We start from the raw sequence: 72,089 nt of genomic DNA, 5'->3' as shown, positions 1-72,089 counted from the left end.
CAACTGTAATTATAAACTTATCCAAGTGGGAAACTGGTGAATTAAGGTGTCTAAGTGTAACACTCAAGAAATTTTGAAAAAAATTTAAACTTTCTAAATAAACGCAAAAACCATCATTCATTACAATTTGTTTTCAACATGATTTTCACATTAGAGTTTTTCGAGAAATCATAACACAAAGCATAAGGAGGTACACGATTAGACCTTCGCCTTCCTGCGATCATTTGAAGTACCTGAAACATAAACAAAACTGTAAGCCTAAAGCTTAGTGAGTTCCCCCAAAATACCAATGCATAACAAACAATACAAGTATAATATCATCATGCAATACCACAACTAACAGACTAGATTACCCCTGAGCCCACAACATAAGTCTGGCTTGCCCCTTTGGCCCAAAACTTATGTCTGACTTGTTCCCCAACCTTCAGTACGAGTCTGGCATGCCCTTCCTGGCCCTCAGCTCATTTCTGGAATGTCCATGAGCCCTTAGTATGAGTCTGGCATGCCCCTTTTCTGGCCCTTAACTCATATCTAGTATGCTCTAGGGTTTGTTGGCTACAAAACAAAGCAGTACAACCTTAACCCAAACCACACAATATTTTGACATATAATAGATAATATCATAAGCAGATAAACAAGTAATTCACAGGTAGTCCTACAAATATACCAGACTAGCATAACAAGACTAGCATGCATAACTATATCATACTCAACATATCAGCGGTATAAGGTTATCAAACCAATGGGCCAACCTTGGTGCCTTCAACCCGAAAGTATAGTAAGGAAGACTCACCTCACACCGATGTATCAAACAGAACCTCTGGTCGCTAGCTCACGAAAACCTCGAAATATCATAATAAATAAACCTCCAATTAATAATTGGATTATCACCTTCTTAATTCATAATTGTCCATTAACCTTTATTAATTGGGCCAATCCCAAGTCCAACCTTGATCCAGAAAGGTCTAAAATATACAAGGCCCATAATTGGCCCAATTTAGGTTGCTCCCCAGCCCTCAGTACGAGTCTGGCATGCCCTTCCTGGCCCTTGTCTCGTATCTGGAATGCCCATGAGCCCTTAGTATGAGTCTGGCATGCCCCTTTCTGGCCCTCAGCTCATATCTGGTATGCTCCAGGGTTTGTTGGCTACAACACAAAGCAGTACAACATTAACCCAACCCATACAATATTTCGACATATAACATATAATATCATAAGCAAATAAACAAGCAATTCACAGGTAGTCCTACAGATATACTAGACTAACATAACAAGACTAGCATGCATGGCTATATCATACTCAACATATCAGCGGTATCAGGTTATCAAATCAATGGTCCAGCCTTGGTGCCTTCAACCCGAAAGTATAGTGAGAAAGGCTCACCTCACACTGACGTATCAAACATAACCTTTGGCTGTTATCTCACAAAAACCTCAAACTATCATAATAAATAAACCTCCAATTAATAATTGGATTATCACCTCCTTAATTCATAATTGTCCTTTAAACTTTATTAACTAGGTCAAGCCAAAGTCCAACCATGATCCAGAAAGGTCCAAAATATACAAGGCCCATAATTGGCCCAAATTTCCAAATTGGGCCCAACTCCCTAATATACCTCATCCTAAGGCCCAATTCCCTTAACCGGCCCATAATAATTCTACTCAGAAAGTCCATTAAGGGCCTAAGCCTAAACTGGCCCAAAGATGGCCCAAAACCGAAGCCTAACTTGCAAAAGCCCAACAGTGAGCGTACATTGGGCGTACTCTGAGGCTACGTGGGGCGTACGCGAGCCTCGTATTGGCTACAAATGGGGGTGTTGACTGCGTATGCGGGGCGTACCCTCGCAGAGTTTAAAACTCTAATAAGTGCTTAATGGCTTAAGCACTTAAGCCCAAATTCCAGATCCATCGACCAAATGTATCTCATAACCATAAAGTCTCAAACTTTAAGACTTTGGACGTCCAAAAAGTCCTTAATGCATGGTCTTAATCCATTAAGATCTCCTATAAGCAACATGAAGCCAAACTAGCCAAATAGACCTCATTTTTTATAACTTAGAACCCTTCATAGGGTCTGAAAGGACAACTAAAAACGTCAAAGACAACTCATGCACAATATTGGGAATTTTGGGACAAGAAGAGTACAAAAAGCTAACAAAACAAGATCCACACAATACAAGTACAAAGGCATAAGCTTTTTACCTTCTGGAGCTTGTAAATGACAAGATGATCTCAGATCTACAAGCTGGCTTCACTCTCCAAACACCTTGATGCAACTTCTTCTTTTTCAACCACACAAGAAACACACTCTTAGCTCTCACATACACAAAAGAGAAGCTATGGTTTCCAATAAACGATCACAGGACTTGGAGGCTGAAAGGATGGAGGTAAAGGGTCCATAATGGGGTTTAAATACCCAACAAACCCTAAAAGTTAGGGTTGCACTTGGACATACGTACGCCCTGCGTACATATGCGTACGCCTAGGGTACTCATATGTATGCCTAGGTACTCCCCCTCCTACCAAAATTACCAATTTTCCCCTTGGGCCTCTTAGGGCTAAATTCAGCCAATTTCAAAGACCAACCATGACATATTAATTTACTGAAGGAAGGATTTGGAAATACCTGGAAACACGGGATGTTACACTAAGCTCATAACTAAATTGATATATGCTTGAATTAGAAGCAAAAAGTCATTATTTGGTTGCCCTCATAATTAGTAAATGAATATAATGACATTTGGAGAGAGATGTTGATTTATTAATTCATTATAGGATTGATAAATTGTAATAAATGATTGTTAATATATTATATTATTAATATATTAATTTGAAATAGTAACAGTTAAATAAAAATTAACCATGATTAATTTAGATTTAATTATGGGTTAATTAGAATTAATTAAAGGTGCAATGACTTAAGTTGTAATTGTTCAAAAGTCGAGCAATGGAGAGGTTACAGAACCTTCCAGAGGTGGACGGTTTTGGATAGCTCTTATTAGGGTTTTTGGAAGCCTCCTGAAGATAAGGATACTGTATAATATCTTGAATTTGAAATATTATTATTTTATTCAAGATTAGGGTTTCTAGGGTTTTCCTATCAGCTATAAATATGACCCATTGGGTGCCTCATTTTCGTCCACTCCTACTCCCAAGAGAATAGTTAGTTTTGCATCCCCTTTCCTTTCTCCTCTTGTATTCTAATTGTTAGGGTTTGGTACAAACCATTAGAGACACTAAACTTTTGGTTCTAGCTTTCTGAAGAACCAAAGGAAACGATCAAAGAGATTTATTTTCTATAATAATTCTAAGGTATGTAAACCCTACTTTTGTTATTTTCAAAATTAGGGTTCTCTAGAGTTCTTGATGTTCGTTGTATGTTGTTATCAATTAGAGAAAACATAGATCATTTATAGGTTGCATTTGCACTTAAGTGTTAAGATTTTCCGCTACTCATGTTTTGTTATAACTTATAAAACCCATGAGTTACAACTAGTCATAATAGTCATATCTGAACATCTCAACAAGTTCGTTACCTAGACGTATACAAAAAAATATAGTTACCCAAATGTGAATAAAACGAAAAGTAATTACCTTGATAAGTCAATTTCTTTTTTTTTTTATTATTATTGTGGTCGATCATAATGTTTGCAATATTAATTGATTCTGTTAAATTTCCTTAAAACAATATCTATGACCATTTGATCATTTAAATTGGTCACGACATGTTGGAAGTCGTTTTTGGTAGCATACTTATCACATAACACTCTCTCTCTCTCTCATTCTCTCTCTCTCTCTCTCTCTCTTTCTCTCTCTACCTCTCTCTCTCTCTCTCTTTTTATATATATATATATATATATATATATATATATATATATATATATATATAACAATGACAAGAGCAATGCTACGATATAGATAAAATGTAACACCCAAAGTGAAAAAGGCCAAGAAAGGAAAGGAAACCCTAAGTTTAGGGGACGACTCAGCGAGTCCAAGGAGGAACTCAGCGAGTCCAAGCGGGATCCGGGTCGAGGAGTAAGTAACTGACTCGGCCAGTCTGGTCTGTGCGAAGAAAACCCTAAATCCGGGACTTTGGGCGCTATTTAAGCTCCTTATTCTCTCCATTAGGGTTCCTTAGAACCTTCCTCATTCAGAAAACGAACCCTAAGCCTCCATTGTTGTGCATTCAAGCTTCCAAGCCATTTTTGGGTGATTTGAAGGAAGAAGAAAGAGGGGAATCAGTGAAGCTTCAAGGATTGGCTTCAGATATGGAGTTTGTGGAGCCTTTCTGAGGTATTGAAGGTATTAAGTCGTTTCCTTCCTTTAGATCTTCTATGGTTGTGAGATTTGGGGCTTTTTAAGCCATGATTAGTTATCCATTTGAGTTAGAAGCCGGATATGGAGTTGCTACTTCAGATCTAAGCAGATTTTGGTCTTGAGAAGCATAAAGTTTCAGCCCTTGAGTTGATTATGTAGCCCCTTGCTTTAAACCCTAGTTTATGGTGTATTTTGCCTAGATCTCCTTCTCTACACATAAAGTTTGCAACTTTACGTGAGGAAAGGGCTTGGGAAGGGTAGATATACAGTTTGGAGTCCATGCATGACTCAAAAGTCCTCAGCATGTATAGAGATCTGAATGGACTCGACGAGTCCTTTGAGTGGACTCGGCGAGTATCATGAAGATGAGGAGGAACTCGACGAGTGGGATGAACAGCTCGTCGAGTCAGATGAAGTTGGGCAGGAACTTGGCGAGTTGGATGAACAACTCGGCGAGTCTGTTGAAGGTTGTCTTGGACTCGGCGAGTCTGTTCTTGGACTCGGCGAGTCAGGTCGCGAAACCCCAAACCCTTCGAGTTGAGACTCGAATCAGTGAGTCGAATGGAGACTCGGTGAGTTGGACAGGTCAGGACTCGGTAATCGGTAGACTCGGCGAGTCGAATCGTGAATAGAAGGACTCCGAACATATGAACTCGGTGAGTCAATAGGGTGACTCGGCGAGTAGGGTTGACCTGGAAGGTTGACTTTGACCAGGACTTTGACTTTGACCAGAGTTGACTTGGTTGTCTCTCGGGGGTCAGTTAGACTAAGTGTTGCGTTGATGTTGATAGCTTGGGGAGCTAGTGGAGCAGGAGTTCAGTGAGTTGTCGGGCAGTAGCTAGTGGGATCATCAGCGAGTTCAGCCAGTGCAGGTGAGTTTCCCTTTGTGTGAATGGGTCTACGGCCACAATGCCGACCCATGTAGTTATGAGTAGAAGACCCGGGGGTTAGCCCTAGGCACAATATGCTAGTATGATATTCAGGACAAGGTCTAATCATAGCGGGCGGGTGCCCAAGGAATGGTTTATGTGATAGTTTATACTTGTTGTCTGTGTGATACTTGTATGTGCCTGGTAGGGAGGTGAGTGTAGGCGAGGTCCCGTACCTCACCAATAGCAGAGTGTGGATGGTGTTCCACATCTCATTAGCAGCAGATCAGGGGCGAGGCCCAAGATAGGGAAAGAGTGAGGGAGGGTTGGGCCCGTATCTCACTATCAGTAGGAGCATAGACGGGGTTCCCTGACTCATCAGTAGAGTTAAATTGTTAGGACCGGAGGGTAGTCAGACACCCCAGATACGTCTGACAGTATGTGATGTTACGTTTACATGCTAGCATGATCTGTTATATGTGTTAGAGGTAGTAGGAGGGGAGCAGTCCCCAAGTTCGGTTGTTAGGACCAAAGGGTAGTTCAGACACCCTAGATATGTTCGATAATTTGTTACGTTATGATATGTATATGTGATAGTAGTAGAGTTCGGTTGTTAGGACCGAAGGGATGTCTGATAATATGTTATGTTACAATATATGTGCTAGTAGCAGTAGGGGGTGAAATAGTCCCCGAGGATCGGTTGTTAGGACCGATGGGTAGTCAGCACCCCATAATGGCTTGACAAGGGTAGTCAGCACCCCATAATGGCTTGACAAGGGTAGGTCGGCACCCCAGAATGGCCGTACCGGGTAGGTCGGGCACCCCAGAATTGCCCGACAGTATGTATGATATGTGATTGCATGGCATGATGGGGGAACTCACTAAGCTTCATGCTTACGATTTTTAGTTTTGGTTTCAGGTACTTCCGGTAGCAGATGATGGAGCTCGGGATGATCGCATTGCACACACCATAGATTAGTCAGCCTGGGAATGTTTTACTCTGATAACGAACATGTGTTTTGGAAACTATTACTCTGATTATGTTTTGAATCGATGATTTTGATTTAAGTGATGTTTTATTAAAAGAAATTTTTAGCCTTGAATTTTGGGATGTTACAAGTTGGTATCAGAGCCTTGGTTTGAGGGATTCGGACATGCTCTCGGGTATGTCTGAACTCAAACTGAGGAATCGGTATAGAAGTTTTCAAAATAAAAAGACAGCTTTGTAAAAAAAGAGTTTTGAGAAAGAAAACAGTTTTAGAAAAGCAAAAAGAATTCATAAAGGAATGAGCTTTGAAAAGTGGAAAAGGGTGTGGCGCATGCAATCAGCCGAGCTCAATTAAGTACCCCAAAATACCCATACAAGTTTATGATATGTTTATCAGTTAGTAGAACAGCATGCTACATTAGGACTAAGGATCTAGGGAGGATGCCTTATGTGCCGGTTATATGTGCTTTGAGCTGCATGATAGTGCTGATTAGACAGTAGTGGGATAGCCTGTTTAGGTTATGCCTGGGATTATGAGTTTGTGTTGCATGCTAGTGCAGATTCTTGCTATGAGATCATGATTGCTTGTGTATGTTATGGTTAGATTTTCCTTTGTCTGAATGTTGTTTGCTTTGTGCATTGTGGGATTCCGAGTAATGGGAGTTAGCCCTTAGGTGGATACGTCACACCACATGTGATCAGGGTTGGATAATCTCAGAGTGCTGGGTTTGGCCCTATTTCGCAGCTCTTGTTTGAGTCCAACCGTTGTAGGGACGAGTCTTTTACTCGAAGGATTATCTGAGCCTCGTCACATGTGATGGTTTTAAGTTGATGGCTAATTGGCATTACAAGGAGGTCTTCAGCAGTTGAGGACTGGTTTGAGTTGAGTCAGAGGTTTCCTTAGGGTAAGCCTAGGATGAGATAGTGCTGGGAGCGGTAATAGTGGATAAGGGACCTGGTGGAGTCAAAGCAATTCCTGAGGAGAGTACAGATAGATGTGGAAGGTAGTATGGGCCCGTACTACTGAAAGCGGAGGATCCGTATTCGATTCGGGAAAGGGCGAGACAAGACCGGGAACCTGGTAGAGTGTGTGTTTGGCCTCGCAGCAGTGATAAGTATTCAAATAGAGGATGTATTATATTTCAGCATGGTGACGTTGCGAGAGAGACCAGCGGGCGGATCAGGCTCGGGTTCAGGGGCCGAGCAGCTCGAGGAGCGAGTGAGGGAGTTGATATCCGCCGAGGTTACGCGCAGTATTCTAGATCAGACTTCTGTGATCTTTGGCACGGTCAAGAAGGGTATATTGGAGATTTTGGATGAGAGGCTGGGAGCCTTCTGTACTGAGATGATGGCATTGATGAGAGCGCATACCTTGACATTTCGGGAGTTCAGGGCTTGCGGGACACCAGATTATCATGGGGCTAGGGACCCCATCGCTAGCAGCAGATGGTTGGCTGATGTTGCCAACGCATTCCGTACGAGCCGGTGTCCTGAGGGGGACAAGGTCAGACTCGCTTCATGTCTTCTGAAAGACAGAGCGAGGGATTGGTGGGAGGAGATTGGTCATGCTTTGGGGGACGATGCCGCGTTGGACGCGATGACTTGGAGCGATTTCTCGGCCAGGTTCAGGGCGGAGTTTTCGCCGATTATTGAGGTGCAGCAGTTGGCACGGGAGTTTCAGGATTTGACGCAGACCACTGAGACTGTGGCGGAGATCACCGCCAAGTTCAGGGAGAGGGCTCTTCTTGTACCGCAGTATGTCGCGGATGAGTAGATGAAGAAGGCCCAATACCATGAGATGTAGAGGGATGACATCAGAGAGTTCGTGAACAGATCCAGCTGTAAGACGCTGGAAGATATGATTTTTCGGGCTAGAGAGAGGGAAATTGATTTGGAGCAGATCCGGAAGAGGAAGCCGGATGAGGTTCAGGTAGCTGCAGGTTTGGGTAAAAGGCCCAAGGGATCGGATTCGAGATCGAGGGATTATCAGGACCGCAGTCGGTGCAGGAAGTGTGGCAGGGCGCACGTGGGCGTGTGCAGGAGTGGTAACGGTCGTGAGTCTGGCTGTTTCAAGTGCGGTCGGACTGGTCATTTCAGCAGGGATTGTACTGTTACCACCACACAAGGATCAAACTTGTTATGTTTTCACTACAATCAGCAAGGCCACAAGAAGGCCCAATGCCCCAGTTTGTTTTCAGCAGGACGGGTGATGGCACCTGCCCCTGCAACTTTGAGGATCACAGACGGCCGTCAGGGCCGTGCAGAGGCGCCTGCGGTAGGAGGCAGAGCTCTTCAGATGACTACCTTAGAGGCGCGATCAGCACCGAACGTTGCAGGTATGCGATTTCTGTTTTCAGTTCTTTTATTTGTGCATGATTATATTGTTATGGTTCTGCATCAATATCGGTATGAGTATTTTATTTTTTTGAGCGGTTGATTGTGATCGAGTTATATGTCATCTGCATACCTTGGATATTCGAATGGTGGTGAGGGGATGTGCCCTATTGGAGAAGGTTACATAGGATGCAGTAACTGTAGCATGCTTGGGAGGGACTTGGTATGTCTCGCTAGATCGGAGTTGTATAGTGTTAGAAATGGATTGGTTAGATCCCTAGCTATGGTAAGCTTGGGTTCCTCAGCAGATTGATTGTGGAATGGTAGCAAGGATTTCTTTTGAGTATTGAGCAACAAGGGGTAAGCAGGATCGAAGTGGGGGAGAATCCTCCGAGGGTGCAATGGTAAAAGCACGCAGGTCCAGGATGTGTGCACGATTTCTGAGAAAGAAAGGATGTAACGCCCGGGTTTCAGGGATAAGCATTTTTGTCAATGTAATAGTCTAGGTCAACTCTTGTAACTCTTTTTGAAGTAATAAAGATGAAATATTTGAGTATTATGTGAATTATATGTGTTTATTATTTACTTATAAATGTATAATTAATAAAGAATAAAAAAATGAGCGTCAAAAATTAAAGTGTGAGATAATCCCGATATCTCTACATAAAGTTGTAGAATATGTCTCAAGGTTTCCGTGCATATAAGGAACGCCGAAATCCGAATTATAACGAAGAAGTTATGACCCGTCGAAGTTTCACGACAGAACCGGCACGATACCGGGAAGCGTGAATAGTGAATTTATGATAGAGCGAGATTTAGCCTTAGTGATCTAAACGAAAGTCGTAGAATATGTTAAACTAAGAACATCGATAAAAAGAACGCCCAAATCTGACTTCGTATGAAGAAGTTATGAGATTTTAAACAGACCAATCATGTCCCGACTTGTTAAAAATATAACTTTAAAAATAAAGTCAAAATTAGCCGACGGAGTCTAAACGAAAGTTGTAGAGTACGTCTTCACCTACGCGTGGATATAAAGAACGTCAAAAACAGAGTTCGTATGAACGAGTTACAAATTATAATAGCATATTTACGTATTAAAATAAAGTATAAATCATGTATACGTACACATATATATACATATGTATATATCATTAGAAAGGTATCGACGATGTGGTCATTATAAGACTAATGTTGAGTTCTTTTGACATTAGTTTAAGTACAAATATCATTAAATCCATTTATAATAGTATTATAGAGGGGTGTTTAGTTGTTTATATAACTAAAAGGTCATTAAGTAATTATGGAGGGTAGTTTTTGAAAATTCAATTAGTATAAATAAGAGCCTTGGGCTCTCATATTTCTTGCACCATTCTCTTGATTCAAGAGTCTTTCTCTCCTTATCCCCCGAGCATTTCGGTCCCTCGTGATTCGACTTCTCTTTCTGTAGCTTAGTATAGTAAGGTGAGCGCTGAAGCGTTGCATGAATCTTTCTTAGAAAGATTCAGCGACGAAGTTCTGCCCCTGCAGAGCCCGACTCCTAGCTAAAACCCCCTTGTAAGTAAGTTATGCTTACCTTATTTTAATATAGCTTATATTTAAAATTAGTATTGTTATTATGAACTTATAATAAATATTTGAGCTATTATTATAACTTATATAAGTGTCGTTATAATATTTTTTTTAACTACTCGCGGTACGGGGAATCTGGTTTAAAGGGCCGCATAGGGTTGTTGGATTTCAAAAGTGCTATATGCCAAAATGGTCCTGCCCTCCGGTGTTTTATGTCTGGCCCCTGTCTGTACATAGTGGTTGGAAAATATTGTTTAACGCTTATATAATAATAATAATACTAAGACTAATAGTTGGTCACGGTAAATATTAGACTAAAATTTAGCGATAATAATGCTAGGTTTCGTCGAAGGAAAATAGAATCGTTAGAAGCAAGCGCTGCCCGATTTTGGAATCATCACTTTAACAAGTGAGTGCATAGTTACTTTCAACTTACACATAGATATGAAGTATTTTATATAAATTACGTGCTATGTGTGCATATTATCTGAATACTTGCTATCTATGCTAGATGAACGTTGTTATACATGTTTTCAATGATTTAAACTGTATATGTATTTTATATCTACGAAAATGTTGGGGTAAAACATGGGTAGATGCAATAGGTGATGTGTGATAAAATGATGAGAGGCCTCGATGTTGATGTTGTTGATTCTGTCATCTAGCGGAGTATGGATGACGACCACGGACTCTTCTAGACAGTCCAGTGGAACACTAGCAGGCTCGCAACATGTAGGTGTTTGTGAACGATATGTTCACCGGTGTACTCCATCCCCCACATGGTTGCCTTTAGGACATTTATTGCTGAGGAATCCCCTTAGCAGTAGTGTCCGTCCCGATGATGATCCTTAGGCTAGGTACCTTATGATAGGTGTTTAGGGACGTAAAGTGAGGATAACGGGAACGAGTAATCGGGTTATTGTTGATCGATGAAATTAATAAACTTATTTATTGTGGGTTGAAAACCCTATGTGCTCACCAGGCTCCCAAGCCTGACCCACTCAGTTTTATGTATTACAGGTAGTGGCGCATGAGCATAGGTGTGATGTTTTGGACGAGGGATTACAGATATAGGCCTGTAGATATGAAATAATGTAGTAAGGCTTATATTGTACTGTTTATGCTTTTGATCTGTACGAACATGAAATCCCGAGTCTTTTAATGAAATACATTTCTATGGAAATGCTTTTGATAAATCTTTATCATATTTTTGTTTTGGGACAAATTCCGCAACACTTTCATTTAAAATGTAACTCTGATTTTTAAACAAATCATAGACAAACCGGTCTTTTCTGGCCGTGAATTTGGGGATGTCACAAAGGAGGTAGTGCAGCATTTGATGGATTGAGGATTTCAGGGTTGGGAGTTTGTGAAACTCCCCATCAGCTAGTGCGTGTGATGGGATGGTTAGTGCTTGGTCAGGAATTCAGATTGATGGATCGCCCGTAGGGCTCGAGGGAGTCGGAATGAGGATCTCGAGAGCTAATGGCACATGGGTGCCTTCGTAGTAGCAGTCAGTGGTAGAAAGTGATGTAAAACTACGGGGCAGCCGTAGCATTCACTAGCAGTCAGCAATGGATGGTGATGTAAGACTACGGGTAAACCGTAGCATTCCTTAGTAGCTTCGTTAGCGGAGTTGGGGCGAGGCCCTTACCTCCTAGTGATCGGTCAGGGATTACGAATGGGTAGTGGATGAGAATGATAGGGAGTTGGCCAATATAGCCCTAGAGAGGTGAGACCTTGGGAGAGGCCGCTCCAGGATATAGTTGGGTGAGACCCATGGGCGAGGCCCGTGAGTTTTTGCAGCGAAGGTGGGACCTGGTAGAGACCTTAGTGTCAAGTTAGGGGATCGGGGATCCCAGGTTTGTAGTTCCGGAATGGCAGAATAGATTGAGCAGTTATAGGTGGTCGAAGTTTCTTCGGAAGTCACTGGGAGCGACTAGTGGTGGTGCTGGGACTAGCTACCGGTGGGAGCCGGTAATCCAGACATTGATAGGTTGGTAGGGACCAGGGTGGTCTTAGTTCATCCGGAAGGCAGACAAGGAATAGCAGAATTTTCAGTTAGTAGTACTGCGGGTAAGCAGTGTATGGTGGAATTCAGTTAGTTGAATCGAGGGGTGCCCGACACCAAGCTTTGACAGAGAAGAGTGTCAGTGGTTACTGGCGGTGATGACCCGTAATGGAAGTAGCGGGAATGATGGATTGGTGAAGATAGGATCTTCACAGTGGCAGGGGAAATAGTTGGATATGGAGCATCGCCTTAGGAAGGCAAGGGAATCGCGTAAGGAAAGAATGGGTCAACCCCTATGAGTCCAAGTGCAGTACTCGGAGAATACCAGAAGGATTGTCGGTTGAGTAAGTTGTGTTTCTAAGTTGTTCAGGGTCAGGTTTGACCCGAGGTTTTATTCGCGAGGATTATGTTAGTCAGAATGACCAGGTGGAAGACCAGCGAAGGTAGGAAGTGTTGGATTAGTGTCTAAGTCCATAACTATTTTGGTATGTACTTGACCCGATTATGAGCATGGTCCTTTTGGGTTGCCTTCACCATAACAATATGTAGGATGAATTAAGGAGAGAAAGGTTTAAATATGATTTATTAATATATTATGAGAATAATATATTAAAGGAGAAATCATATTGTTTAATTAATATTAGTCAAGAATTAATTAAGAATTAATTTTGTGGCTAAAAGAGATTAATTAAACTCAGGGGACTGGACTGCAATTATTGGATAATTGAGTTATTGGGCTAAGGAATGCTAAAGGAATAAGGGGTGAACGAAATTATGATGGAAGCCCATCATATTTTCGTCCATGGCCTTATCCAGAAGGTTCCATGGGCTGCTTAGAGTTTAAGCTGTCCATTAGGGTTTTGACTGAAACCCTAGCAGCCCACACAAGTATATAAAGGACCCCTTAGGCTCCAAAAACGTGGACAACTGATCCTCTAGGGTTTCTAGTCGTTTTTGGGCAGCCTCTCTTCTTCTCCTTTTCATCCAAGTTGTATATGGTGTTTGTGACTCCATTAGAGGTGCAACACTTGAGGCACTAAGCTTTCTAAGGCCAATCCAAGCAAGGAATTGATTGTTATTGCTATATAACAATCAAAGGTAATTCTCTAAACCCTAATTCAGTTTATAATATGTTAGATCTAAGTTTATTAGTCTTGGATTCAAAGCATGTACAATAGAGAAACCTAGATCCAAGCATTAGGGTTTGTATGAGCACATAGGATTGTTTCTTATGCATAAAACCCATCAGGAAGCTGGTGTTGGGATAATTTGTAGAGTATGGGAAGCATATCGCAGGCGGTTGGCCATAGCGAACTTCGAGGACGAAGTTTAGTTTAAGTGGGGGAGAGTTGTAACACCCAAAGTCAGAAAGACCAAGAAAGGAAAGGAAACCCTAAGTTTAGGGGACGACTTGATGAGTCCAAGGAGGAACTCGACAAGTCCAAGCGGGATCCGGGTCGAGGAGTAAGTGACCGACTCGGCGAGTCAGCCAAGGAGACTCGGCGAGTCTGGTCTGTGCGAAGAAAACCCTAAATCTGGGACTTTGGGCGCTATTTAAGCTCCTTATTCTCTCCATTAGGGTTCCTTAGAGCCTTCCTCATTCAGAAAACGAACCCTAAGCCTCCATTGTTGTGCATTTAAGCTTCCAAGCCATTTTTGGGTGATTTGAAGGAAGAAGAAAGAGGGGAATCAGTGAAGCTTCAAGGATTGGCTTCAGATATGGAGTTTGTGGAGCCTTTCTGAGGTATTGAAGGTATTAAGTCGTTTCCTTCCTTTAGATCTTCTATGGTTGTGAGATTTGGGGCTTTTTAAGCCATGATTAGTTGTCCATTTGAGTTAGAAACCGGATCTGGAGTTGCTACTTCAGATCTAAGCAGATTTTGGTCTTAGGAAGCATAAAGTTTCAGGCCTTGAGTTGATTATGGAGCCCCTTGCCTTAAACCCTAGTTTATGGTGTATTTTGCCTAGATCTCCTTCTCTACACGTAAAGTTTGCAACTTTACGTGAGGAAAGGGCTTGGGAAGGGTAGATCTACAATTTGGAGTCTATGCATGACTCAAAAGTCCTCTGCATGTATAGAGATCTGAATGGACTCGGCGAGTCATTTTAGTGGACTCGGCGAGTAGCATGAAGATAAGGAGGAACTCGACGAATGGGATGAACAGCTCGTCGAGTCAGATGAAGTTGGGCAGGAACTTGGCGAGTTGGATGAACAACTCGACGAGTCTGTTGAAGGTTGTCTTGGACTCGGCGGGTCTGTTCTTGGACTCGGCGAGTCAGGTCGCGAAACCCCAAACCCTTCGAGTTGAGACTCGGATCAGTGAGTCGAATGGAGACTTGGTGAGTTGGACAGGTCAGGACTCGGTAATCGGTAGACTCGACGAGTCATGGACTGACTCAGCGAGTCGAGTCGTGAATAGAAGGACTCTGAACATATGAACTCGGCGAGTCAATAGGGTGACTCGGCGAGTAGGGTTGACCTGGAAGGTTGACTTTGACCAGGACTTTGACTTTGACCAGAGTTGACTTGGTTGTCTCTCGGGGGTCAGTTAGACTAAGTGTTGCGTTGATGTTGATAGCTTGGGGAGCTAGTGGAGCAGGAGTTCAATGAGTTGTCGCGCAGTAGCTAGTGGGATCATCAGCGAGTTCAGCCAGTGCAGGTGAGTTTCCCTTTGTGTGAATGGGTCTACGGCCACAATGCCGACCCATGTAGTTATGAGTAGAAGACCCGGGGGTTAGCCCTAGGCACAGTATGCTAGTATGATATTCAGGACAAGGTCCAATGATAGCGGACGGGTGCCCAAGGAATGGTTTATGTGATAGTTTATACTTGTTGTCTGTGTGATACTTGTATGTGCCTGGTAGGGAGGTGAGTGTGGGCGAGGTCCCGTACCTCACCAATAGCAGAGTGTGGATGGTGTTCCACATCTCATTAGTAGCAGATCAGGGGCGAGGCCCAAGATAGGGAAAAAGTGAGGGAGGGCTGGGCCCATATCTCACTATCAGTAGGAGCATGGACGGGGTTCCCTGACTCATCAGTAGAGTTCGATTGTTAGGACCGGAGAGTAGTCAGACACCCCAGATACGTCTGACAGTATGTGATGTTATGTTTACATGCTAGCATGATCTGTTATATGAGTTAGAGGTAGTAGGAGGGGAGCAGTCCCCAAGTTCAGTTGTTAGGACCGAAGGGTAGTTCAGACACCCTAGATATGTCTGATAATCTGTTACGTTATGATATGTATATGTGATAGTAGTAGAGTTCGGTTGTTAGGACCGAAGGGTAGGTCAGACACCCCAGATATGTCTGATAATATGTTATGTTACGATATATGTGCTAGTAGCAGTAGGGGGTGAAATAGTCCCCAAGGATCGGTTGTTAGGATCGATGGGTAGTCAGCACCCCATAATGGCTTGACAACGGTAGTCAGCACCCCAGAATGGCTTGACAAGGGTAGGTCGGCACCCCAGAATGGCCGTACCGGGTAGGTCGGGCACCCCATAATTGCCCGATAGTATGTATGATATGTGATTGCATGGTATGATGGGGGAACTCACTAAGCTTCGTGCTTACGGTTTTCAGTTTTGGTTTCAGGTACTTCCGGTAGCGGATGATGGAGCTCGGGATGATCGCATGGCACACACCATAGATTAGTCAGCCTGGGAATGTTTTACTCTGATAACGAACATGTGTTTTGGAAACTATATTATGTTTTGAATCGATGATTTTGCTTTAAGTGATGTTTTATTAAAAGAAATTTTTAGCCTTGAATTTTGGGATGTTACATAAAAGCTACTTCTAGTTTTTGTATTTTAAATTTCTGTAATACATGGAACAAACTTCATTGAAGATGGTGTTCTTCGTCATATTATGAGTCTCCAAATCAAAATTAGAAGCTAACATAAAAAAAAGGAAATTGAATTATTAGGGTAATTATTTTTTTGTTTTGTTCATATTTTGGTAACTTTTTTTTTGTACAAATTTAGATAACAAATTTGTTGAAAATGTTCACATATGACCATAATAACCGATTGTATGACCATAATAACCGATTGTAATGTGCTACAGCCAATTATAAATGGTCATATATGAACACTTCTAAAAAATTCATTACCTAGAAGTGTAAAAATAAATACTCAGATACAAACAAAATGAAAAAATAATTACTTTGATAAATCAATTTCTCATTGTTTCTATAACATAAGTTACAAAAAGTTATTATAATAATATTCAGAGTGTAAAATAGAAAAAATTTTGGATTTATTTTTAATCATGTTTAACGTTAGAGCATTCGTAATGGTAAATTTAATAATGGTAAGTTCAATAAAAATTAAATGATGTGACAAGTCTATTTATTATTCATTGATGAAACTTTATTATAATAAGATAAGAACTGAATGATGTGAAAAATCTATTTATTATTCATTGGGGCGACTTATTTTCCGATTTATAAGGGGCAGAAGGATGTGGTGTGTCCTTATTGTAGTTCGCATTTTGTTGTTTCTCAAGAAGGGGAGATTTGTGGTCATTACTTTTAATATAATAATATTCAGTATGATCTAGTTGTAAATTTGTATATATAAAAAGTGATAACCAAACACAAAATTTATATCAAACAATATCGGAATCGGAACCGGACTTTAAATTGAATCCCTTATAGTCACCAATTTAGTAATTTACCATTGTATCAGTGCAAAATAGCATTAATAAAGTCTTTTAAATAAGCAAAAGCATAACCAAATTTCAAAATAATTTTAAGACTAACAATCTAAAATTGTAAGAGATAAAGTGTAAACAGGTTATTTGAGAATCAAACACCATGAAATCGACAAATTTAACAAAACCAAATTACAATATAACTTCTAACATGGATTCCAAAAAAAAATTATACTTACATCTAATGAATTTCGAAGAGGTTGAGATTGTTCTTTGCATTATCTACTTTGAGGAGGATAGAAACCAGTATGAAAATGTAATGAAGAAAGCCCTTTGACCTAGAACTTGAGTTCACAGTACCTGCACAAATAACAATCCCAAAAAATGCAAGTAAAATCGAACACATTAGATGCTAGGCCCTTATGAAATCAGATTGTAGCAAAAATTGAAAGCCCCCAAATCATTTTTACCTTGAACTTAATTATAGCTTCCAAAATATGAAAATCAATGTCTACTGCTCCGGTAAACCCTTGCCAACTCAGCCGCAACCGACCAATACAGGCCGATCCTACTTTCATTCGTGGAATTCTAGGGTTTCTGCCTGGGGGTAAGAAATTGATTACGATTTCGTCAAGTTTTCAAAAAAAAAATTGATCGCAAGAAGGGGGCACGGAGGTTGCGGAAGGGCGATGAGCACTTTCGTCATACCTTCCTTCCATTATGTTGTCGATACTAGTGAAGGCGGTTACCTATTCACACACCCAGCTACAATCACCACTATCAATGTACTCAGGAAGCACCAAAACACTTCCGACGACGACCAATCTGAACAGCAGAAGACGACGAAGCACCGTCGTGACGGGTCCGCTTGGAGGAAGCGGACATGATATAGATAGACGACAACACAACGGAAATAAACAAAGCAATCAAACCACAGAACAGGAAAAATAAGAAGAAGGGACGACAAATTTTACCTTACAGAGAGAGAGAGGGATGACGATGAAAGAAATCATTCAGCAGAAAGAAACACAAACGGAGAAGAAAGAAGATGAGCAAAGAAAGAGAAATATCCATAAATTGACACGTCCGTTCGATAATATCAACAAATAAACACCCTTCAGCCACGTTGACACTAGTGGAAAAATTTACAAAAACCCCCCTGCAAATCAAATAGACTGGCGACATAATACGTAACAACAATAGAGGGACCAAACTTGGATAAACTTTCGACAGTTTACTGTTGAAATTTATCACAAGTTTAATATATATATATATATATATATATATATATATATATATATATATATATATATATATATAAAAGATGACATCTTGATATTAATTAGATTCGAAGTTGAATCATCCATTGAACTCTTTCATAAAAAAAAAAAAAAAAAAAAAAAAAAAAAAAAAAATCTTAGATATATATATTATAGTGTAGTTTTTGTAATTTTTTATTAATTTTTATAGATTTAAATGTATTATAGTAAAAAAAATTTAATAGACATAAATATAAAAAATACAGTGCAATACATTAAACTCGAAGAGTTCGATGCATAGTATTAACGATATAATTTATTCATTGGCAATTTATGATGTAAAGCCAAAAGGCCACGTCTATTTGATTATCGACAAGTGTTGATCACTAATCGTACGTAGCAGACCATAAACTGACGTGGCTTTCCTACTCAGTTTCCACGTGCCAATCGTCTGCCTTGCAATTTAAAAACAAATTCTCCACTTTATAAATATACCTTTTCAGTCACGCTTAACGACTACACATCAACCGTCGTTTTATTTTTCCTCAAGACGAAAATGAGTCAGGAACAACCAAGACGACCACAACCTGAAGACCAAGAGCCCATCAAATATGGCGACGTATTCCAAGTCTCCGGCGAAATAGCCAACAAACCCATCACCCCACAAGATGCCGCAACCATGCAAACCGCCGAGAACATGGTTCTAGGTAAAATCCAGAAAGGCGGACCTGCCGCTGTCATGCAGTCAGCTGCTTCGGTCAATGAGAGCCGCGGCGTCGTAAGCCATTACGACGTAACTAGCGCCACCGGAGATCAAGGTGTCACTGTATCCGAAGCTGTAGTCGCCGGTCATCACATCGTAACCGAGTCTGTCGGCGGAGAGGCAAAGAATATATAGAACTTGAACTTTAATTCACATTTTTATTTATAATCGAGTACTTCCACACAATTAAGTTGAAGTTTTGAAATTTTACAGGTGGTGGGACAATACGTAGGAACCAATAAGGCGTCATCTCCTGCTCCGCCGATCTCCGGCGGTGACGATCAGGTTACAATTGGAGAAGCACTGGAGGCTGCTGCCATATCTGCTGGAGAGAAACCGGTAGACCAGAGTGATGCTGCAGCCATACAAGCGGCGGAAGTCCGAGCAACCGGTCGTATGCAGGTGGTACCGGGTGGCGTGGCAGCGAAAGCTCAGGCTGCGGCCTCTCAGAACGCCCGAACTATGCGTGATGAGGACAAGACAAAGCTTGGAGATGTGTTGATGGTAAGTATTTGACTTGATATCCGTAAATTAACAGGAAGAAGATCAGTTGAAATGAGTCGATATAATTACTATGGATGCAGGATGCGAGTACATTGCTGCCGAGAGACAAAGCAGTGACGAGGGAGGATGCTGAGGGGGTGATTGGGGCGGAGATTAGGAACCAGCCGGAGTTGGCTACGTACCCTGGTGGGGTTAGTGCGTCGATGGCGGCAGCGGCCAGGCTCAACCAGAAGTGAAGTGTGTATGTATATATATGTGGTGCACGTCAGCACGCGGTTGTTTTTGTGTGTGATATGAGGTCGACATAATCTGACTTGTATGAAACTATATATATAAATGTCATCTTTAAGCATAAACATACAACTATGTCTTTTCCTTAGGGCTGTTAAATCGGGCTGTCGTGTTGTGTTTTTGTCTGACACGACACGACAAAGTTTTGGATGACATGAATCGAACACGTCGTGTTTTTTTCATCAATACGAAAACGAAGCAATTAAAACACGATAACACGACAAAGATAATATTACATAACTATTAGCGTATTTCATTCATACTTAAATATATATAACACGAAGAAAACGAAAAACATATGCTTAATCGTGTCAATTTTGTGTCGATTTATGAACACGACACGATATCGTGTTTTTTAATTTTGACACGAACACGAATTCGAATTTTGATTTCGTCCCGATTTCGTTTGATTTCGTTTCGTTTCGTGTATTTTTGTCGTGTCGTGTCATAAATTGACATCCCCACTTTTCCTAACGCTGATAACATCCGATAACTTTTCGCTATTAAATATTTATCTTTATCATTAATAAGATAACCTATTAAATATTTATCTTTATCATTAATAAGATAATCGATTCATGTTTACTTAATTTAAAGGGAAGTGATTTTTCCACATAGGATTATTATCCATCCACTGAAACACTAACATATGGACAATAATACCCTCATCTCATTTAGAATATGTTACTAACACAGACAAGTCAAATTCTTCCGCCTCCCTTTTTTTTAACAACTCTTCCACCTCCGGTCACCATCTCCGGCGCCAATATCCTCTAAACTATCGCCTCCCTCCTCCCACCACCACTAAACCTCCGCCTCTCTCACTCAAAAGTCGGAACCCTGCAACCATCTACTATCTTCCCTTCTCTTTCCCGTTCACCATCTCCGGCAACCACTCTCTCTCACACACCCACAATTAGCGATGGCACTCTTCGGAGAACCTGCAACTCATTGAAACTTTTCGGAAGGAATCTGCAAACGACTATCTCTAGCGAACATACAACTCACTATAACTATCGCCATGCTCAGTAAATGATCTATACTAAGCTCCACAATTATTGTAAAAGCATCGCTACCAAGATCAACTCCGAAAACTATTTTCTTCCGTTGATGTTATGGCTTTTAGAAATGAAAGTCCTTATATGTATTATCATCAGATTAAGAACAAAATTAGCAGTGGTTCTTTTGAATTCGAAGATGCATTTCATTCCAGCTCTTGAAGATGTGTTGGGAATCAGGATGAAGAAGTAGCCCTGTGTTGTCTGGAGTTTCCAGATGTTTGATTCTTCTCTTTTAATTAACAGATGATGGTTGAGGGTAATTATTCTTCTATGTTTTGAAAGCTTAAAAAAAGCATTCACACTACAAAGATAACAGAGGAATATAAAATACTACTAAAACTTAGTGGGGATGAGCCTCAAACCCACGATCCTCAGAAGGGGATAATATCCCGATTAGAATGTCAATTATCACCGAAAAAATAAAATGGTGTGTCGATCTGCACTCCAACCCCAACTACCAACACCGAAACTTGCTTTTACGGTCTCTAAAAATCAAACACCTACAACTGCTTTGCAAATCGTGTTTGATGGACGGATTAGAAAGATAAACATATTCCCTAAAAATGAGTCCATCACCATTGCAAATCGACAATGCACTGATTCTTCCATTGACTTTTTATGATTGTGATAATCTATTTAATGCAAAATCTGAAGAAAGAAGAAGGAAGAACGAAGAATGAAGGAGGGGGCATGTCCATTTGGAAACAAATCGGATTTTTCTCTAAACTAAAATGAGGGGCATTATTGTCTATATTTTAAATTTTCAGTGGATCGATAAAAAGCCTCAATGGCAAGATCAGCTCCTTAATTTAAAACCTCGTCAAGTTTTCAACTAATAATTGGTCAAATTTAATGTCTATTTTAGTTGTGTGCTATTAGCTAACTTTTAGTGTTAAGGACCAAAAAAAACTATTATGTTTCGTCATTTCTTTGGTTAACCATCTAATTTTTTTGCACTAAAAAATATTGATTTTTTACAATTATGACTTTTATTTTTTTAAAAAAAATCATCAATTATCGGTATTAAAAAACCACCTATATAAGTTGGTGGTTAAACCGATTTTCTGAAAAACATAAGTGTTTAAAATCAACTATTTTTGAAAAACATAAGTATCTAAAATCAACAATGACCGTGTGTTGAAACATTGTTTTTTTCAGAACTTATTAGACCTTATGGTATATTCATAAAGAGCATCGTGGTCTATTGGTCTATGTGGCCACGAACAAAAAATGTGAACACCACCCCATACTCTTAGTGGTGGCTAGTGGTGTAAAAATTCACGGTCAAATGTGACGGAGAGAAGAGAACGGACAACAACATCCAATAATTTTTTTTCTCTCTCCATGTCTCTTTATCTCTCTGCCTCTTTCTACATTTTAATTAATATATATATATATATATATATATATATATATATATATATATATATATATATATATATATAATTTAAAAATAAAAAATAAGAAGAATATAGTGGTGGGTATCCCATAGTTTAGTGGTTGAATATGGTGATGAAGTGAGACTCATCATTATAATGGTTAGTGGTGGGTATAACGGATTGAAATGTTTTACCAAAATTTTGTGGTTCTTTAAGAACTTATTAATAATTATGTTTTACCAAAATTTTGTCGGTTTTTTAGAACTTATTAACAATTGTTTGGTTATGGTTAACAAAACTTTTGAAAATATATTATGTTTTCGTTTGTAATTATTCCTTCTAAATTATATATGCAACAATTCAAACCTGCGCTTTTATTAATTATAAAGATAAACTATGTTTTATAATCCGCGTAATAAACAATTTTAAATTAAAATAATATAGATAATAATTATAACAAATAAGTGGAATAGAAGATTATTTCATGTAATTTATAGTTTATGTTTATATTGTTTTTTTATATTATTAATATAAATTAATTAATATTGGTGTTTAGTTTAAAAAATATAAATTAATTTATATACATTAATTTAATATTTTAAAACTTTTATTTTGCTCAAAATTGAATTTTTTAATTACTTTTTCTTAATTCAAGTCTTCAAACTTTTGGCAAATATTAATGGATTATTTATACATAATTGATTTGTACAAAAAACTTTGTAAATTATATCTTTTAAAATTCAATATATGACTATATATATATATATATATATATATATATATATATATATATATATATATATATATAGAGAGAGAGAGAGAGAGGTTCAAATGTTTTTTACATCTATTGTTTGTGCTAGAATGGATCAATAAGAATTTAGTAAAAATTAAATTATTATTTAATCAAATAAATATATGTATTAAACGATTTTCATAATTATATATATATATATATATATATATATATATATATATATTAAATGATATCTGTAGTTATAATTATTTTTTTATAGAAACTAATTAAATTCTTCATTATTGTCAGCAATAATATTCTTTCAGAATAAATTCATAACAATAAGAATGAGATTGTATTCTAGCAGAATAGGATTGTATTTTAGTAGAATACACTCTCGTTCTTTATATTCCTTACAACTTTATTATATTTTTAGTGAGTGTCTTGAAACAAAACACGAATTCATACATAAAAACCCAAATACGAATAATTCTGAAAGAATGTTATTGTTGATATTAATGACGAATTTAAATAGTTTCCAGAGAATTATAATTATGGATATCATTTAATATACATACAACTATGGAAATCATTTAATATCTATTTTTATTAAATTAACTAATTATTTAATTTTACTAAATTTTTATTGGTGCATTGTAGATTGATTGTGGACCAATCATTTTAGTTATTTTAAGAAAAAAATGATTAATATTAATGAATTAAAGATAATTGAAAAATAGAATCTAATTTATTTTAGTTAATTAAGATAAATATAAAAAGGAAAATTCTAGATTTTAGCGGACAATTAATACTCTTGATTTTGAAAAATCTGATTTTTTTAATTAATTCAATTTCAATTATAACGTAATTTAGAAGCATAATTTATTTTATTCTTTTATTCTTTTATTTTGTTAGAACGATGTTTTGTAAGAATGTTATGTCAGAATGTTATTCTTTTTAGAATATTATCAAGAATAGTATTTTTTTAAAGAATACATATTTTAGATGAAACATATTTTATTCTTAAAGAATCACCAATTACATTAATTTTAAAGAATTAGACTATAAACAATAATTAGATCTGAAAAAAAAATGTCTAATAATGGTTAAGAATTATATTTACTCTTAATTTCTTAAAGATTAAAACTAAGAATGGTTAAAAAAACATCACAATATAATAAAAACACTAATCCATTCTATAAGAAGCTAAGAATTGTTTTATACATTTTGACAGAATAACTGCCATGAAATCAAATTTTGTTATAATGATTGTCGTGAGAATAACAAGTTTTTATCTTCTGTTCATGACCTCCAAAAATAATAAGAGCATTATGTGAAAAACATATATAATAGTAATAAACATTTCTAACCTATAAAAGATTTCTGAATACAACAAAAACAATAAGTTGTAAAAAATATGTTGTTTTGAGCATATGTTAGCAATGAGTGAACTCGGTTTATATCCTTTCTTTTTGGAGTTATCTGAAAAAATACATCATAATTACATCAATAAAAAACAGCACATATAATAGCAAAAAATAACTTGAATAATAGTAATAAGCATTGCTAACCTCTAAAACATTCAACATAAGGTGAATGTTATGACTCTTTTGGTGAAAAAGTTTCATTTGACCAGCAAGACTCGCATTTATGATCAAAGATAAATCTCAAAGTGATGTTATATAACATATATTACAAAAACTACGTAATCGGAAAGACTTATGATTAAATCGAATATATTGTTTTTTTTTTTTATAATTTAATGAACTTCACCTCACACAACGCTCATTTATTTTTAACCAAATGGAACATTATAGAGACGTACATCTTTACTAATTGAGTCATTTTATATACATGACTTAATTTAACAAATAAAAACACATAGGCGAACTCCAATTTCATGTAATGTAAGATTAACAAATCGTATATAACTAATTTCCATACAAACGACATAAACTAAAATCCTATCTAGTGGAAAAATATAATCAAAACAAAACAAAAAAAACAACATGCTTACACTCTTACACTTAAAGAGGATGGGTTCTTGACTCCTCAAGAAGAGTCATTTGTCTTATTCTTTCCTTTATCTAATACTAATTTCTGAACCAATTCATGTCAATGAAACACCCCACAAAAAAAAGGAATACTTTTTTTCTTCTGTGAATGAATCAAAAGTAGTATGGAAGAAAATTAAAAAAAAAATAGCGACTTCCTATTTGATTACACTTAAAACCACACAAAAGAAAATTTTGGGTTCTCCTTTTGGACACGCATATAATGAGGAAAGAATAAAATAAACTACATGGATTTGGGAGAAACAAATATGTGTCTAGCAGGATACAAACAAAATTTTGGAAAAGCAAATGTGTACCTTATAAAATGGACATCACAAGAAGCCAAGAACTATAGAATTTTTTGAACCCTAATCGCAACAGACGGAAACGAAATGCAGATGCTAGTGGTAATATAGTAGGAATCGTTCGGACACATCATGGTTGATGAGTCTTGAACAAAGAGACACAACATCAGTGAAGGGAAGAGGAGTATTCATTAAATAGGAGTGGAGACGATGAGAATGGTTGATGATTGTGAGATTATTGGTATCCAACCACCACAAGAAAGTTTGGAGATAAGGTGAGGTTTGTATATGCAATTTTATATGGATATGATGGGATTTTAATTCATTTAACAATTACCATAAATAATTAATAGTTAAGATTACAAAATTAACTTTATATAGCTTTTTGAAATGATTAGCCCACAATCATTACTACATCCACACAGTAGTTAGTTAGAATACTTGAACATATATATATATATATATATATATATATATATATATATATATATATGTGTGTGTGTGTGTGTGTGTGTGTGTATGTGTATGTAGAGGTATCAATCGGTGATATAAAAATGAGATTCAAATTAGTATGTGTGTCGTGTCCTGTACAAGAAAATATGTGTTTAAATTTTGATAAGAAATGGTCAAGTGTTTTTTCTAATTTTAAGGATTATCTTATAAATAAACAGAGTTTAATTGGATCGTTTTCATGTTAGTTTTATTTTCATGTTCGTTCGTTAAAGCATAGTTTTAATTAGATCGTTGTCGTATTAGTAAAATAAATACAATATTATGTCGTGTTATTGTTTCATATCAGCTAAATACATTATAGACAAAATTTTACGAATTATTATTATTATTATTATTATTATTATTATTATTAGTAGTAGTAGTAAATTAAATAATAAAATTTTACATATACGTAGCGGGTAAACGAACAACAAGTTATGTCACAACTCCTTTTTGGATGACAAAACTATTTTTTTAAAAAACATTAATGGATCTTAGGGTTATAATATTATCATGCATGACTCATTCGACTCTATTGAGGAGATCTACGACATTTGACGAATTGTCCTTATGGTTTTAAATGTGTCCATAAAACAGTCATTGTGAAACATTTTTGCATTAAATGTCTCTTTCGACAAAACTTAGCACACCATCAGTTCTTATGACACACTGTTAGTTTTTTTGTTAAACATAAATAAAAAAGATTATCTCTCTTCTTTTAATTCATTTTTAGGACTCTCTCTCTCTCTCTCTCTCTCTCTCTCTCTCTTACCTTTACCTTTTGAAACCCAAAACTTCATGGCTACATCAACAAGAATAATTAGGTTCCCCTTCCGTTCCTTTCACTTTTCTCCCTCCATATATGTTTTTGAAGGTTTTCAAAGATCTGTTTATGAAGGTTACAAAGATTGTTTGACAAGAAATCGCTCTACATCAAAACCCTTATCACACCCACGCCCAGACACCATCACCAAATTATTTCACCTTCATATCCAAACAGTTCCCCACCCATGTACAAACCTTGTGTCTTTAATCATTGAATCCAATATTATACACTCATTATTGTGTTCTCATCCCTTTATTTTATTTTATTTTTTGCTACTAGATGTGGTTGTACTGGAGGGTGGAGGTAATCAGTGGAATGCAAAGGTTATTGGTACTCTTGTTAGTGATGAGTAGACGGTGGTTGTTTAAAGATAGATAAATTCTAGATGGTCTGTTGGTGGTGAATGAAGAAGAATGGAAAATGGATGCTCTTTAAAACTGACTTTGCTACAGCTTATGAATCGTTTGTTGGGAATATTTAGATACGGTGATGAAATGTATGAACTTTGGAGAAAAATGGCGATCTTGTATACATGCGTGTTTGATTTCTGCTAGAGCTTTTGTGCTTCTTAATGGAAGTTCGTCAAAGGAATTTCTACTTCAAATAGGTCTTAGACAAGGTCACTACAAGAAAACAATCCTTTAATGACGCGCAAACAATGACACTCGCTGATAGAGGATGCGCATTTGTGCGTGCCCTAAAAAATAATGTCAGTTTTGAAAAATCTGAAGGATAGAGGGCACGCATTTGTGCGTGCCCTAAAATTAGTGTCAGAAAAGAAAAAAAAAGAAATACGGAGGGCACCTTTAATAAAATGTGCGTCATGTAAATGTGTCGCTTTATAATTTATAAGTGAAACACGCGTTTTAGGCGGGAAATGAAATCAACGGAAATTACCCCCGCCTCTTCTACTTAGCAAGAAAAATCCCTAGGGCCCTCATCTTCATCTTCAGCGGTGGGAATACCTAGGTCGATTCTTCAGTGTTCAACAACAGATTTGTAAACAACAAACGTATACTATTCTGGATCTCGACATGATTATGGCGCTTTGGAGCCGGCGACGTGAACATCATTCATGAGAAAAGTTCATACAAAACGCAAGAATTTCTATGGTTTCGATTATTGAGTGAGGTACAGAGAGGTGTAATCGTTTTGGACTCTTTACTAATTGAGTTGAAATTGAACACTAAAAACTCAATCCACACTTCGAACATCTCTGATTCTCTCTTCTTCTGCTCCCCAATCTCCATGGTGGCGCTCTTTCCATTTCCATTTCCAACCTCAAACCACCACTAAATGGAACCCAAGAATTCAATCAATCAAATTGATAATCACATCGACGATGATGGTGATCAGAACTCATTTCCAAGCCACCGTCATCAGATCATCACCTATTCAAGCAAGAGAAAACACTCTCAATCTCAGGTAATCACACCAATCGATTCAACACAAGTAAAACCTCTTTTCGAATCATCAGTTCTAGGGCTTGTTCTCCTTGCTCATACATTCTCATACGATATTCAAAACCTCACTGAGTCTCTCCTTCTCAAAATCCTCACAAGATTTCCCCTAAAATCAATTTTTAGGTTCAAATGTGTTTGCAAACACTAGCTAGACCTAATTTTTCTGCCTTCATTTGCCCATTTCTATTGCTCGCATATGCTCACAGTCAGTGCATCGTCATCATCCTTACCGTTCAGAATTTTGTATAGGTACATTTATGTGTCGAAATTCACAGATGTTCTTGATGGATTCCGTCCCGAGATATACAATTCCTCAAAATTCTCGGTCCTTCACTCTTTCAAAAAAAAATAAGCAGGTATTTTTCTATGTTCTTGTGATCTCTTTACTTTCTGCTCGTATTGATAATATTGAACATATGTTTTGAGAATAGAATATTAAGCCCTAGATTCTGGGAACTCGCAAAAAATGAAGAAGATGAGCTGTGCACTCCAAGTGTTCGAAGAAATGCTTAAAAGAAGAATCTTACCTAATTCATACCTTATAACATTACATGATGTACACAAGACCAAGTGATATGGTACCTAATCACACCTTGCACTCGAATCCATACAGGGCAAGCCTGTATGGATTCTTTTTCCAAATTTGTTGGACTAAAATGGGTCATGATCACACCAGGTAGGTACTGATTTGTATAGCTGATTTGTTGGACTAAAATGGGTCATGGCAACCTAACTTGTTATAGCTGGTTAAACAGTTTTCCATGCCAACATGGCATCCAACTTAATTATACATTTTGCTTAATTGTTTTGTACTAGTAATTTTAATAGTTTTTTCAGATGATGGTTTATAAAGAAGATATAGTAAACTACACTTTTTGAGTGCAGCTAGTTTTTTTTTAGTTTGGTCCCAAAATGTCCTCTTTCACTTGCTAAAGATTTAGGCTTCCAACTACTCTCTGATGATATTGATATCACAATGCCAGTAACAAATGTTCAACCTGATGATCATAAGCTGGAAGAACTTGTGGTTCGCGAGGTATATCAGACATTCAAGGAATGGTAAGGCGTAGATGGCATTTGTATTTTCATTTGGTATAACTTTCTGTTTAGCTCCTTTTACCTGTTTACTTTTTTTTCTGTCCACTCATTGGTTTTTATTCTTCTTTGACCCAGTTCCAATGATCTACATGATGGATTGCACAGAAAATGACTGTAGTTCACTACTCAAGTCATCAACTAAGGTACTTGATATCCCTTGATTTTGGCTAGTGTATGTATTTGTAAATTCAATTAAAAGTTTTGATATGTGTATATCATGTTCCATGTTAGAGGCATGGGATATCATGTTTACATCTATGAAATGTTGACTACATGTTCATCTCAATGGTTTACTTAGATTTCATGTCTTGTATCTGTATCAGTTCTTAGTAGAACTTTTTTTTAACAATGGAGAAGGATGGATAAGCCAAAAAGGAATCACGGGTGGCTATGATTCTGTTTTCCATCAGATTTATAGTCATTTTGTAAAAATCATACCTTGAGCTATAGAAATCAAACGGACCCCAAACCAGTTCCCAAAGTTCACAAATTGAGTTGGCTAACTTTCTTAAGTAGGCCAACCTCACTGGTAAGGACTTTATCTATGTGCAAGAATGGAATCTTTGTTGTTAGGTCTGATCTGGGTCTGTTCTGATATGTCATTTTGTTTTCATCATTTATAAGGCTTGGAAAAGGATCCAGAGTGATTCCAAGTTTCTATATGTTCCTGATATTATGAATTTAAGATCTGGAGTAGATGGGGTGTTATTTCCAATTATAAATTGGTTAGAATTGATCCAGACTCCAGATCAGTGGGCAGTCACCAGCTTTTACTAGTGTTGTGATTGTCCACAATGTGAATTTTATATCCGGAGCTTGGGAAATGCTTTTCATTCAATTCCAACTCTGAGACTTTCATTTGTATGTCCTTTACTTCTCTGAATTTTGGTATGGACGAATTCTACTCACAAGTTGGGTAGAATTGGCCAACCTCACTTGACTGTCTTGTTGGAGACAGAAGTGATACACCTTTTTGTAAAATTCATATTTAATTCATCCTTTGGAGTTAGAAGGAGTTCTTTATAGTTCTGGAATCCTGAACAATCATAGTTTCCTATAAAATTTAGTTAAAGCTATGTTTCTGTTTTAGATTTTGGAGTAAATCCGTTTTGAACAGCAGGTCTGTTTTAGAGACCTTGTGTGATTACTCTTTTCTCAACTCATAGCTTCATTACTTCTCCTTTCTAACCTTTAGTCCTTCTAAGATGGGTTTTAAAAGTTTAAAATTTTTGCAAATGTGCTACTGAAAATGAAGATAAACCCAAGTGTGCTGCTGAAAATGAAGAGCTTGTTCAGGTATCTCAATTTCCAGACATACCCTTTTGGGTTTTTCACTTTCCTGAAATACCCTTTTTGATCTTTTACAATTTCCAAAAATACCCTTCTTGGTGCCTGGGAGTTACAGTGTTGTAACAGAAGCTTTGGCTGAGATTGCATCAAGATTTAAGGCAAAATATCTTAGAGATACAAAACCTGGAACAGAGGTGGTCCCATGAGGTGGTCGTTATGAACCTTTTAAGGTAAAATTTAAAATCGGGAAATGGGAATTTATTAATTTAATAATTAAATATTTGTTTATGTTTTTATGAAGCGCAAATATAATCCACATCAGCATCAACATCAACATCCTCCTCCTAGTTATCTTGCTCCTCCCCCTCCTCCAAGAGAGTATCAACCTCATAGTTGTCATGCCCCTCCAGTGGAATATGCAACCCATGCTTATCCAGTTCCTTCACACGCATCAAGGTATTTTAGTCATTTCTCATATTTCTGTACTTTGTTATACATTAATATCTATATTTTATTTTAAATCGAATATCCAAGTGGTGTTGATATGAATGTGGCAAACAGTGGACAAGGTTTGGTTCCGGTTCCCCCTGGAGTTCACAACCCTAGTGAGGTCGGTTACTTAGTTTTTTCTTAATCAGGGGTAATTTAGTAATTTTCCCACTTGAAGTTATGAATTGTTGTAATACATATATATATATATATATATATATATATATATATATATATATATATATATATATATAGGTTGCAGGACAATGGTGAACAGTCAAGATTCGTATGCACAACCAGTTGCAGTTGCAGCCACACATGGTGTGGTGGATGTGTACCAAGCATACGGTGGGGCTGCAAGCGGACAAACCCTTCCTGTTCAGGTTACTTATGCTGAAAACTATGGTACCCAGCAAGATGCCTACTCTTCTGCACACACATCATATTACACACATCATAATCAAAAAGTTTATAACATCAATTCCGATAATATACAATATTCACTATTGTTATTGTGGCCTTTCAGGTTTTGTTTAAGAATCTGAATGTTGATTTGAAGGAAGTAAGTCCATCATCCCTTCTTATGGACAAAGTGAGAGAAGTTGAAGGAAGCCCTTATTTTTCCAACAAGATGTTGGGTCAACTCAACAACCACCAATGGTTGGAGAAGTTAAAAAAAACAAAGTATTATCTTATTGATTAGCGATTACTGGTGTTGAGCTTTAAGCAATTTCAGGCCCTCTATTTATTAATCTTTTATAAGCTAGATTGTTGTTTTCTTTCCTTTTTATAAGTTGAATTGTGGCTAGAAATTATAGTCATCTATTCAAAGAAGGTGTTGGAATGTGAGTTCAAATTGATGACCCTTTTACATATAAATTTGATTAACAGATTGTACAATGAAATGCAAAGAATAATTATGCGAAGGAGGTTAAGTATTAATGTCATGAATGCTGCAAACGTATTTGTTTCTCTCAATTCACCTTTTGAAGGACCTGGCACGTGTCTATATTACAGAACCTGTAAGTTTTTTTTCCTTTCTTTTATGGGTAAACTACAGGAAATAACCTCCTACTTTATTACTCTGTATAGGATGTATATGTAACAATTCTTTACACATGATATCAAACAGGAAAATGAGGTAGCTAACTAAACTAACTACTTCAATTTTCATATACTTCAATAAAAAAATAAAATATATTATGTTTGTTAATGATTTTGTATTGCAGGTACCTTTTCAACACTTTGCTGATTAAATTGGTGGCTATCTTTTGAAGATGAATTCCACCTCAATGCGTTCCTTTTATCCCCATCAAATACACCCCAATACGTTGTTATTATTTCATTTCTTCAAATTTTGTGTTTGTAGGTAATGTTGGTTTTTGTCAATTTTTACAGAGATTCCTGAAAATACATTTCTAGTGTAAGTTATCATCATTAGTTAAAGATCATCATTTGATGACATCATCTGATTTTTTTTTTCAGATCTATGAGTGGAGTTGTAAGTGTTGTAATAGGAGGAGTTAGTAGGTATTTAGACATGCATACCAAAGATAACAAGTATTGGCTTTATCTCATAAACCATGTCTCAAAACCCAAGTTCCCCTTCCTATTTCACTTACAGGTATGTAATTATTTATTTGCTTTACTTTTTTTAATTTCAAAACAAACATTTACAATTTCTTTTACTAGGCCCTTTTAGTTGGTTTAGCATCTGTGTTGGTGTACCTGTCAACATCTCATAGAACAGAAAACTGTGAACTTCAACATCTCTAAGTTTAACAGCCTAAACTAATGACCAAAATTGATAGAACAGTATACCACAGGGGCCAGATTTGTAATTCTCATATGTTTGTAAATTAAGGTTTATAACATTTTACACGTGCATAATACTCTTTTTAAATTTATAATATTTTTGGTGTATATTGTAAATTGAATCATTTGTTAATATATTAATATAAATTTATTTACTCTATAATTATTATAAATTTAAGAAAAGAAATCAAACGCACATAAAATGCTTTACTTAGAAGATAAGAGAAAATTATATATTTGGTCCCTATGGTATACTTATATGACATTGAGACCAGAGTCGTTAGGAAACTTCAAAATTAAGGACCAAATTTGCAAAAGAAATCTTTTTGTGACCAAAATTGCAAAAAACAGCTATACTTAGGAACCAAAAGTGTTATTTACTCATTTATTGTGTTTGTGTAGGTTTATCATAACTTCATAATCACAAAAGCCAAACAAATTGTTATATTTTTACATATCTATTCAGAGCACAAGAATTGGGTTCTCTTTGTTGCATGGTCACCAGATGGCAAACATCTAGTAAGTGGAAGCAAGTATGGTGAAATCCAAATCTAGGACCCATGGACGGGAAAAGCTTCTGGCAATTTGACTCCTTTGCTGTTAAGACAAACAATACAGAAGCATAACAATAAGAAGTAGAAACAAGTTGATAAGACTACAGATTATCTTTTGGATCCCCTTCAAAGGTGTCTCAAGGTAACATAACATATCTATTTATTGTTGGAGTCTTTATATATTAAGTACATGCAATCAGAATATTGAAACCTTTATATGTAGTGTGTATTTAAATAGTGATTTGTATGATCTTGTAGGACCTAGATGCATTCTCTGCAACTATTGTTGTGAGTATTGCCTTCTCTTTCATTCCCGCTTCGTTAGTTGTTGCTATTATGAAGGTAGGCCACTCATCGGTTGTATTTTTCACATAATTGACAAGGAGCTGTTGTATCTATTCATACTAGGCTTAGAGCAATGGTTGCAAGAGATGAGCTCAAAAGAAGAAGAAACAAGGCTAGCTACAACTATAGTTCAGGTACTATATATGGATGAATTATGTTTGTAAAGTATTTAAGAAAATGATTAGAAACAAGGGTGAATTTGTACAGATTAGTTAGCTACTTCCAGGTTGATCTTGAATAAGCAAAGGGGCAATGGATTGTATTTTTTGTATCTAATTCATTTGTAAATTTTTGTTACAACTTCTATTGATTTGTTTTGTCTTTCCATGGAACGATTATTTGTATGACATTAAATTTACGCAATGGATTCTATGTTTTTTATAATATATTTTAATTTCTATTATGAAACATTAAATACAAATTTAATTTGAAAATAAGTAAGCCTATAAATAATATTTTTTTAAACATTTAAAATTATGATACGCAAAAATGTGTGTCATCTTCATTTATGACATGGCCTTTCTTGACATGGGCTTTCTTGATATGCATTGCATGTCATTAACACGCGCGTCGTAAGGTTACGACACGCGAATGCGTGTCATCTTCTTTTATGACAGGGCCTTCCTTGATACGCATTGCGTGTCATAAACGCGCGTCATAATTGTGTGTCGTAAATGAGCGTCGTAAATGCGCGTCGTCTATAGACGACGCGCAAAACTCTCTTTATGACAGGGCCTTCCTTGACGCGCATTTGCGCATCGTCTGAGCCTTTTACGACGCGCAATGAGCGTCGTAAAAGGCTGTTTTTCTAGTAGTGGGTGATCCTCTATTCCATTTTATGTTCATTTTGATAAATGAGGGTTTACATGTGGCTATAAAAGATGCTATTGGCGAGGGTATGTTTAAAGGAGCTCATGCTCATGGTCTTCATTTTAATTTTCACACTTTTTTTATGCGGATGATGTGATTTTTCTTGAAAAATCTAATATCTTTGGTATTGGTGTAAAGTGGGATGAAGTGGTAGAGTACTTGAAAACTGTGAGATGCTAACAAGGAAGATTACCTTTCACTTGGGTCTTCCGGTCGGTGAAAAAGTGAACATGGTGAATGCTTGGAAGTCGATTTTGGATAAAATTAAGAGTAAGATGTCGATGTGGAAAGTTTCAACCCTTTTTATCGGAGGAAGGCCATTTTTAATTAAATCTATCTTGGGTGCTTTAGGAGTTTATTACATGTCAGTTTTTCTTATGTTGGTAACTATTGCAAAAAAATTGGAATTTTATTGCTCCAAATTCTTGGGGGATTCAGATCATAGAAAAATGTATTGGGTTAATTGGGATTCAGTTTTGGCGGATTTGGAGCATGGGGGCTTAATATTAGGAGTTTGTCAGCTTTTAATTTATGCTTTCCTTCTAAATGGAAATAGCGTTTCTTGACATGTGGTGAATTGTTATGGGTTAAGGTTATTAAAGTTGTTTATGGTGTTAAAGGAGGATTCAAGTTAGGTACATGTACAAATCGTGGGTATGCTCCTTGGGCTAGAATTGTTGCTTCATGTAAACAGTTGGAGGATAAGGATGTTGTTCCGACTTCCATGTTAAATAGAATACTTGGGAACGAGTCTAATATTCAATTTTCAAATGATCTCTAGATTGGAGACCAGTTATTATGTTCTCGGTTTCCTCGTCTGTTTCGTTTAGAAATGGAGCAAAACTGTTACATTCAGGATATAAAGTCGAATGATGGTTGGACTTGGTGTTGGCGTTGTCCTGATAGAGGAGGGGAGGAAAGTACTCAACTTGTTGATTTGTTGAATGTTCTATTGGATGTGCATCTGATAGATAAAGGTGATAGTTTGATGTGGAATATTGGGAAAAATGGCATATTTACTGTAACAGATACTAGAAGGTGGATCGATCAAAAAATATTACCAAGTGTTCCTACTCCCACTAGATGGAACGAGTTTGTCTCTCGGAAAGTTAATATTCTAGTGTGGAGAATAAGACCGAATAGATTGCCAACTATGAGTAACCTTGATCAGCGTGATATTGACATTCCAAGTACTTTATGTCTGATTTGTAACTTGGAAAAACTTGGAAGATGAGCAAATGGACCACTTGTTCGTTAATTGTGAGGTGTCTACCATAACATGGAATGCAATTTTCAAGTGGTTAGATATTCAACTTAACTCATTTGATTGCATTAATGGTTTATTTGATCTAATTGATGCGATAAGAAAAAACGTCAACAAAAGAATGGTGATAAATGTGATGATAAACAGTCTTTTTGGTAATTATGGAGACTTCGTAACAATACAGTTTTTGGAAGTGGAAAGATGAGAAACAATATTATTTTTGACTCTATTGGATTAGTAATAGATACGAGAAGTTTATTTTTAATTGGAATTGTTGGATGTAATTTCCTCTAAACAATTTGCAAGGGTTTTTTTTGTTTCTCCATTGTCTTGTTAAGTTTTAATATATTTGTGGTTGATTATTTCAAAAAAAATGACCATTTATGTAAAACCGTTTGTGAAATTTTATCTATATATGATTGCCCAATTACTCATAATATATGATGTGAAATTTTATCTATATTATATGATTGTCCAGTTGACTCATATTCATATAATGATATACAGACAGTGGCGGCCCAATGTAGAGCCCGTGGGGGACCTGGGCCAACACTCCAATTCAACCCGTAGTGTAAAAAAAATGTTTTCTATTAGGTGCAATGCCTTCACAATATGAATGTCACCGCTATTTAAATGTTTTGTGTCCGTCACTGTTTACTGGTTCGTAAATATATTTATAAACACACTAGTTTATAACCCATGGGAACCACGGTTATTATATTAATCAAACTTTTATAGTAAAAACTCAAAATTATTAATAAATTATTTTGAATAAATTATTAATTTAAGAGATATTTTTTATTAGTTATGTGAAATTATAATCATTGATTCAAATAAATATATAAAATTAATTTTTAATATATATTATATATTTTTTATTTGTGAATTAGTGAAAACAATAATTTAAAATTTAAAATTTAAAATAGAATCACATTAATGAGGAGGTTTAATAAATTTAAAATGAAAAACTAATAGATTGACAAGTGGCAACATATTAATTAAAATGTCTAATATGGTGACACATGACAAAAGAGCTACTCTTTTATTAGTATAGATTATATGATGCCAGATCGACTCAAATTTGATGTACTGGTTCATAAATACATTTTTGTCACAACATTGAAGCTCACATTCACATATTAAAATGATATGATGTAATGGTTCATAAACACATTTTTGTTACAACATTGAAGCTCACGTATTAAATGGGTAAGAGGATGAATATAAAGAAAATGGTTATGAAGATGAATATAAAGAAAATGTAAAAGGATATTTAATTTCTCATAATTTTAACGTGGAGAATATTTAATTTCTCATAAATTTAACAAGTTTCCTATAAATAAATAGAACGTCTTTATTATTAATTTTGTGTTTTCATAACAGTAATGGTCTATTTACATGTTAAGAATGTTTTAATTACAAATAGCAAGTGTCCATAATAATCTTTAGAATGTTGGAAATATAAGTTAGAGTTTTTTAAAAAGAAATTAAATATCACGGCTATTTACAAAAAACTTATCAATATCATGTGTCTGTATACCACGAACATACGTTTGTTTATCAATAAGCTTGTGGTATTTGAATCAATAGTTGGGCATACATATGGTATCGCTATCAGACACCGACTAATAGTTTTTGTTTATTGGTATCTATTTGTTTTGTATAAAGTTTTATTAATACATATACAAACCGATTTTCTATGATTCTTTTTCCAAAAATGATAAGTCATCAAATCCAGGTTGAAGTGCAAAAAATAGAACGATAATTTATAATCAGTCTTAGTGCTTTGGTAACTCAAAAGTTAACTCAAGATTTCGACAAAACAAAAAAAACTAAAACCCATCAACTCACCAGTTCATAAACCAAAAATCTCTTGATAAGAAATTCTAACAGCTTGCTAGCACAAAATAAAAAAGCACCAATAGTAAAAAACTTATCGCTTCTTGGACACACCAACAGTCTTTCCCCTGCGACCAGTGGTCTTGGTGTGTTGTCCACGGACTCTGAGACCCCAGTAGTGACGCAGCCCACGGTGGTTCCTAACACAAACCAAAAGTCCACGTCAGCATATTAATATATATTCTTTTTCTCTAATATATATTTCAAGATTACAGTATTGCAATTCACTTGTATAGATAAATAAATAAGAAGAAGAAGAAGAAGAAGAAGAAGAAAATGAGAGACCTGATCTTCTTGAGACGCTCCAAGTCATCTCTGAGCTTCATGTCAAGTGCATTAGAGGTAACCTGGGAGTATTTCCCATCTTTGTAATCCTTCTTTCTGTTAAGAAACCAATCTGGGATTTTGAACTGACGAGGGTTTGCAACAATAGTCATCAGATTATCAATCTCAGCATTCGAGAGTTCACCAGCCCTACATCAAAATGAATGATATGAAGGTTAGTTTGAAAGAACAAAAGGTTTTTTCTAGAGATGATTGATCGAATGCCAAATTACCTCTTGTTCATGTCAACATCGGCCTTCTTGCAAACAATATTTGAAAAACGACGACCAATACCCTTGATAGAGGTCATAGCAAACATGATTTTTTGCTTTCCATCAACATTTGTGTTTTGAATACGAAGAATGTGCTGAAATTCTTCATTTGCTACAAGCGACTGCCAAATGCAGAACAAATTCATCAACAATCGATACATAAAAAAAAGAAAACACATAAAGGAAAAGAGGAAAAGAATTTGGGTGTACCATGGTTGTATTGCAATTAAGCTTTTTCTCCTTTCAAAACCTGAAATACAACAAAAATGTAAACTTTAAAGAGGCTATATAATCGATGTGATGTCAAGTTGTAGCAAATTGAATAAGCAGATTTGACAGTATGTTATCAGTCTGTTTAGGTGGAAAATAGCAAATCATGTGGACTATCTAGATGGTCATTGAAATCATAATTTCAGATACCTAACTTTATATGATCATTAACAGATAGACTTCATACTGATACGGAGATTCAACTGGATCGATTCTACAAACACTATATTTAGTTATTTAACTTTTACAAATAATACCATAGAAGTTGCTCACATCGCTTCCAATCCCCTAACTAATTCTCCTACCAGAAGCACACACACACACCTCTATCAATCGCATAATTTTCAAACTTGTAAAAGAGCGTGGTAGTGAGAAGAGAGTGATTACTGTATGATGCAAATTCTCCATACCAATCTACAAGCTGTTCACGGAGAGATTATATAACAACACTAATCTTTTTCATTTGTTTTGGAAACAAACAACTGATCATGCTACTAAAATAGATCAAAACGAGACTTGCAATCACATGTATTTGAATTGGAGTTACAGACAAATGGAAAGAAAGAAACCTGCGATAATTCACTCCAATGGACGGCTCTGCCTCTTTCCTTCTTCAGGGTAGAACTAAAAAGAACCCTAAAATCGAGTTAAAAACGTATTTGTAGTCCGAACTCCGAAACCACAAATGCCTTTGAAAAGACAACGTGGGCTGGGCCTGCATGATATACTCATTGAAAACCAATTAGTGGGTCGGATACTCGGATATGTTAATAACGGGTCAAAATAAATTTGTTTGCCTTGTATGATTTCGGTAGAAATCGGTTCGGGTTTTTATGGTAGAAATCATTGGTTTTTTGAAATCCAGTTTAATTCTAATTCATGTTTAGTATAAAGTGATCGTATTACTATAACCGTTAATAAATAAGTAAACAATGTTAGATAGAAACAGAAATTATGTAAAACTTTAATAATTGTAAAACTCATGTATTATATGGGATTGATTAAAAAAATTAAATGTTAAAATTAAACATTAAGTATTTTTTAAAATAAAATTTTGAAATAATAAAAGAAAAAACGAATTAATTACGATTAGTATCATATTTATTACATTTAATACTTTACATATATAAGTAATATGTGATTTTTTTAAGTTTAAAAATTAGAAAACCCTATAAATTGATATGTAGTTTTTTAATTTTTTAATTTTAAAAATTAGAAATTCTCTACTTTCAAAAAATGATAATAGTAACGCATCTTTAAACATATCATTTTTCATTTTTGCCATAAATAATATTATAACTCAAAGAGATATATTTTTTTAATCTTATAAATACTATTTATCTTTGAGGACGTCTACTTTGCTAACTTCTAGACTATTGGCAACTGCATTAATATCCTAATGTGATTATATTTAAAATGTAAAAACGAATCATGATGAACTATTTTTCCAAACCAAACTTCAGAAAAAATCATTTAACAATTTATACATAAAAAGTAAATGCCAGCCTATGGTCTTCTTCCACTATTTTAGCAAACATCTTTTAAGAGTCACATGTAAATGTTCCATGTTACAAAACTTTTACTACATACCAAAAGTAAAAGTTATATTTTTACGATCCATTTTAACAAACCAAAACCAGCTGATCACAACCAATTGATTTATTTTAATCTAGTAATGGCAAATACTTACAAAAATTGCAATTTAATTTTTGTCCATTGATAATATCATTTGTAATGGTCCATGTCAAATACAACCAGTGTTGCAAAACTCGGCCTACTCGGCCGATTACTCGGAATCGGCCCTCCACCGAGGCGAGTAATGTCAACTCGGCCAAAAATCGGTCAAACTCGGGCCTACTCGGTCTTACTCGGGTCTATTCGGTCAACTCGGTCAAAGGGTCAAAATTGTCATAAAAAGAGAAAAAAATCAAAAATTTCAAGATTAATATGTATAATGCACTTAATGATTTATTATTTAACACAAACATGTGATTATTACTATATATATATATCTAAAATTTTCAATAATTATCCACGTAGTGAGACAATTATGTGTATTTCAGTTTTTATGTATTCACATGTATCTAATTTTGGTTATATATTTCAATCAAATTATGATTTTAACTTATGAATTTGACATATATAATTTTCCATAAAATATTTCTACGTGAATTACCGAATCCGAGTACTCCCGAATACTCGCTACTCCCCAGTCGGCCGAGCAGGTACCGAATAGCGAGTTCTACAACCTTGAATACAACACAACTCATCTGATCATATTTGTCATGGGTAACAGTTAGGACCTATGTGACATGTAAATGAAGAATTTAAACATCAAACTTCCAAGTTATCATAAGCAAGTCATAAGCATCTCTACAACAGACAAATTAACCCCAGGATATTCATTGCTTGGATTAATTGGAGTGATTCAAAATGGTACATCACTACATTGCATACCATACAAAAGTTAAACCTTGTGCGCCAAAAGTTAGCTGTGTGATTTCATAGTAGCCAAAATTTCACTACAAAAGATGTATTTACAAAGACTACACAACCCTCATCTATAATCTATATATATAGCATCATCATCATCATCAAGGCAATGGAGTCTGATAAATAAGCATCCAAACCTTGATTCATCTCCTTCCATTTTTACAACAGTCAACCTGTAACAAGCACAGTTTTATTTAATCACAAGTTACTACTACAACATTTCATACCACAACCAAAAATACCAAAACAAATGACTTTTTACTACTTAATAAACTTAATGGTAACAAGAATTAACTGTGTAAGTAAATTATACAATCTTAACTCTTACTCTATTGATTATTTTAATTATAACTAATGAACTTCTGTCTACAAATATGAAATCACACAAAATAAAGATCATTAACACCAAAATAAACATGATGAAACTTTTCTTAAAAGATATTTATGTATTAAAATTTACAAAAATGGAAATAAGTTATATATTGCAACTTCCATTCCATTCAATCATTAAAAACACCCTATGGTTAAGGTTGCAGAAAAAAACGAACGTACCTATGATTTAGGCTAGTTAGGTAGGATCAAACCAGGAACCATTGTTGTCAAACTGTGGCCTTGAGTTTGATAATTCAAATGAATCTTGATCATTTGACTGTATATCAGAATCATTTGAAGAAGGTTGAAGATTCAAGTCAAAGGTATTCTTTATAACAGCCACTTTATGTTGAGAAGATTGAACGTCTGAATCACTTGAAACATGTTCAGACTTTGTAGCAGATGATGACGGAGTTGTAGCCTCTGATAGTGGTGTTTCAGATTCAGATCTTTGAGCATACCTTAAGGGCGTAGCTTCTTTCACCACATAATCTATTATTGTATTTGATGGTTTGGTCTCTGAGTGAAGGGCATTATCGTCATTTGCCACGGTGATACATCCCACACCTTTGCCATCTGAAATTACATAACAAATAATTAAACACATAAGTAAGTGGACTTGACACTGTTTCTTTAATTATGGTAGCCAAAAATTAGTCCAAGACGTATAAATTTAGAATTAAATTAGCATGGCCCACAAGTATAGGCGGCAAAATGGACACATTGGATGGGTAGAATGGTAAATTGACAGGTCAAACAGGTTCTTTTGGGTCAACCAGGTAACCCCTTATTTATTCATCTCTTTTAAATTTCATTAATAATAAAGATGTTAGATAAAGTAAACCTCAGAAATGGTCCATGTAGTTTGTCACTCCTTCTAGCTACAATCAAGAAAGGAAATTTTCTAAAAAAGGTCCCTATGGCAAGGTTTCATTCCAAATTTAGTCCTTGTAGATACATCAAACAATTCAAAAAGGATTTTTTTTACTAAAAGGTCCTTATGGCAAGGTTTAGAAGTTTAGTTCCAAGTTAAGCCCCTCTCTTTGACAGGGTTACTTTTGGCTGTTATTTTTTCATAAAGACCATTTTGCCCTTGAACCAAAACTTGGAATTTACACATAAAAGATAACTTACCGCCAGCTGGACCAAGATTCTTATCAGCAAAGTGGTTGTTGAGAAGAGGTTTATAAAGAATGTCTGTTCCAGGAAACACAATCATGCTCATGGACTTCATTGTTTGCCTCTTTGGTTTTGTAAGGGGCTTGAATCCAAACACAGTGGTCCATGTTTTATAAAGTTCTGGTATAGCAGGAATCACCAGCTCTCCAACACCAAGAGAACTAAGAGCCTGAATTTATTTTAAAAAAAAAAAAAAAAAAAAAAAAAAAAAAAAAAAAATTGAGTAATTCTTAATTATTTATACATCAAGATCATGAGCTAATCACAGAGAGACATACGGATTCAATGGCATCTAATAGGCGACGACACATCCCTTGACGCCTATACATGTGGCGAGTTCCAATAAAAGGCATTTCTGCTAAACGTTTCCCATGGATCCTGTAATGTTAATAAAAAAAAAGAAAAACATTAATAAAATTTTTAGAACAAAATTCAGACAAATTTTAAAAAGTTATAAAGAAAGTAACCTTATGGACGCTGCTGAGATCATCTCATCACCTCTCTCCAAAATTGCTGTAAAGAATCCAGAATAATCCAACCTCCTGAAGTTTGACCTGAAATAAAAATTTTAAATTAAATAACGCTACTTTTTAAACTACATCCACTTAGATACAAGAAAATTATAGTTCATTATTTAGAACTTACCCACAATTGTAAACAACATCATGAATCATATTAACTCCACTTCTCTCATCCATAATTGGCACAAAACACTCATCCATGACAGAAAATGCAACAGCCAATTTGGAATTGCATTCGATCTTTTCTGGAGCATCAAGTATAGAATCTTGGCTGACATCAGCACGCTGAAGCAGTGTCCATGAAAATCCATCTTCAAGCTCAAATTTGACCCCGAGATATGTTTTTAGTTGTTCAAAGAGCTATCAATGAACAAAGTATTAATCACATATTAATGAAATAAGATTCCGACTGGAAACAGTGATTCCATACCTCCTGGCATTTACTCCCACAGAAAGACAGCCCACTGGAATCAAGATTTAAAGCATCTTCTTCTTGTACACACAACCCATGAACTTTAACATCAAAAAAAATAAAAATAAACTTGTTAGCAAGATACATTGGTTAACGAAGACAGGAATGATATAAGATAAAAATAAAATTATCTTCAATGATTGCTTACATTTTTCCTCACACAAGCAGCATGAGCTCATTTGAGAATCATCCATTTGAGAAACAAGTCCACAAAATTTGCAACAACAGTATAGGCAATGCCAGACACCAGAAGGAAAGTTCTACAAAACAAACATATTAATAAGACATTAATTAAACTAAAAGACTTTGAAAACAGGAAAAGTGATGATAGATTTATAGTTACTTGGATATCAAGGCAGCTTTGATGGAATGTGGAAGGGCAACCATCACAACAAATCAAATCACCACCATCTCCACATATATTACACGTGTCATCATTAGGATCATCTCCTTCAACATCAACAAGATTAAATCTGATAGTATTTGACTCCTCTTCTTTCCTCCAAGATTCCAGGAGACACTTCAGAAAAGAAGATCCAGACTGGAAATATAAATCTTTTAGTGTATGATTGAGTTTCCCTTTTCCTCCACCATGGGATATGAAACTTGATATGTCCACAGTTTCATTACAGCAACTGCAATGAATCCCATCATGGGTAACTTTTCCCTCAAGCAACCCGTTTCTTTTTCTACCTTCCCCATACTGCAACTTGCCACCTGGCATAACAACACCTAAATCTAGCATCCATGAAAGAAGATTCCGTTTCCCACTGTATATCAAACACCCATCATCATCTTCATCATTTCCCTTACTGGATTTTCTAGCAACAAGCTGTGGCTTTCTGCTCTGTTGACTTTTCTGACTTACTTTTGGCTGCCTTTTTAATGATTTATTACCCGATTTTACATCAGATTTATGTGTTTGCTTCTTCTTTTTACCATCTTTTAGCTTCTTCTTAACTGGAGCTTCACTTCCACTTCCACCACTCATGACTATTTCAGCCTCACTTGTACCCTTGTCACTATTGTTTTTCTTTTTCTTTTTCTTATTTTTTTTCTGCTTATCTTTATCGCTTCTGACCTTTGTAACAACCCTTAGTAGTACACTGATTTTCTCATCGGGTATAGGGGTAAAAGCGGAAACTTCTTTATCATCAGCCTTACCGTTTTCGATTCTCTTTTTGAGAGAATAGTAAGCTTTTGTAACAGACCAGTGGGTCCCACCTTTGAGATCAACATATACTGCGTCCATGTATGTTCTTTCTTTCCTAGGTCTATGCTCAACTGTCCATCCTGCCTTCATTAAAATACTAACTATTTGATCTCTCACTGACTGCTGTATTTCTCGCCTCTTTTCACCACCTGTGTGATCATTGTCTTTTTTAGAATTCTTCGACTTTTGTTTGTTGTCACCAGTGGTGTTTAATACTTCATCTTCTTTATGCTCATTGTCAATCTTGGGACCCTTTTTGACATTTTTACCCTTCAACTGATTGTTGTCTTTCTTGCCCACCACAAGCTTTGACTTTTTTGAATTGGTCAACTCCCCTGCCTGCACTTTAGGTGGTCTTCCCCTGCGTTCTAATTTCTTGAAAAGTGCCACGTCATCAGTCACATGTAAAGATGTGGATTCACCTTGTGCCTTAGGAGGTCTTCCACGACGTTTTTGCTTCTTCCTTGGTTGACCAGTCAGTTGACTGTTTACATTGACTTCTTTGAGCTCAGTTTGGTCTAAACATTCAGCTTCCATCTTTCTTTTGAAGCCAACAAGACTCTCACAGAGCCCACTCTCATCCACCTTGACCCTGTCTCTCTTTGTCATAGGCCTTGACCGAAGCACCCTACCACTTAGGTGGGGCCCGCCCTTCTCAGCTTTCTCTTTTTTACCCCTTATGTCTCCATTACATTCAGAACTTTTCAAAGGTTTCCTCTTCCTCCCCCTTTTACCTTTTTTAATCCCAATACTAGCTTTGTCATCCTCATCAATGGTACTTGCAACAGCATCAACATTTCTCCCAGATTCCACATTTGCAGACCATTTTTTATATTCCATGGCTTTTTTATGTGGTGAAGTAAGAGCTAAAACCTTAGGCTGACAAGTATAAGTTGATACCACACGTGATGATTTTATTTCCTCTTTCAAACTAGAATCCAGCTCATATGAATTCACAGGCATCAAATATTTTCCTTCTTTAAAAGGAACTTTAACACATTTAACTTTAACACACTCGTCAATTTCTCTTTCTGCACGGGACTTAATAATATTTCCTGTAGAAGCCAACACCTTTGAACCCAAATGTAGTAATGTGTCATCCACATCTCTGCTATCGTTTTTATCCTCCATGGTTATGCTCTTTTTTCCAACCTTACACATGACAACTTCAAGATCATAAGCAGGTTTATCTACACATACCATATGTTCGGTCTCTTTTGCCCTCTTTTTGACTACTCCATCCAACAAAGGCTCGAAACCACAGTTCAATGAACCCATATTTTCATCAACGGCATCACGATTCTCCAGAGAAAAATCAGATTCTGCTTTCTCCGAGTTTGATATCTCAGTCGACCTAAATCGCATCACTAGAAACCCTACACAAAATTATATAACATTAATGCATGCACTGACAAAATAAAGCCTTCATTCATACATCGAAGGTCATCTTGACAAAAAATCGCACGCACGATGACTCGAATACCGACGAATTTAAACTATCGAATCGCTTGATCGTCAAATATTGTGAACGGGCACTTTGTAACTAAAAGACCAAAACCCTACCCGCTTCAAGGTTCAAGACCATTCAAACACAGCTCCGACATTAAATAACAAATAAACTGTGAATAAAATCTCAAATGTGAATATTTTACCTTATAACCGGATGAAGACGCAATGATAAAAGTTGATATGAAGCTGGATTTCAGACCATCGGTATGCTGAAACAGTGAAAAAGGAAATATGAAGCGGCGATGGAAGTGATAGAGGAGAGAGAATGAAGAAGATTTTGGGTTTTTTCTTCGTGATGATGCGAATATTTTCTGGATTGAGCACCACCTGTAAGAAAATTAGGCGGGATTTTGCAAATTTTGGGGGGGTTTATTTGTTCTTGTCATTTCCCTCCCACATGGATTCCATTCCCAAAAATCAAATTTTACGCTACTCTCCGCTATTGTTTTGTATTACTTTTCAAAGTTTTGCTGTTTCATTGTTTGGATGATTTATAAAAATTATATTTATTAGTTATTTTGAATATTATCGGTAATGTATGATATCAGATTTTATTTTGATGACTAAGATGTGTTTAAATGTATTTAATCAGTTTTAAATTTTAATAAGCAGATTTTCAGAATTATTTAGTTATTTAGGGCTAAAATAATTAATTTTGAGTAATCATTCCAATTTCCTATCCTAATAAATAAGTAGAATTGTCAATCTCCAATACCCAAAATCGAGTTTTCCCGCTCATTTTATTCATCTCTATTTACGCAAATGTCATTTACTCCAAATCAAATCAAACAGATGCAATGAATCCGGAAAATGAGGAAACAATCGTATTCAAAATATGCAACCAATAATTTTAAATGAATAAAAGTTATGGAAATAATTTGAAAAAATAGGTTATTCAAATTTCAAATTCGAAATTCACGATTTAATTTGGAAGTTTGTTTATTTTGATTGCAAATTAAATAATTTGCAGTGATTAAATCCCAAAAAATTTGCAGTAATTTATCAAATACCGAAATATATATACAATACAATTATACCATCTATACGATTCTTTTGTGTTGACCATTCTGCTCCATATAAATCTTTGCAAACGTTATTCTTCTTGATTCTGCAACGCTTCAATAATCAAATATCAGCTTAGTGTTTTCAAATATCATGCTTCTTTAATTATGTTATGATCGACTTCTTTTCGTTGGAATTAACAACCACAAATCAAGATTACCAATGTTTCTATGCTCTTCATGATCTGATTTATCAGTTAGTGTCGTGTTGTCATTATATGAATGATCTTCTTCTTCTTCTTTTCCTTATTCTTCTTAATCACCTTCTTCTTCTACCTCTTCAGTTAAAAACACGAAAAACCTAATGAACATGAGAACTTGATTTTGTTTATAAAAATTAAAAAAATAAAAAATAAAAAAAATCGTATTCAGATCCAAAGCTTTAACTATTACAGTATGTTTTGTTTGTTTTGCTGTTACATTTACTTTGTTTTGTTGTTACTGTGAACCTAGTTTATGATGTCAGTTATTATTACTTGGTCTATTTATGTATGAATGTATTATCAAAAAAAAGCATTTCGCAGTACAAATTCAGAATATCTACATTATCATTACTAATTGTTATGCTATCTATTAGGAAGTTGCATGGGCATTTTCGTTATAATTGTCGTTTTCATGTTAATTTTATATTTAAAGATATATACCTATTAAATATATTCTTTGGTGTGATTTTTAATTTAGGGAAAATGCCATCTTTTTTCAAACTGTAATTACGAAAATGTCATCAGTTAAATTAGGGAAAATAAATCTGGAAAAAAGTAATATCAAAAAATGCAATCAAATAATTAAAAAGAATAAAAGAAGTGGGGCATTTTATATTTGGAAGTTACAAGGGCATTTCCAGTATAATTGTTGTTTTATGTATATATTTATAAAATTAGCAATATATTTATAAAATACAACTCTTTAGTTTATGTATATATTTATAAAATATATACGTCCAAAAACTGGTATCAATCTTTTGACTAACTTTAGTGAAAATACAAGTCTTTAGTTTATTTATAGGTTTATAAAATTAGTTAGTTTTAGACTAAATTACATTTTTATACTTTCTATGTACATTGCTTTACTTATGAAGTTTGTATAAAGATACTCCAATAGGTTGGTTATTCGTTTTTTACAGGTAGATATTATTTTCCTGTTTATCTGTATTCCATTTTATTATAAAAAAATTTATTGAATCTGAAAAATTATTTCATATGAATTATTGGTTTTTATCATGTGCTGATTTATAATTTATCTGTTTTGGTCGTTAGTTAGGATGTTTTGTACAGTCACGAATGTTACTATTTTTGCTTACAATTCTATATGGTTTAAATTTTCTTGCAGAAAATGAATATAGGGAATAAAGTTTACCTAAATAACATTGAGTAGATAGATGAAAAATCACATATCAAGGTTCGGGTGCTTAAAATTTGGAACTTTGTCAAAAATAATAAAGTTTGTTCAATTGAAATGATCCTGATGGACGAGGAGGTTTGTTGTATTTCATATATTTTTTATACCTCATTCAATATTACATATGTTTCAACAAAATAATAATTCTTATTTTTTTAACAGGGTACACAATATCATGCTCGTGTCTTCAATCAGAATTTCTCCAGATTTCGTCATCTTTTAAAGGAATATGAAAATTATATAGTTATAAAACCCAATATGGATGTTGTTACTGATGGTTTTAGTTATACAGGTCATAAACAAACCTTAACTTTGGATTGGAAAAGCATCCTAAAAAATGTGATGATTTCTCGGGTCCGGTGAATGGATTTATGTTTGTTGATTTTAGTTCTATCGTAGAACAAACATGTCCACGAGACACATTCTTTGGTTAGTTATTAAATTTTATTTGAATCATTTTTTATCACTTGTGTTCTTGGTTATACATTTTATTATTTAAATATTATAATATTAATGCAATAGTTTATTTTGTGTTATCTCTTGTGTAGATGTTATTAGACAGATCGTGTCATTTAGGCCTCTTGAAACTTCAAATCCTGTAGCATCCAAGCATTATATAAAACTCACTCTTAGCAACCTAAAGTGAGATTATATTTTTTTAATTTCTTTATTATCTTTAATTAATCACAATTTAATATTAATAACTAATTTCTTTGTTTATTTAGTTTTGTACATCTGAAGATTACTATTTTTGGAAGTCAAGCATATCAAATGTCAGAATACCTAAAAAATAATTCGATGGTTAATTGTGTTGTTATAGTGATGCAATTTTTGAAGCTAAACATTTTGGAATGATTTGTATTCACTTTATATATATATATATATATATATATATATATATATATATATATATATATATATATATATATATATATATATATGTTTATAATTATTGTTTTCTATACTTTTTATTAATTTGTTATACATTTTTTACAGAAATTTATGAAGCTAAAAGTCATTTTGAAGTAACGAAATTGTTCATAAATTATGACATTTACGAAATTAATGATTTTAAAAATAAGTTAGTTTCCAAATGTTTTTTATTTTTTTATAATGTATTTTAACTTAAAGTAACAGAAATCCTAATATTTTTTGAATTTAATTTAAACATTAATTACAAATTCAAATGTCATGACAATGTTGGTATAACCTTCATATATATATATATATATATATATATATATATATATATATATATATATATATATATATATATATATATATATATATATATATATATGACTTTACAGACAAATTTCCATTAAAAACAGTTTGTGAGATCACCGAACCACTTAAGGTATATTGCATCATTTGATATGTTTTACATTTTATTTTTGCACAATTTATTTTAATAACTTTTACATTTTATTTGATACAGAAAATGAAGTTTTTATTAGTTGTTTCCATTGTTAATATAAGGCAGAATCTACCATGGTATTATGAAGCATGCAACAAATATGGAAAAAAATAACCCATGTTCCCAAAGCCAATCTGTCACACCCCAAAACCGAGAACGGCGGAAACATTATGGGGCGGAGGACGTCATGTAAAGTATCACAACACAGTAATAGTAAACACGCAAACAACATCATCCATTGCATTAAATATATAATTTTAATACAAGCGTGTTCTGTACAGTTATAGACATAAAAAAATGTAAATCAAAATAAAGAGATGAGTCCTGAATGTGCTCCATCTTCTCAAAAGCTGGTCTCGGAACCTGTCTACTGATGACATGAGAATACAAGTTATTTTGAAAGAGCTTATCAGCATTAAGTTGGTGAGTTCATAAGTATTTAGTGTCGGTGTTTGTATCAAAATGTTTGAACGTGATGTTGAAGTAAAAGTTGGTAATTATTTGTAACAAAAGTATATGAATGTTTGTAAGGTTTGTAAATGTTTGTAACTCCTATAAAATCCTATATTTTCTACTAAAAGTAGCCTTCTACCAAGGCGTAACTGTTTTGTGCGTTCGCTAAACGAGTGTAATTTTCCCAAGTATAACTATCATTATCAAAATATAGTTTGTACATTAATGTTTAAGTGAAAAAATCACTAAATATATGTAAAGGGTAAATTAATGTAGTACTGTAATGTTGTGTTATAGGAACTACTGCCGTACTAACTACCTTAAACCGGATTTATATTAAGGTATCATGTGATTAATTGTACCATACTATCGACTGAGTAACAACGACAAATGTAGGTCGTAAAAAGGTATGACTTTTGGAACCCGCAGACCTGCAGGTCTGGCTGTAGCTAGCAGCAAGGTGTAGGATAGTCAATCCAATATAGATCTATACGCAAACTCACGCTCTCCCTCTAATAGATTATGGCTACCACTCGGGCCATGACATTGAAGGCATGCTCCGATACAGTGGATCACATTTATGTAAATGTATATATATGTATGTGTAATGTATTGTTACTCGTTCTAGTATCGTTGTATATGTTCTCTTTCTAGTATAGTTGTATATGTTCTTCCTCTAGTATATTTTTGTATGTTCTCTTTCTAGTATAGTTGTATATGTTCTCATAATAATAAGTATTGACTCATCAATGAACTGACTCATTGATCTAGCAATAGTAATAGTATGACTACGTGCTACCCCAATGGCAACTTACTAATGATGTAACTAGTACGCATGAAAATGGAAGTATTTTTATGTATATATATGTACACATGATATATATAATTAATATTGAAACGACCTTCGGACGGCTACCCGATATCCCACCAGACCACATCCAAATCGAGGAAAAGGAAATAGGGCGGATGGCCTTTCTAAGCCTTTTAAACATTGCTTATATAAATATACATATACAGGCATGCAATTTATAATACGTGTAACAAAGTTTAAATAAAATATTTGATGAGTAAAAGGATTTGTAAAGCAGTTTGAAGTAAAACAGTTTGAACGATAACAAAATCATCGGTTTGTAGTCATTAATCACATGTGATTAATGTAATAACTACAAGTCTTTAACTTGTATCCCCCCTCCCCCATAAAAGCATTTAAAACATTTAAAAGGTTGATTAATAGGGGTATGAACTCACCAGTAGTGAGTGGTTCTGATGACAATGTTGGATTTGTTGCTAGGCGTCAAGTGGTGACTTGAGTACGCACGCGAATCCTATTTAGCATATATCGGCACATATATGAATATAATTAGTGTTATAAACAACTAATTAATGAATTTGGGACCACCTTAGGGACTAGTAAACACTTAAAATGAAGTGTTTCAATCATATATGATTGTATGAAGGGTTATAAGGCTATACAAGAAAGTGTATGGCCAAAATACACACTATATGTGTGTGTGCGGCTAGGTGTGCGGCCTGGTGTGCTGCCAGCACGTGTGTGCGGCCATGTGTGCGGCCAGGTGTGCTGCCAGAAACATGGTGTTCTTGGTGTTCTTGGTGAAAGTTGTTACCTTTTGGATGATACTTGAGAGGATTTTGAGTCCTTGCTTTGAAGAAATGTAAGAAATAATCAAGAGACCAAGGATTTCATATATATAGGAGGTGAGTGCGGCTGGAGGTGTGTGCGGTTGGCTGGCTGCACACTCTAGCGTGCGGCCGCACACACCTAACTTGGTGTGTTTGGCCCGTTTTTCCTATGCTACACTCTATCTATCCCATCCTCCGACACGTATCTCAATTATACTAAGCTTTAAGCACTCATTTAGACTAAAAAACCTCATTATATAATAGCATAACGAAGCTAATCTTTAATAACAATGAAGAATGAAAGTTAGAAATTTCGGGTTGTCACACAATCATTCGTATATCGACCCTGAAAAAATTTCAGAAACTGTTGTTGTCGAGTGTACAAATCCACATTGCAAAAAATTTGAATTTCATACGGTTATAAAGTAAACACATATTTATTTATATTAATTTTTCAATTTGTCAACAAATTTGACAATGACCTATTTTTTTTTTATTTTAGGTATATAATTCCAATCAACGTACAAGATTGTACTGGCACCATTGGATTGACTCTTTTTTATAGGGAAGCAAAGAGGCTGTTAAATATAAGTGCATACGAGTTGAAAAAGATACATGAAACGATATATTATTCATATCTTAAAAACATAAAACATTTACTTTTTTTTAATTTATTAAAATGTAATGACCATAAAAATTCAACCAATTTCAACTTTTCAAAAACAACCCATTTTTTTAATGTTATTACAAAAAGGTTTTCAATACAATTATTATCAGAGTCTTCCCAGAATCACATCATAAAACATAATCATGAGGAGCGGTACGATCACGCCTTTGCCTTGCCACGGTCTCCTAAAGAACCTGAAAAACATTAAACCACATATACCATACATGCATAACATGCCATATCATATACCATACATGCATAACATGCCATATCATATCAGAACACAGAACAACCATGCACTTCGGGTCTACTGTGTGACTGGTCTGCCGCACCAGCCAACAGTCAACCTGGTCCACCCTCCGAGTCTAACCATATACATCGAGTTTGCAGTGTGATTGGTCCGCCCGCACCGGGCCTTCAATCCACCTGGTCCACTCTCTGAGTCTATAGTATGACTGGTCCACCCGCACGGGGCCTTCAGTCGGCCTGGTCCACTCTTTGAGCCTCGGCACGTCTGGTCCGCTCTCTTGGGGCCTACAGCCTATCTGGACCGCTCGCTGGGCCTTCGGGACAACCGGTCCGCCCTGAGTATCTTGGCCTACAACACAAAGCAAGACCCGCCTCAACCCAACCCCAGTCCAACAACCATGTGCACATAAACATACAATCATATAACAATTCACATCCAATCAAACCGATCTAGCAGATCACATATCATAACATACTCTAAACATAATACCGACCGAACCGGTCACTAGCATAGCATCATCCTATAAACCAGGTGTCACACCCCAAAACCATGTCAAATGGTAGTTTTAATCCCCCCAAATGGCCTTATACTTCATTATAAATTACTAGGATTAAGATAAGGGCCTTAAACTTCAATAAAATCAAGGTATAGGAGTTAACGACCGTGAACTCCCATAGGGGGTGGTTCATGGGTCGTAAACTCCCATTTGGTCCCTTTAAATGAATTAAACCCATTCATACCTTTTGGATTTGGACTTAGCAAAATTCCACGATCAAGATAAAACCTTTAAACATCCTAGAACCCCTTCACCATGAGTTTACGGCCGTAAACTCATGGGGAGTTGTCCCAGGGCCATAAACACTACATATAGAGTTTACTCTTGGAGAGTAAACTCCATTCCTATGCCATTCACACCCTTAAATGTTACCCGAGACACCCCAAACACTTAACCAAAGTGTTTTCCGCTCCCTAGAGTGCGTATACTTGTTTAATTAGTATTAAATGTACTAATTGTATGTGAACATATGTTATCATATGTTAAATAGGTCACTAAGTGTGTCCAAGTCTTTACTTGACACCGAGCACCCAACCGGCACCTTCGTCGGATCCACTTACACCAGGTGAGTTCATACCCCTGAATGAACCTTTTAAATGTTTTTACATGTTTTATAACCCGCATGTGATTGATAACCCGCATGTGATTGATAACCATGCCAGTTATCATATAAATCACATGTGATTGATAACCCGCATGCACAAGGATTTACCTCACTGTTACCTATTTTTACCGAGTTTGATACTGTAAATGGTTTTCTAAAATGTTTTTACTTGTTCAAATATTTACTTATATTGTTTTTATCAAAGTTCATTTTAAACTGGTTTATGAAAGGTTTCCAAAGAATTTCTAAAGGTTTTCAAACTTATTTTACCAAAGAATATCAATTTGTGATTTTCTTAAGTATAAAGTTTTTCTTCCATGTTTTGATACCCCACTCGTTATATACCACTGCCTTGTTATCCTTTTACTTAGTTGATACTTCTACTTAGTTAAACGCTTATACTTGTTTACACTCTTACTTAGTGATACACTTCTACTTCACTTATACTTGATATCGCTCCACTTCACTTATACTCGATACGCTCCTACTTCACTTGTCGTTTCTACCTCGCGATACACTTATACTTGTTAGACGCTCCTACTTCACTCATTAGCTGCTTCTACTTCACTTATTGACGCCTCTACTTAAAGAACCACTCCTGCTGGTTAAACACTCACATGTAGTTAGACGTATGCATGTGCTTGTATAGATGCATATAAATAAGGATTGAAAGACTTAGGAAGGCTCGTCTGCTCTATTTCCTTTTCTTCGTTGAGATGTGGTCTGGTGGGATCGGATGGCCATCCAAAGGTCGTTTGATTCATTAGTTTTATGTTATGTATACGAGTATAGACATATAGGTTTACTCTAGTCAGTTCGGTTATGAGTCTTTACCTCTAGTTCAACACTTATATTGGAAACACACTACCCACTATTTGGGATGCATCTTCGGGACACGGCCTTCTCCTTCGTCTAGTTGGTAACCAGAGTCTCCTGTAGGGAGAGCGGACATTGTGTGTATAGATCTATACGGGATTGACACCCTCGCACCCTGACTGCTAGCTACAGTCCACGGCCTACCAAGCCAAGGGGTGACAAATGTCATATTTTATAGACGCTTGCAGGGCGTCAGGTACTCTAGTGTCGGTTGGTATGGTTACGAGTATCCCAGGTTACCTTATAATTCATGGCCTTAAGGTAACGGTATTTCACCAGCAATTTACATTGTATGCTGGAAACCCACTCTCAGAGTCACACTGTTTTTTTAGACCTTGCTAGCTGTATCTTTCATTTGATACTGTCTGCGGTCTGTATTCCCTGTTTTAGACCTTACTAGTTGTATCTTTCATTTGATACTGTATGGGGTCTGTATCCTCTGTTTTTAGACCTTGCTAGCCGTACCTTTCATTTGGTACCGTCTGGGGTCTGTGTCTCTCTTTGTTAGACTGAGCCAGGCGTGTCGTTTGTTCGATACTCTCCTGGAGTCTATGATTCTTTTGGCCTTAGTCAGCAGTCTTCACTGCTGAGGCATATGTTATTTCCATGATTTCTTTGCTTTCTTTAATAATCAAATTCTGTATTTTGATAATGATAGCGATTAAGGGAAAACTACTTTTTTACCACATAACTCCGTCCAGTCTTGGTAGAAGACTGCTTTTATTAAAGAAAATATAGGATTTTTTGGAAAAGACACTAATTTACTGGATACTCTAAGACTACCACTTTTATTAAAGTTATTTGGATAAAATGACACTAAATACTTATGAACTCACCAGCATTTGTAAAAATGCTGATACTCGCTTTTTAAATAACTTGTAATCTCAGGTCAGCATTAGACAGGTACATCCCCGGAGCTGTTGATGAAGATAGTTTAGTACCATGCTGCACATATTATCACTTGTATTACTTTGATATATTGTAATGTAAACCATGTAAAATTATTACTATTAATGCAATGGTTGTTGTACTTTGATTACTATAATGCATGTGATGTGATACTTGACATGACGTCATCCACCCCAGAACGTTTCCGCCGTTCTAGTTTTGGGGTGTGACACCAGGATACTGACCTTAACCAGGTCTCTAACATATACCATCCTAACTACCAGGATGCAAACATATCAAAGCAATAACATAACAACAAATACCCGGATCTTAATCCGATAAAGGGCCGGCCTTGGTGCCGTAGACCCTGTTGATATAGTGAGGATAACTCACCTCGCAACTGTCGACTGAAAGATAAGACCAAGATGCTCCGACCACTGATACGATCTCCACCACTAGCCAACACCAACACTGAACTCAAACAAAAGCCAACATTTACGAAAAAATGCCCCTGGAAGTCAACTGGTCAACCCTGGGTCAAAGTCAACCTCCTGACTAACTTTACTCGCCGAGTCAACCCGATGACTCGCCGAGTCCTCATGCTCAGAACTTCCCCAATCCACGACTCGACTCGTCGAGTCACCCCAAGACTCGCCGAGTCCCATGACTCTGAGTCCCCTCGCACTCAACTCACCGAGTCCTCCCTTGACTCACTGATTCATGGCTCAAACAGAAGAAGTTTGGACCTCACGACCAGACTCGCGGAGTCCAAGGCTATCTTCAACCTACTCGCCGAGTTGTTCTTCTAACTCGCCGAGTTCCAGTCCATCTTCAAGCAACTCGCCGAGTCACCTTTGTGACTCGCCGAGTGCCTCTAGATCTTAACCCATACAGAAGCCTTCCAAGCCATGCAGATGATCCAAAATGTAGATCTAAACCCATCCATCACGTAAAGTGGCAAACTTTACGTGAATCCAAAGAGATCTAGGCATTTTACACTCTAGGGCTAGGGTTTGGGACAAGATGGCTTCACCAAACACTCAAGAACAGGGACTTTAATGCACTCTAGACCTTGTCCGTTCCAGATCTGAGGTAGCAACATCAGATCTAACCTTCAAATTCGAAATACCACAAGCTACACTTCCCACACATTCCAAAATGATGAATCTAGATGAATAACAGCCCAAGAAACGAAGTAATACCTCAAAATGAAGCCCCAACAGAAGAGAAATTCGAATCTTAGCAAAGCCCCTTGCTCCAAGCCTCCTAACTCTCAAAGATCTCCTTCAAAATCTCTTCTCCAAGCTTTAAATGCACTCAAAACCCTCACAATCGCGTCTTAGGGTTTTCTGGACTTCAAGAGAGGGTAAAGAGGTTGGGGAGAGGGTATAATGTCCTTTATATAGGGCTCATCCTCCGAAATTAGGGTTTTCTCCACTCAGCGCCTACTCGTCGAGTCCATCCTCCGACTCGCCGAGTCGGTCACTTAACACGCGACCAGAGTCGCGACCCTACTCGGCGAGTCCACCCATGGACTCGTCGAGTTCCCCTTTCATACTTACACATTGAACCCTGAATTTGCACTCCTGAACTTGGGACGTTACATAAAATATATCTTACAGGGCGGAGACAGTGATTGACTATTTCCAATGCAACTTAACGTGTTGAAAAACCGCAAGTTTGGTTTTCTTGTAGATATTACAGAATACAATGTCAACAACTATAATAATATCTACGTAGTTCTCAAAGTTACAGAAGACATGTCCATTGTTTATGAATTGGAAAGTAAAATAGAGCTTATGGTACATAACCTTTTACTGTTCAACATTTATAATTCTTTACTATTTTAAATACATAGCGATTAACATATTTCCATTTTATTTTTTAGAGTATTCAATCTGTCTCCTTAAATCAAGTGCATTTAGAATCAGATGATGTTGTACAGTTTATTCAAAAGGTTTTTCAATTCGTTTTATTAACTTTTACTTGTATTTAATTGTTCCAATTAAATACTTATATATATATATATATATATATATATATATATATATATATATATATATTTAAATTAGGATGTGATCTAACAAACAAATGAAAGCTTTACACCCTCAACAGTTGATAAGTCAACCGCAACAAGTCCTAGCAAAATATCAACTTATTTGAAGCGCAACCTCCAAGAAATTTATGATGTTGATTCTGGAGATGATTTAAGTTCAACTAAAGCTAAAAGAAAATCAATCGAAGAGGAAACTCCACTCTTAATTCCAAAAATGGAGAAGTGAGTTGGTATTGGTTATAACACACATTTAATATATTTTGATCACTTGTTTTGGTTTTAAAGATATTTTAATTGCTTTGTATGATTTTTATTTTTGGATATTTAGGATGTCAAATATTATTGGATTTGAATATTTTTGGATATTTTTATTGTTTTAAAGTGGACAAGTTAGTTGATTTTGGTTTTAACACAAATTTAATATATTTTGAAGTTTATTTGCTTCTAAAGATATTTTGAATTTTTTCGTATTATTTTTAATTCTGAGTATTTATGATGTCAATTATTATTACTTGGTCTATTTACATATTAATGTATTATAAAAAAAAAGCATTTGGCCGTACAAATTCAGGATATCTACATTACCATTACTAATTGTTATGTTATCTAATTGTAAGTTGCAGGGGCATTTTGTTGTTACATTTCTCGCATAAATTCACATATGAAAATCAAAATGACAACAACAATTATTCCAACACTTTTTACCATTTCAAGCAAATAAATTTGCCTTCATGGGTTTATAAAATTAGTTAGTTTTAGACTAAATTACATCTTTGTTTCCTCAGTTTAGTTGAATTGTTGAAAGATGTCCCAAAAAAATTTGGCTTGCAGTTTTTGTCCTTATTTTATTTTAGTAATTCATAATTTTTTGTCATTAATAATTGTTATCTTATCTATTTGGAAGTTGCAGGGGCATTTTCTGTATAATTGTTGTTTTATGTATATATTTATAAAATTAGTAATATATTTATAAAATACAACTATTTAGTTTATGTATATATTTATAAAATATATACGTCCAAAAACTGGTATCAATCTTTTGACAAATTTAGTGAAAATACAACTCTTTAGTTTATGTATATATTTATAAAATTAGTAAGCTTTATACTAAATTACATTTTTGGTTTCTAAGTTTAGGTGATTTGTCGATTTTGATCCCATAATAATTTGGGTTACAGTTTTTGTCTCATTGTATTTTACTAAGTCACAATATTTACAGTGTTCAAGTCTCCCGTGGACCAAAACTGAAAAACATAGCATGCAATAACTATCAAAATTTTAATTATTCTTTTTAGTAAAGACTTAGATAACTTTTATATGTTCACATTGTTTTTACGTAATTTGTATATTAATGTATTCTGTTAAATACTTTATATTTGAACAAAACACACATACAATTAATTCATACATTTTTCTAATGCTTGCAGCATATTTACTGCCCGAAGTTGAGGGGTGGGGAAGTGAGTGCACCTGCTCCAGTTCTTTTGAGGGTCTCTGATGGTTGTGAGGATGGGGCAGGAGCCCCAACTAGGAGGTATTGCAACATTAGTTAGGGGAAATCAGGATTCCATTAGGTGCTATGGCGGGTATGTTATCTTTTGTTTTCTTCTTGTTTATTGTTTGAATTTATATTGATTGGGAATTTTGTATTGGTTTGTGATGGATTTTGAGCAATACAAACAATCATATGTGTGCATGCAACCATAATATTAATCTACGTTTTCTCTAATTGAACATACCATGTGAACAACAATGTGACCCTATAATACTGGCATATAATCAAATTTACATAATTAGGGTTATAAAACACACCTTTGATTGTTATATAGCAATTACAATCCAATTCCTTATTGTTGTTGAGACTTTGAGAACAATTGTCACACCTATAATAGCTCACACCCACCACTAGCAATTGAAGAAGATTATGGAGAAGGAGAGAGGAGGCAAATTTTTGGTTGGCTTTCTCTAGGAAGACGTCGCCAAAATTACTAGGGTTATATCCCTTGATATGTGCACATCTATACGTATAATTGTACATCATATCTTAATATTTTTAATTACTTTTATGCCCTTTATATAACAAAAGGTATTTAATTTGTTATGTATTGTGTTGTAAGGGTAAAAGATATGCTTGGAACAGAAAGGAAGCCGGAAGCTAGGAATTTGAATGACAACTATTAAATGAAGAAAAATGCACTCAACATGTCGTGGTGACTTCCCCACGACGTGGTGTTTTGACTTTCCCGATTGACTTCAAAGTATTGTCGAATACCGGATAACAACGAAGACCACGACGTGATGGCCTTACCATATCGTGGTGATCTGTTTTTCTGGAATCTATAAATACATGCCATTGTTATCTTAATTAAAGACTTCGTTTGGAGGCAATTGTCGATTTTTGAAGGCCAAGTATCAGAATTGAAGCTTGAGAGTGAAGGAGTCTATTATAGCTAAGACATTAGGAGCATTAAGGCAATACAATTCTAAATTACGTCTTTCTACTTGATTAATCATGTCTATTACTTTGAAATTCATTTTTAACTGTTTGATTGCTGAAATCATGGGCTAAAACCCCATGACTTTCGTTTAGTGTAAGGCTACTCGACTATTTATGGTTTGATCTATGGTATGGATTTAGTTTAATTGGTTCTTTGTTGATTTAGATTATTAAAGAACCTTCTGTGTTTATGATAATCACTTTTTCTGTTTATTGCTGAATTTAATTAAGTTTGTATGATCATCTTTCTTAATTGAATTTGAATCTTATGATCTTGTGAATTGCAAAATTATAGGACTATAGTTTTGAATAAAACATAGGGTTAAATAGAAAAGTGGGTAAATAAACATAGGAGCTAATATATGACGACCAATCATATAATGAATTGAGCTAATAAACAAAATTAATCATTTCGTTATAAGTATAAATTAACTCGAACTGAATACTAGTAAATTTGTTAGTTTATCCGCCTGATCACCGTGTGAATGAGCTTGTTTGCTAAATGATTAAGTTAGTGAACACTAATTTGGTCATCTTAGGAATCGGTAAGCAATGAAACAAAAATCCATTGCACTTCCATAATTCAACCATAATAGCAAGTAAATTTGAAACTAAACGAAAGTCTCTCAATTATCTTGGTTTAATTCGTCTTTTGTGTTTCTTGCTTTAGTTTGAAATTTGTTTTAAAAATTGATAGTTAGTTAGTTTGGTAAATTAAGTTTGTAGTCTTGAGAAAAACTTTTTTCTATATTTATTAGTAGTTTAGTCAGTAGTAGGTAAGAATTAGCTAATAATATTGTTCCTTGTGTTCGATACATGTCTATTATTCTATACAATCTATGACAAGGTATACTGCCTTAGAAAATAATTAGTCACGTTAGTAGGATTAACTAATGCATATTATTTTACGCATCAAGCTTTTGGCGTCGTTGCCGGAAAATTGTTCATATTTAGTTATTTTGAATATGCTATTTTATTAGGATTTTTATGTTTATTTGCTTTTAAATTTTGTTTTAGTTTTTTTTTTTTTTTTTTTGACTCACCATGTCGTGGTCATTAACACCACATTGTGGTGCTGTAACAGGTAATTTTCAGTTTTTTGTTTTTGTTCTTTCTATGCTTTCAATTTGTTTTTATTGCAGTACTTTATGACATGTGGATCAAATACACATTTGATTCCACTACTTGAAGACCCGGCGTCAGCTTTTCGTAAAAACACAGATAAAATCGTAGGAGAATTTGCAACACTAAATAAATCACCTTTTTAATAATCTCAAATCGGTTTTTAGTAAGAAGAAGAGAAACCACGCGGGAGAATCCATCAAAACCCTGAAAGACGGAAGCATTGAGAACAATCCAACGAAAGAGGACGTTGAATACGAAACAGACAAAGAAGAAAGCGAAACTGAATCAGACAAAGAAAGCGAACCCGATAACATCATGGCAGGCATTTCCGACATTTCCATGGAGGCATACAATAAAAGAATTTGTGACGACGTCGGACCGGATCTTATGCAACCTGCCATTCCAGCCACTGCCACATTTGAATTCAAGGGGGCATATCATTGTTGCGCTAAAAGAGATCCCATTCACCAGAAAAGATCATGAAGATGCCTATAAACATCTTGATGAAGTCAGTGACATTGACGATGTTATTGAGAATGCTTTCGGTCACTTTCAAGGGAGCTACCAATGATTGGTTGAAGGCACTTCCACCCGACGCAATCACAACATGGGCAAAAATGTGTGAGGAATTCTTGGAACAATTTTGCCCACCTATCTAACAAATCACTAGCCATAGCAACATCCTACAACCAGGATACCGACCTAATCGGTCACTAACATAACATAATCCTATATACCAGGATACCAACCTACCGGGACACTAAGCATATCACCATCCTAACTACCAGGATGCAAATCAATAAGCATATAATGTAATAAACCTGGATACAAATCCGAAAAGGGCCGACATTGGTGCCTTCGACCCTATTCGTATAGCGAGGACAACTCACATCACAAGTTGCTCAGGATGATAAATGTCAAACTCCCCAAATATAGATCCAAACCCAATCACCTATATCCATCAATGATCCACTTTCATAAATTCCTAAATTACTAAAATACCCTCGGAAGTCAAACTGGTCAACCATTGGTCAAAGTCAAAGTCAATGGTCAAGGTCAATGGCCCATGTTGACCCAACTCGTCGAGTTCTTCCAGAACTTGAGAAAACGTGAAAACCCTATTTGACTCGCCGAGTTTCTAGATAACTCGTCGAGTCCATGCGATGTCCAAATGTCAGGAAAACCCTAACTGACTCGTCGAGTCATCTCACTGACTCGCTGAGTCCATGCAGAAACCAAAAACGGTAAATCTGCATTTGACTTGTCAAGTTGACCATGCAACTCGTCGAGTCCTTCAATCATTTTCTCATTCAGACGTTTTTAAGTTACCCCAAAGCTCCAAATTGCAAATCTAGCCTCCTAGGGTATGGTTTCCACATAAAGTTGCAAACTTTACGTGCATGCAAGGTCCTAAATGCCAAAACCAAGCTAAGGGAGAGGTTTAAGCCAAAGAGAAGGGCCAAAGCTTGATTAATTCAATAACTTTATGACTACAAGGACTTAGAGGAGTCCATATATGGAGTTACAACTTCAGATCATGCCCAATACCCATAACGATATACTAATATGCTAAAAATGGCCTTAAACCAAGAATAAGGAGATCTAACACTAGAATGATCAAGGTAACAACTTGTTACCTTCAAATGGTAGCCAAAACGATGTAGATGTTGGATCTACAAGCTCCTTCCCATTCCAAGCTTTTCCACCTTCAAACTTCTTCAACAAATGCACCAAAAACACTCTCTTAGCCTCACAAGCACAAAAGAATGGTAAAGAACGACAAGGGTTTCCTTCTCTAGGTAATGAGGTGATAAGGTAGGCCAAAAGATACGGGTTAAGTCCTTTAAATAGGGTACAAACCTTAAAAATTAGGGTTTCCCCATTCAGCTCCTACTCGTCGAATTAGGGTCCTCCGACTCGTCGAGTAGACCACATAATTCACGCGGGTTGACTAATATCTACACGACGAGTTGGGGCCTCCAACTAGTCGAGTAGGCATCTTTAATTGCATGCAAATCTCTAAAATCTCATTCCCGGAAATCAGGATATTACATTAAAATTTAGAAAAATTATAGGTTTTTGACAAAATTGCCACAACCCACAGTATTTAATGATAATGCTCTTTTTTTGTGTTAAAATCTATAAAAATTTAAAGTCTTTGACAAAATCGACACAACTAGCAGTATTTTTGGTTATATATAATAATAATAATAATAATAATAATAATAATAATTTTAGCAAATATGACCCAAATGTTCCTACAAACATAAATAATCGTAAAAATTTAGTGATTCTAACATTATTTTACCACAGTGCCCATAAATATTATTTTTTTTTGTTAAAAAATTGTAAGTTAGGCAATTAACAATTTGCCCCGACATAAAATTTTATAATATCTTTGATCAAATTGCCACTACAAACATTATTTTAAATATGTCTCTACATACATTTTGACCATAATGTAGTTTACCTTGTTAAATGTTTAGAGAAACTAATTTTTTTTTGCAAAGTGCACATACAAACATTTTTTTGGAATAAAACTGAGTAATTTATACAGTTTTTGACCAAAATGCCCCTATATATAGTTTTTAATTATGCCCCTGCCCCTACATATAGTTTTTAATTATGCCCCTACATACAGTTTTACTATAATGCGGTTTTTTGTGTTAAAAAATAGAGGACTTAAAGTATTATCACTAGAATTTGATTGTTAGGTCTCTATTATACCTAACTAGAGGTTAAGAATATTGAATGATAAAGTTTCATATAGTTTGTTGATATTATATGTTATTAATCTTATATATAATACTGTAAATAGTGAAAGATGTTGAAGTTTTTTTAACTATCTTGTGCTACAAATTATGATGGGTTTTAGCCATAAGAACTTTCCTATGTGCGCATGCAAAACCCTAATGTTTGGATCTAGGCTTTCTAATTAAACATGCTTTGAATCCAAGACTTCTAACAACTAATTAGGTATAAAACAATACAAAATCAGATCTAGAAGTTTACCTTTGGATCTCTTGTTTTGATCTTGTTGTCTTGGAACTCTAGAGTCACAATTGTCACTCCTCTAATGGCTTACAAACACCAAATAGAAAAGAAGATGATTTGAGAGAGAGGAGTAGAAGGAAATCGGCCAGGGTTTTCTTACTTGAGAAGAGATGTCGATTTCCCTTAGCCATGGAGTCTATTTATACTTGTAGACTCCTTAGGGGTTTCACCTTAAACCCTAGTTGGATAATCTTTCCTTAAAGCAATCCAAATCCTTACCTTAGATAAGCCTTGGACGATTTTAAGCTATCCTAAGCTCTAGAATCCGTCCAATCCTTATCCCTTAAGGATTTACAGTCTAAAGTGTAACTATCAAACAATTGACAGTTTATACCCTCTTATTTAATTAATCTCTTTAAGTCACCAAATTTCTAATTAATTTTATAACTTATATTAATCAATTAACAATATTATTATTATTCCTTATATTATTCTCATAATATATTAATAATATTTATTCTCTAATAATAAATCATCCTATCAAGTTGCTATGGTGAAGGCAACCCAAAAGGACCATGCACAATCGGGTCAAATACTTGCCTAATATAGTTGCAGCCTTAGACACTATTCCAACAGTCTCCCATTTGGATAAGTCTAGTAACTATATGCACAAGTACAATTCGATTTGCAATCATAGCTCTCAAAGACGTTGTCAAACTCTGATCTAATCAATCTTGTCCTTTAGATAAGGGATCGTACAGTCCTCTGTTAGATATCATGTTGACAGTTTCTATGGAATGATTAGTCAAGCATTTAGGTTTCTCGATCTCTGATTTATTTGACATAGAACTTAATCGAACACATCAATTCAGTTCTGACCAGGCCCGGCACATAAGTCAAATCAAATCATCGAGCGGCCGAGATATCGCTTTTACCTACTTAGGATAAAAGTTACCGATAAAGTTTGACTTATATGCATTTACTTATTCATTAATCAACTATACACAACAATGCGTTTTATAACATCGAGTTACTGATGCGTTTTCGCATCATCAATGTACAACTAATTAACAAATAACAAACCATATATCTAGGTTTTAAGACTATATGATATTATCGTCTTGCGATCACCCTTTTATATCATATTCCATAAGGTGATTCCAGCAAGCACGGGTTTGTTCCAATGCTCAAAACCAGTTCATAAGCACTCATGAACGTCGCAACAATCTTTTGCCATGTCTAATACCATTTAGACAATCTACGCACCAATTCACGACAATCTTCATTCATATCTACTTCCAACATATGAATGATTGTGGACAATTTGAATAATTCGATTATTCTTAATAAACTCAATTATTCTGGAAGTCAAAACATGCAAAAATGAAACAATAGTTAAACAATTAACATAAGACAGTAACATTACCCATAAATAAAACTCCTTTATTTAATCATCAAATGTTAATTACATTTATCTATTACACGTTTCTAATACTATCTAATCTATGCTAATATCATCCTTCAGCCCAATACTCCTAGCATGCTGCAAGTGCTTAACCCTACTCAGTCCCTTCGTAAGCGGATCTGCTGGGTTATCTTCTGATGATATCCTCTTCACTACGAGTTGTCCTTCTTCTACACGATGTCTAATAAAGTGGTATTTTCTGTCGATGTGTCGTGATCTACTATGACCTCTCGGTTCCTTGGTCAAGGCAACCGCTCCTTCATTATCACAGAAAATCTCCATGGGCTCCTTTATGGCGGGTACAACTCCAAGATCACCGATCAAGTTCTTCAGCCATATTGCCTCCTTCGACGCTTCGCTCGCTGCAATGTACTATGATTCGCACGTTGAATCAGCTACGGTTTCCTGCTTGGAACTTTTCCAAGTCATTGCTCCTCCATTCAGGGTAAAGACCCAGCCCGACTGCGAACGGTAGTTGTCCTGTCGGTCTGAAAGCTGGCGTCACTATACCCTCGCACCTTCAAGTCATCACTCCCTCCGAGGACTAAGAACCATTCCTTCGTCCTCCGAAGGTACTTAAGGATATTCTTAACTGCAATCCAATGGGCTCTGCCAGGGTTCCCTTGATATCTACTAACCATGCTCAAAGCAAAGGCTACATCAGGGCGAGTACAAGTCATAGCGTACATGATTGAGCCAACTGCGGAAGCGTATGGTACTCAGCTCATTTATGCTATTTCTGCTTCGGTACTCGGACTTTGAGTCTTACTCAACTTGGCATTACTTTGTATCGGTAATTCTCCCTTTTTCGAGTTTTCCATACTAAAACGTTTTAGTACCTTCTCTAAGTAAGTGTTCTGACTAAGTCCTATTAGTCTCTTACTTATCTCTCTTAGTATCCTTATTCCCAAAATGTAAGAAGCCTCTCCGAGGTCCTTCATAGCGAAGCACTTCACGAGCCAGGACTTAACCTCCTGCAGAGTCAGGATGTCATTTCCTATGAGCAATATGTCATCGGCATATAGAATGAGGAAGCTTACTATACTCCCACTGGCTTTGACATATACACACGATTCATCTTCGCTTCGTATAAATCCAAACTTTTTGACTTTCTCATCGAAGCAAAGATTCCTTCTGCGAGACGCTTGTTTAAGTCCATAAATGGACTTCTCAAGCTTACACACTCTATTTGGATGCTTCGGATCCACAAACCCCTCTGGCTGAGCCATGTAAACATCCTCAGCCAACTTTCCGTTAAGGAAAGCGGTCTTGACATCCATTTGCCAAATTTCATAATCATGAAATGCGGCAATCGCTAGCATCACTCTAATAGATTTTATCTTCGCAACTGGTGAGAAGGTCTCATCATAGTCAACTTCGGGAGTTTGAGTAAAGCCCTTCGCGACCAATAGCGCTTTATATGTGTGTACGTTTCCATCCATGTCGGTCTTCTTCTTGAAGATCCATTTGCACCCAAAAGTCTTATGTCCGGGCACATAATCAACCAAATTCCAAACTTGGTTATCATACATGGATTGGATCTCGCTATCCATCGCCTCTTTCCATTTTGCAGACTCCGGGCCTGCCATGGCTTCCTTATAGCTATTAGGTTTATCAAGGTTTATTAGTGTACCATCACTAATATACGTATCCCCTTCGGTAGTAATATGAAAACCATAAAACTGGGGTTTAACTCTAACTCTATCGGAACGTCTAAGAGGTAAGGACTCGTCAATCGGTTCAACCGGAGTTTCCTCCTCGGGTTGAGTGCTAGCGGTAGAGGTTCCTTCATCTATCGACTCTTGAATCTCTTCAAGTTCGATTTGCCTCCCACTGTCTCCTTGGCTTATGAGTTGTCTCTCTCGGAAAACTCCTATCCTCGCAACGAAGACAACATTGTCCTTCGGTCTATAGAAGAGATATCCAAAGGATTTCTGCGGGTAGCCGATGAAAATACATCGCTCACTTCGAGGTTCGAGCTTGTCGTGAGTATCTCGTCTTACGAAAGCCTCGCAACCCCAAACCTTGATATGTGCCAATGAGGGAGCTTTCCCTGTCCACATCTCGTGAGGTGTTTTGGCAACCTTCTTAGTAGGGACTCAGTTAATGATATGGGCGGCAGTCTCTAAGGCATACCCCCAAAAAGAGATTGATAGTGAAGCACGACTCATCATAGAGCGAACCATGTCCAACAAGGTTCGATTATGCCTTTTTGCCACACCATTCAATTGTGGTGTCCTAGGTGGCGTCAATTGTGAAACTATTCCACACTCCTTGAGATAATCGTGGAATTCAAGACATAGGTACTCTCCTCCTCGATCGGATCGAAGCATCTTGATTTTCCTGCCCAATTGATTCTCCACTTCATTCTTGAACTCTTTGAACTTTTCAAAAGTTTCTGACTTTTGCTTGATTAAATAGATATACCCATATCTACTATAGTCATCGGTAAAAGTCAGCTAGAAGCGGTTCCCATCCTTCGTGGTTGATCTAAACGGTCCACATGCATCGGTATGTATTAGGTCCAATAGACCCTCACCCCTTTCACACGTACTTGTGAAGGGTGACTTAGTCATCTTTCCAAGTAAACAAGACTCGCATGTGTCATCTTCCCTAAGGTCGAATGACTCCAACACTCCATCCTTTTGGAGTTGGGCTATGCGCTTCTTGTTGACATGTCCAAGACGACAATGCCACAAGGATGCTCTGTCCATACTATTGGAAGAATCTATGTTCAAAACATCATTTCCTAAGTTATCAACAATCATAACAGTTTCATATATTCCATTACATGGTATAGCTTCAAAATAAAAGACACCATTTAGATAAGCTAAAATAGAACCATTCTCATTATTAAAAGAAAATCTAAAACCTTGTCTAAACAAACCATGAAATGTAATGATCTTTCTAGCCATTTCTGGCGAATAGCAACAATTGTTCAAACCTAAACATAAACTATTCCTAAGCACTAAAGAATACACTCCAATCATGGTCACATGCGACGATCTTCTATTCCCCATGATTAGATTGATCCTTCCTTGCTCCACATCCCTACTTCTTCTTAGTCCCTGTACATTAGATCAAAAGTGGTAACCACAACCGGTATCAAGAACCCAAGAAATAGCATGGTTAGAATCGTTAGATTTAATTGTGTATATACCTGCGAAAGATGGCTTGATCTTTCCTTCCTTGATGGCTTGCAGGTACTCTGGGCAGCTTCTCTTCCAATGTCCTATCTTGTGGCAGTGGTGGCACTCTGCCTCCTTCGGGTTAGGGCAGGGTTTAGCAGGATCAAATTTGGTCCCACTAGAAGAGACACCATCTCGGCCTTTAACCTTGCGATAGTTCTTAGACGAAGCCTTCATCTTCTTTCCCTTTCCTTATCCAATAGCCAAGACAGGAGCAGCGGGCGGATTGGGAGTTGGTGCAACAGACTTGTCCTTGAAGTTGCTCTCAGCGACCCTCAAGAGACCTTGGAGTTTGCTTAGGGTGACCTCCTATTTGTTCATGTGGTAGGTCATCCTAAATTGATTGTAGCTCGGAGGCAAAGAGTGAAGCACCATGTCGATCGCCAAGTCTTCCCCAAAGTCAACATTTAACTTGCGAAGGCGGTCAACATACCTTTGCATCTTTTGCAGGTACACGGTAATAGACTCTCCATGACCCATCTTAGCGGAAATCATGTTAGTGAAAATCTCATAATGCTCTTGTCTCGCGTTTTGGTGGTATCTCTCCAATAAGTCTTGATGCGTCTCGTAAGTGTACACGTCCTCATAGGACTTTTGGAATTCGGAGTTCATGGTGGCTATCATGATGCAATGTACCCTCGTTGCATCGCGCTCATGAGTTTCAAAAGCGGTCATTTCAGCCGGAGTAGCGATTTCAGGGTTGATTTTCTCAAGCTTCTCATCGAGGACATACTCCTTATCCTCATAGCGAGCAATGGTGCGAATGTATCTTATCCATTCGCTAAAGTTCGTTCCATCGAAGGTGACCTTTTGACAAAGGCTCATTAATATGAAAGAACTAGCAGCAGTGTTGTTTGCGTTCGACATCTACAAATATAAAGGACAAAGATAGATTAGAATATGAATCCCTAATTATCACCCAATAAGAAAAATTAGGGCTAGGATCCAACAACAATATTTACATATTAGAAAAGGGATGCCGTAATCCAACATGCAAATAATATGAAGGTAAGTGAATGACGATTCACTAATTCTCCACCATAAAAACATAACTTTAAGTCCTAAATGTATTGAGAATTCCTAGGTTCGGATGAGATTCATTGAAACTATTCAATGACATGTTTAAATCTCGATATGCCCCTCTTGTTTGTGACCGGGATACCGAGGATCACAAAGCGGGTGTGAATTACCATGCAAATTCACATGGTGCCTTCATTGTAACGATCACCTATTCGATGTGCCGGTAAACCACACACGCTCCATTGAACTATGATAAACAATGAATCACCCTTTGCCACCTTTGCTTAGAACCAATTAGTGTGCCGGTAAACCACACACGCTCCACTAACTTCTTAGCAAGGGTGCAAAGTGTAATTTCATGGGATTGCATCAATTCACTTTTCCTAAAGTAACTAAGATTGGGAATTTTTAAAAAAAACGTGTAGTTACTTTGTATTTCATATTACACTTTTAATGAGAGGATGAGGTTGCCCCATCCTACCCGTTCGGCTAACGACCCTCCACCGATCAAGCAAGCGGTGGGTGTGAGTGTACACCCATTAAGCACCATCTTATAGGCCGCAACCTTATACCCACCTTATAGATCGGCTTCGTGAATGAGGCCTACTAACGGTAAGACTAGCATTTTAGTTATACATATATATATATATATATATATATATATATATATATATATATATTAATCTTGTAATATTATATTAGTATAGGGTTGTATTTTAAACTTTTTAAAAATCTAGGGTTTGAAATTTAAATTGTCTAAATTAAAACTTTTAATCACAAGACATACAAAACTTGAGGACAAGTTTTAAACATTTAAAAACATGGAGGATCAAATAACAAATAATTTTAATTAACAATTAATTCCATAATTATCCATATTTGATTTATTTAATTATTTCTTGCAAGATAATTACCAATTTAATCAAAATAATTAATTAATTATCACATAAGGAAATTAAATATTTTATTAGTTGATAAATATCTTTAATTAGATCAAGATTATAGTCATATATATCAGAAAATCGGATTAAGATTGATCTAATATGATAAAGGCAAGTTTCCATAAGATAAGTATGAAAAAATTCCGAATCTGGCCTTTCCTGACGCTTGAACTCGTCGAGTTCCCAACTGGACTCGTCGAGTCAGGCCAACTCGTCGAGTCCACCATGGGACTCGTCGAGTTCATGACAAAGAGACACAAAATTCGAATTTTGCAAACAAGATTCAAACAAACAAGCAACAATTTAATAGAAACCAATCTAGGCTCTGATACCACTGATGAGTTTTAGCCATAAGAACTTTCCTATGTGCGCATGCAAAACCCTAATGCTTGGATCTAGGCTTTCTAATTAAACATGCTTTGAATCCAAGACTTCTAACAACTAATTAGGTATAAAACAATACAAAATCAGATCTAGAAGTTTACCTTTGGATCTCTTGTTTTGATCTTGTTGTCTTGGAGCTCTAGAGTCACAATTGTCACTCCTCTAATGGCTTACAAACACCAAATAACAAAGAAGATGATTTGAGAGAGAGGAGTAGAAGGAAATCGCCCAGGGTTTTCTTACTTGAGAAGAGATGCCGATTTCCCTTAGCCATGGGGTCTATTTATACTTGTAGACTCCTTAAGGGTTTCACCTTAAACCCTAGTTGGATAATCTTTCCTTAAAGCAATCCAAATCCTTACCTTAGATAAGCCTTGGACGATTTTGAGCTATCCTAAGCTCTAGAATCCGTCCAATCCTTATCCCTTAAGGATTTACAGTCTAAAGTGTAACTATCAAACAATTGACAGTTTAT

At 35.9% G+C, this 72,089-nt stretch overlaps 3 protein-coding genes and 1 long non-coding RNA gene across 4 annotated transcripts; 1 reads left to right on the top strand and 3 right to left on the bottom strand.

Annotated features, from left to right (window-relative positions):
• Positions 1 to 16,796: 16,796 nt before the first annotated feature.
• Positions 16,797 to 25,375, bottom strand: LOC111913775 (uncharacterized). The gene is made up of 3 exons (XR_002857616.3): positions 25,116 to 25,375; positions 17,225 to 17,886; positions 16,797 to 17,114 (listed from the first exon to the last, which is right to left on the bottom strand). It is a non-coding gene; the product is annotated as an uncharacterized LOC111913775 (long non-coding RNA).
• On the top strand, positions 18,488 to 19,655 carry LOC111913774 (late embryogenesis abundant protein D-34). The gene is made up of 3 exons (XM_023909484.3): positions 18,488 to 18,896; positions 18,990 to 19,280; positions 19,361 to 19,655. The coding sequence occupies exons 1-3, from the start codon at positions 18,570 to 18,572 to the stop codon at positions 19,514 to 19,516; spliced, it is 774 nt and encodes a 257-aa protein (XP_023765252.1). The 5' UTR covers positions 18,488 to 18,569; the 3' UTR covers positions 19,517 to 19,655.
• An 11,973-nt stretch (positions 25,376 to 37,348) lies between the features above and the next one.
• Positions 37,349 to 39,067, bottom strand: LOC111913773 (40S ribosomal protein S18). Its single transcript, XM_023909483.2, has 5 exons — positions 38,944 to 39,067; positions 38,315 to 38,354; positions 38,066 to 38,226; positions 37,794 to 37,982; positions 37,349 to 37,648 (listed from the first exon to the last, which is right to left on the bottom strand). The coding sequence occupies exons 2-5, from the start codon at positions 38,315 to 38,317 to the stop codon at positions 37,543 to 37,545; spliced, it is 459 nt and encodes a 152-aa protein (XP_023765251.1). The 5' UTR covers positions 38,318 to 38,354; positions 38,944 to 39,067; the 3' UTR covers positions 37,349 to 37,542.
• A 1,694-nt stretch (positions 39,068 to 40,761) lies between these two features.
• Positions 40,762 to 46,565, bottom strand: LOC111913772 (uncharacterized). Its single transcript, XM_023909482.2, has 10 exons — positions 46,277 to 46,565; positions 43,755 to 46,000; positions 43,560 to 43,671; positions 43,370 to 43,452; positions 43,064 to 43,299; positions 42,886 to 42,972; positions 42,697 to 42,796; positions 42,374 to 42,587; positions 41,420 to 41,815; positions 40,762 to 41,040 (listed from the first exon to the last, which is right to left on the bottom strand). The coding sequence occupies exons 2-9, from the start codon at positions 45,987 to 45,989 to the stop codon at positions 41,436 to 41,438; spliced, it is 3,447 nt and encodes a 1,148-aa protein (XP_023765250.1). The 5' UTR covers positions 45,990 to 46,000; positions 46,277 to 46,565; the 3' UTR covers positions 40,762 to 41,040; positions 41,420 to 41,435.
• Positions 46,566 to 72,089: the final 25,524 nt, after the last annotated feature.

Source organism: Lactuca sativa, chromosome 8 (genome assembly GCF_002870075.4).
Source record: "Lactuca sativa cultivar Salinas chromosome 8, Lsat_Salinas_v11, whole genome shotgun sequence".
Classification (NCBI taxonomy): Eukaryota; Viridiplantae; Streptophyta; class Magnoliopsida; order Asterales; family Asteraceae; genus Lactuca; species Lactuca sativa.
This window is presented reverse-complemented; position numbering and strand designations above follow the sequence as displayed.

Bases quoted from the DNA above. Each gene is read 5' to 3' on its own strand.
- LOC111913772 (XM_023909482.2), bottom strand. From the start codon at position 45,989: ATGCGATTTAGGTCGACTGAGATATCAAACTCGGAGAAAGCAGAATCT. The intron at 43,672-43,754 runs GTAACTATAAAT...TTTGTTTTGTAG, and splicing joins AAAGCTGCCTTGATATCCAA to AACTTTCCTTCTGGTGTCTG. The intron at 42,973-43,063 runs GTAAGTTCTAAA...TTTTTATTTCAG, and splicing joins GATGTTGTTTACAATTGTGG to GTCAAACTTCAGGAGGTTGG.
- LOC111913774 (XM_023909484.3), top strand. From the start codon at position 18,570: ATGAGTCAGGAACAACCAAGACGACCACAACCTGAAGACCAAGAGCCC. The intron at 18,897-18,989 runs GCAAAGAATATA...GAAATTTTACAG, and splicing joins CCGAGTCTGTCGGCGGAGAG to GTGGTGGGACAATACGTAGG. The intron at 19,281-19,360 runs GTAAGTATTTGA...CTATGGATGCAG, and splicing joins AGCTTGGAGATGTGTTGATG to GATGCGAGTACATTGCTGCC.
- LOC111913773 (XM_023909483.2), bottom strand. The intron at 37,983-38,065 runs GTAATTTGGCAT...ATTTTGATGTAG, and splicing joins GATGTTGACATGAACAAGAG to GGCTGGTGAACTCTCGAATG. The intron at 37,649-37,793 runs GTCTCTCATTTT...GGTTTGTGTTAG, and splicing joins GAGCGTCTCAAGAAGATCAG to GAACCACCGTGGGCTGCGTC.